The sequence below is a fragment of the Cyprinus carpio genome, chromosome B20 (assembly GCF_018340385.1).
Source record: "Cyprinus carpio isolate SPL01 chromosome B20, ASM1834038v1, whole genome shotgun sequence".
Classification (NCBI taxonomy): Eukaryota; Metazoa; Chordata; class Actinopteri; order Cypriniformes; family Cyprinidae; genus Cyprinus; species Cyprinus carpio.
In genome coordinates, this window is record NC_056616.1 from 8656159 (window position 1) to 8728247 (window position 72089).

At 36.6% G+C, this 72089-nt stretch overlaps 3 protein-coding genes across 3 annotated transcripts in view; all 3 read left to right on the plus strand.

The window, feature by feature from the left end:
- Positions 1-5614: 5614 nt before the first annotated feature.
- Positions 5615-34482, plus strand: LOC109053949 (leucine-rich repeat-containing protein 52-like). Its single transcript, XM_019071251.2, has 2 exons — positions 5615-6862; positions 33472-34482. The coding sequence occupies exons 1-2, from the start codon at positions 6211-6213 to the stop codon at positions 33801-33803; spliced, it is 984 nt and encodes a 327-aa protein (XP_018926796.2). The 5' UTR covers positions 5615-6210; the 3' UTR covers positions 33804-34482.
- A 17423-nt stretch (positions 34483-51905) lies between these two features.
- LOC122141101 lies at positions 51906-71498 on the plus strand. The gene is made up of 5 exons (XM_042747155.1): positions 51906-52042; positions 52146-52211; positions 63759-63938; positions 64013-64151; positions 69350-71498. Exons 3-5 carry the CDS (start codon positions 63761-63763, stop codon positions 69861-69863), a joined length of 831 nt encoding a protein of 276 aa, XP_042603089.1. The 5' UTR covers positions 51906-52042; positions 52146-52211; positions 63759-63760; the 3' UTR covers positions 69864-71498.
- Positions 71499-71818: 320 nt separating this feature from the next.
- The window catches only part of LOC109082780 (enoyl-CoA hydratase domain-containing protein 2, mitochondrial-like), a 9615-nt gene continuing 9344 nt past the window's right edge, over positions 71819-72089 (plus strand). Inside the window, exon 1 of the mRNA XM_042747490.1 lies at positions 71819-72089. This exon is cut by the window's right edge and continues 260 nt beyond it. The gene's annotated coding sequence lies outside the window, so the exon portion shown is untranslated.

Consider the following 72089-nt stretch of genomic DNA (forward strand, 5'->3'; position numbering starts at 1 on the left):
GTCTGAATGAGAGACCTGGATTTGTATATCACAAAAAAAAAAAAAAAAAAAAACACCTGCATATGACTGTCTATCTGACTGAAAGGCCATTTTATGCTCATGTACAGTATTCACAGCACAGATGCCTGGGTTCGAGTCCCTCTGTGTGTAATTGTTCTGAGGATCTGCTACACAAACTACACAGCATGCTTTGCTGACTTTGCTAAAAAAAAACAAATGCAGAAAATAGCACAAAGACAGAAATTGTTCGATTTTATCTTTCTCGGGTGGCACAGAAAATCAAACTATATCAGCATTTTTAAATCCCTTAAGATCTCTTTAATATCTCAACTGCTTCTAGACAGCAATTAGATTAAACAGAGCGAGTGGAAACTTTGCTTAGTCTCTTGCTTCTTATTCCCTTAAGAAAGTCTCACATGTCTCCTTTAGAGATCTCAACAATGTCACAAACGTAACCATGAATTGAGTTAAAAATGTAGCAAAGAGTGTTGTGAACGTGTGTGTGAAGATATCGCTCAAACACAATATATACGTTCATGTTTTCTGATGGCATGTTGTTCTCAATCTCCCAGTTTCTCCATGTGACTGTGTCACGCATCAGAGCCTCTGACAGATGACCCACCCATTAAATAGTAACAAAGTCTCCCTCCTCAACTTCACCTGACACTCTGTCGTCTGCAAACTGACACGCTGGAGACGATCCAGGGATGAAAGTTACACTAATGAGCTCAATCGTTCAGGTTTACTTTGGCACTTACCTTTCAGGGCAGCGTCAAGCCACAGACAACCACTCTATATACTGAAGTCACCCAGGTCTTTATCCCCTCACACCTGTCTGACTCACTTAAGGCTTCCTCATTCCTGGACAGGCTCCAGAAAGTCCGTTTGCAGATGATAGTGTCTCAGGTGTGGGGAAGAGAGAGACTTTCGATCACTGTCGGCTTTTAAGATCATAGATATGTGTGTCTACTGAAAATGTGGGCCGTTTTATTTAAAGAACAGAAGAACAGATGAACAAATCTAGTTTAATCAGTCAGAGTAAAAAAATATAACAGCTAATTGTGAGAGTTAAAATAAGAAATAAAGTCAATTATAAAACAGAAAATCACAATAATGAGAATTAAAGTAGAGAATTAAAAGAGAAATGCACACTGTGAGATATGAAATTGCAAATATGACAAATAAAAGTCAAATTGTGAGATATTAAGTCAACAAAAATTGAGAATAAAAAGAAAAATGTTAGATGTGAGATATGAAATTGCAAATAATATATAATATATATATATATATATATATATATATATATATATATATATATAGTCACATTTTAAAACATAAAATCACAGTTCACATATACATGAACTTAAATCAAATTAAAATTGTGAGATATTAAGTCTAAATTATTATGTATTGTAACCCTGAGGTATAGTTAAATTATTAAAAATTGTCAAAATTATGAAGAAATTAAGTCACAATAGTAAGATTTAAAATTGCCTTTGTGAGAAATAAATTCTAAGATTGTTGACTATATAGTCACACTGCGAGAAATAGCCACGATTATGATGAAGTAAAAAATGTAAGAAATGCAATTTGCAATTGTGAGAAAAATAGTTGCAATTTTAAGATATAAGAAAACAATTATGACAAATAAAGTCATATACGGGTGCTGGAAATGCACACTGTGAGATATGAAGTTGATTTTTTTAAATATTTAAGTTAAATTGTTGGATCTTGTATATTATATTCATTCATTTCACACAGACTGATATATTTCAAATGTTTGTTTCTTTTAATTTTGATGATTTTAACTGACAACTAAGGAAAATCCCAAATTCAGTATCTCAGAAAATTAGAATATTGTGAAAAGGTTCAATATTGAAGACACCTTGATGCCACACTCTAATCAGCTAATTAACTCAAAACACCTGCAAAGGCCTTTAAATGGTCTCTCAGTCTAGTTCTGTAGGCTACACAATCATGGGGAAGACTGCTGACTTGACAGTTGTCCAGAAGACGACCATTGACACCTTGCACAAGGAGGGCAAGACACAAAAGGTCATTGCAAAAGAGGCTGGCTGTTCACAGAGCTCTGTGTCCAAGCACATTAATAGAGAGGGGAAGGGTAGGAAAAGATGTGGTAGAAAAAAAAGTGTACAAGCAATAGGGATAACCGCACCCTGGATAGGATTGAGAAACAAAACCCATTCAAAAATGTGGGGGAGATTCACAAAAAGTGGACTGCAGCTGGAGTCAGTGCTTCAAGAACCACTACATAAAGACGTATGCAAGACATGGGTTTCAGATGTCGCATTCCTTGTGTCAAGCCACTCTTGAACAACAAGAAGCGTCTCGCTTCAAAAGGGACTGGACTGCTGCTGAGTGGTCCAAAGTTATGTTCTCTGATGAAAGTAAATTTTGCATTTCCTTTAGAAATCAGGGTCCCAGAGTCTGGAGGAAGAGAGGAGAGGCACACAATCCATGTTGCTTGAGGCCCAGTGTAAAGTTTCCACAGACAGTGATGGTTTGGGGTGCCATGCCATCTGCTGGTGTTGGTCCCCTGTGTTTTATGAGGTCCAAGGTCAACACAGCCGTATACCAGGAAGTTTTAGAGCACTTCATGCTTCCTGCTGCTGACCAACTTTATGGAGATGCAGATTTCATTTTCCAACAGGACTTGGCAGCTGCACACAGTGCCAAAGCTTTCAGTACCTGGTTTAAGGACCATGGTATCCCTGTTCTTAATTGGCCAGCAAACTCGCCTGACCTTAACCCCATAGAAAATCTATGGTTTATTGTGAAGAGTAAGATGCGATATGCCAGACCCAAGAATGCAGAAGAGCTGATGTCATTGAATTCTTCGCGGGTCTCTATAAGAGTGAGCTGTGCTATAGAATGATCTGATCAGTGCCACGGAGCGTTTCTGCAGTAATTCAGGCAAAAGGAGCCCCAACTAAGTATTGAGTGCTGTACATGCTTATACTTTTCATATTCATACTTTTCAGTTGGCCAAGATTTCTAAAAAGCCTTTCTTTGTATTGGTCTTAAATAATATTCCAATTTTCTGAGATACTGAATTTGTGATTTTCCTTAGTTGTCGGTTATAATCATCAAAATTAAAAGAAATAAAGGTTTGAAGTATATCAGTCTGTGTGTAATGAATGAATATAATATACAAGTTTCACTTTTTGAATGGAATTAGTGAAATAAATCAACTTTTTGATGATATTCTAATTATATGACCAGCACCTGTATACTTAAAATGACGTTAATTGTAAGATATGAAAGTGCAATTGTAAATAAATTCTAAATGGTGATATGGTGACACTGTAAAAACTTGGTATTGCAATTGCAAGAAATAAAGTTGCATTTAGGCTACTTAAAATCAAATTAATCGAAATTGCAACTGCGAGTAATACGGTCAAATTGTGGTATATAACACTGCGAGATATAAAACACAGTTATGACAAATAAAGTCCCAAGTGTCAGATATAAAATTATAATTGTGAAAAAGTTACAATTATAAGAGGTAGTATCACAATTACAACAAATAACATCACAATTACGCAAGAATGTCATTAATGAGAATAATATTAAATCTGATTTCTAGCTTGCTAGGTGTTGAAATCCCCTTAAAAACACATTACTTTTTCCCATTAATCTGAGTATTCCTCGAACTGAAATACAATCCACCCATATTAATGTATCAGTGCACGTTAGTTTATTGTTGTGGATTGTGGAACATTTATGCATTTAGCAGATGCTTTCATCCAAAGCAACTTACAGTGCATTCAGGCTAACATTTTTTTTTTTTACCTAACGTGTTCCCTGGGAATCGAACCCACAACCTTTTGCGCTGCTAACGCAATGCTCTACCACTGAGAAACAAACAAACTCTACACTGGAACAAACTTGATTCAGCTTAAACCCTTGAGCAGAGTTTTAGACACACATCACACTGTACACATTCTTTGTTATTACTTTTTCCAGTCCCACACAACCAGTATGGAGTAACGTGCCCCAGTCATACACAACAACAGCTCTACTTTGTGAGTCGATTTACCTGTGGGAGGCCTGAACAGCTAAAGGCAAGTGTTACTCCACCACAATAAAAGTTACACAATCAAATGAATCATGATTTTCACATGTAGGCTTGTTGTTGCAAAGCCCCGGGAGGAACAGACTGAGATCTTCAGATGAAGAATAGTTTCAGTCAGTAATGATTGGCCCTGTTTGTTGATACAGGAGGACACAAAGATTCTCCCACAACAATAATAGAACAGGCTCCGTGCTGTAGACGCGCATATCATGTTTCTCTTGCACCTGCGTCAGCTCGAACACAACAGTCTTTCTCTCCATCTGTCTCACCTCACAGACAGAGACAGACAAGACGGTCAAAGTCAGTGGCTGTACACTCTGTCCCTCCTCTGTTTCTGCTACGTCAGAGATGGAGTCTTGTGACATCACTGTACACACATGCCTGAGGTACTGAGGAGAACCTAGACACACACAAACTGATCTTTGAGTGCTTCTGTTCAAAACATGTTGGAATCTCTTATTCTGGTTTAGATTTGTTCTTATATATTGCTGACTGTTTCTGCAGGTTATGTAATTTTGCCAGTACGTTGCGACAAGATGCTGTCTTTTCTGATTGAATTATTATATCATTCATTTAACGATTCGTGTCTCATTTTAAAGGCTGCGTCCTCTGTGGGCCGCACATGTCATCAACAATGTCTCATTTAAGAAAAGTAGCAATTATAAAACTGACTGTTATTCCTTGTGAGGTAAAAATAACTGAAATATCTTTTTTTAGTTTGTAATGTATTGGTTACATTCTAATTTTTATTTTTTATTTTTTTAATGAGGCAGCTGCGGCTGACAAATGCGACTTCTGGAGGGATGCAGCTACAGTGCATCATTGAATCAATCATGCAGAAGACTGGCAGATTTCTTTTCAAATTTGCATGGAACTTCTTGCGAGGGCAGAACCAAATATAAAATAATAGATTTTTTTAAAGCTTAAAGGGATAGTTCACCCAAAAAATTAAAATTCTGTCATTAATAACTCACCCTCATGTTGTTCCAAACCTCTAAGACGTTTGTTCATCTTCAGAACACAAATTAAGATTTTTTTTGATGAAATCCAAGAGCTCTTTGACGCTCCATAGACAGCAAGGGTACTACCACGATCAATGCACAGAAATGTAGTAAGGACATTGTTAAAATGGTCCATGTGACATCAGTGGTTCAATCTTAATTTTATGAAGTGCTGTCAAACCATTAATCACGATTTATCCATTCCAAAATAAAAGTTTTTGTTTACATAATATGTGTGTGTGCTGTGTATATGTATTATGTATAATACAAACACATGCATGTATATATTTCAGAAAAATATGTTATGTTTATATGTTAAATATATTTATATATAATATAAAATATAAGAATTCAAATATATACTGTAAATGTATATGCATGTAAATATTTCCAAAATATATGCTGTATGTGAGTGTATGTATATATAGGCTACATAATAAATATACACAGTACACACACATATTATGTAAACAAAAACTATTTGGATGCGATTACTCGCGATTAATCATTTGACAGCACTAATATATATATAAACTATTTAACCTTAAAAAAAGTTCAACCAGCTGTATGCTCTCTGAGCGCAAAGGCATCTGTGTTGAAAGCATTCAAGAGTGTGTGTTTTTCTCCTGTGCAAATTAGCGGGACACAGACTTGTGTCAGACTCAGTGCAACAACCTCCCTCTCTTTCTCTTTCTCACACACACTCGCTCACAGCTGCAGAGAGAAGCAGCACAACACACCAGAGTGGAGCAGCAGCACACAGCGCGATGGTGCGCCTCAGGACCGCGTCGCACAACTTAACTGCGTTTCAACAACTTACGGACTTGTGAGACAAATCAGTTCAATTGTTCAGACCTGAAGTAAGCAAAATGGACAGCAAACTATTTCCAGGACCCTAAACCAACACCGCAACGAATGAGCTCATGGTGATCTCCACAGAACGGACCAAAGACGCGCCAAGCACGGTCACCTTCGCTGTTGAGGAGACTTGCGAGAGGATCCCAAGAACAGCACCGACACGTCCCTGGCCAGCAGTAACGAGCGAACCGGATCCCGCAGATCAATGAAGAATGCGCGAGCGCACGCACAGTCGATGAAGCCGGCGGCGGGATCATGCGTGTTCTGCCCGAGCCGAGCGCGCAGTCACTGCGGCTGGTGTTCCTCTTCGTCTTCGTCATGGATGTAGCGCCGTCCCCTGCTCTGACCGCCGGCTGCCCGGACCGCTGCGTGTGCGACGACCAGCTGGTGGTCCAGTGCGCCGGGCAACAGTTAAGCGACTTCCCCGTGGACCTCCCGCTGGCCACCCGGCAGCTGATCATCTCCAATAACCGGATCGGCGACCTGCCGGCGCTGCAGCTCAACTACCTGTCGGACCTGGTGTACCTGGACTGCAGCAACAACTCGTTGACGGAGATCTCCGAGTCTACTTTTGGCAACCTGCGCAAGCTCGCCTACCTGGATCTGTCTTTCAACAGCCTGACGCAGATCGAGGACCGGACTACGTTTGGCCCGCTGGCCAGCCTGGTGATGCTGAGGATGACGGATAACCCGGGGCTGTCGGAGATCCACGCGGACGCGTTCGCGGAGAACGCGGCCCTGCAAGTGCTGGACGTGAGCCGCAACAACCTGACGGCGCTCAACATCAGCTCCCTGATCGCGCTGCCGGCGCTGCGCTCGCTGGGGCTCAGCGGGAACCCCTGGAGGTGCGACTGCGACACGGAGGACCTGTGCCTCTGGATCCAGATAGAGGGGTTCAAGTTTCAAGGTCTGATCATGCGCTTCTCGTCTTTAGCTGCTCTGAAAACTCTGGTCCATTTTATGGCTTAAAAACCGGCAGCCATGGTTGCCACAACATAATTTTAATAAATATGTACCATAAAAATGCACAGGTTTGTACGTTATGTAGTAATTTAGGCCTAAATGTTTTTACAGTATTTCACAATACATTGTGTTATCTTTTAAAATATAATTAACTTTTTTTTATAATAGTAATATAATAGTATTTTATAATAGTATTTCCTTTATTTATGAAGCACTTTCCAATAGTTAAAAGTGCTGAACTACCATGAAAAATTCAAAGGACAAACATAACACATCACATTAAAACACAAATCAGCACCCCTCATTAAAAGCCGAAGTATGCAAATAGGTTTTTAGCCGAGCTTCAAAACTAGAAATAGTGGCAACTCCATAAACCATTCCATAATCTAAGCCCAACAACAAAATTATGAACAAAGTTTTTACTGTGTATCATATCAATGTATCGAAATTGCCAAAAAGTAATTTGTTGTTTAATAATTAAGTGACTTATAATATGAAGATACTGGAGCAAGTTATGATCATCTCTTTCAGCTATGAGCTGAAGTCTTTAACTGTTGCTGCATTAACAAATGTTACTGCCTTTCCTCCAGGCATCATAATTGAGCATAATGGAAGTGCTAATTGTTAATTAGTCATTTAGCTGATGATTTTATACAAAGTGTCCTCGTACACATATTATACAGTCTCCCAGGGGCAATTTGGAGTTATGTTTCACGATCAAGGGCACTGTGTGTCACCACTAACAAGTGACGAAGTAACCACATTTTCCAGGTTGGATAATATAAATGTAATAATTTAAGATTCAACCATTTCAAATTAGTTGAGCACTAATGAAGTCTGACCAACAACCAGCCTAAATTAACCACTGGAATACATTACCGTTGCCTTTTCTTTTTCCTTCGAGCTACACTGCTGAATATAAAAGCTCACTGTTAAATAGTGGTCAGTGAAATATCATTATTTAAAAAAACACAATATGCAGTTTAAGGTGATTTCAATTCATTCCAGTGTTGGTGCCCAACAAATGACCTTAGAGTGAAGGAGAGAGAGGAAGGGAATGAAAGGCCGGCTAATTATCTCCACCATTAGACCTCAAGAGTGAGTAGGTCTTTATCAGTCTTATCAGCCCAGTTTGCGTTATCGAGTTATTCAGGCTGTTAATTTGATCTGAAGACTGCGTCTCGGTGGAACAGAGGGCAGGGCACAGGCAGACCCTGCCAGTTTAGTCTAAGGGCAAATGTACTTAAATGTTAATCTCTGCACAAACGTGACATTTTGAGCTGAATGCTCATCGTTATTTTTAGTCGAGCAGCTGTAATTGAACTTCAGATGTGTGTGCTTCACATGATCCATGTCACTGTATATGAATCATGCATGCACGTGCATAGGCTTATCCGGTTTTTTTGGATGGTTATTTTCTTTTTTCCAGTTCAAAACCTTGCTTTAGTGCAATGATTGATTGACAAGGTAATAGGAAGAGCTTCAGTGTTGTCCAAAATGCATTAGGCCAGATTAGCGTTTACACTACAAATAGGTTTTGGATTGCCTCTCAGTGTGGTTTGAGTTATTTGATCTCAAAACTTTTGTTGCCTCTCAGTGTGGTTTGAGTTATTTGATCTCAAAAAATGTGTAAATATCTGGCTGATTGCCAATAAATGAGAGTTTCGGTGTCCAGGACTATAAACATGTTTACTCAATCACTATTCACTACAGTGAATGTCACACAGTTCACTAGAAAAGGAAACAGTGTTCAAATTCAAAGGGATGGATCACCCAAAAATGAAAATGACCCACCCAAATGTCATTCCAAACCTGTAAAAGACCATTTTCAGAACACAAATTAAGATATTTTTTATGAAATCTGAGAACTTTATAACCCTCCATATGTAACTGAAATGTTCTGAGACCCTAAGAACATAAGGACCTTTCGCACCGCTTTTGTTCCAGAACTAAAAGTACAGTACTAAAGTACTGGGATGATTTTGCGTGAACTATTTCCCAGTACCATTTAAAGGGTTGCATTCGCACCGACAGTGTGTACTAGAAAGTGAATTTTTTGTGTGATATTTTTCAGTGTAATTTTTAGGGTTTTGTTTTCGCACCGACAGTGTGTACTAGGAAGTGAGTGATCAGAGCTGTTTTTTGTTGTGTCTCGCGGGTTTCACAATAATGGACATGGAATCTCGACGTATACGTAAAGCGATTGAAAGAACAGAAAGGAGGACTAAGATTCTCTGGCAGTGCTACATTTGCTACAAGTGCCTGCACTTCAGTGTCCGTATATTTATCGCTGTTTGTCATACTTGCGAAATAAGTTGACACAACGTTAACAGTATGTTACATTGTGGCAGTATGTTTACAGTATGTTACATAAAAGGCAGTCCAGTACTAAAATCACACCTATTTCCTGCGGTGAGAAAATGGCCAAAAGTGGGTAGTTCCACAATTAGTTCTGGTACTATGAAATAGTAAAAGAAATAATAAAATAGTCCATGTGACATCAGTGGTTCCCTTTAAGTGAATTTAAAAACAAAGACAAAAACAAAAACAAAGTTAGCTAACTATGTTTGTAAATTCCGCTTCTACCAACATTGTTCAACGATATGTCGTTTCCCAAATCCATAGTTCCAACAAACATTCGAAAACAGCATTTCCAAGTTTTGTCTCTTAAAGTTTAGTATCTCTTGACCTGTGATCGGAAGCGACATAGAATGACATATGGATTTAAAAAAGATCATGCATATAAGCAAAAAAAAAGCAAGCTAACATGTAATCCAATCTATATCTTTAATTCAATACATATAAAAATTTTATTCTACATCTTTTAGTTTGTTAATTATAGCACCGTTTTTTAAGAGTGCGCATATGTGGAGGTGCTCTAATACCATGGTGAACCCTGGAGTGATGTAAGTAGACCCGCAAAAAAATGGAGAACAAAACAGTCCTCAGATGCTGTGTTTGATTTTTACAGCAATAATCTTACTTTAATTTGATCTCGAACTGAATAATTAGCAGTTTATGCTATGCTCCACCACCTGCTTGACGTCATTATAATGTGTTAAACAAGGTAGGTCAAACAATGAATGTGTGACGAAGTTTCTACATTTTCCAGGAAACACTCATGATTAACTAGTTAGTTTCTCCATGCATCATTCTAATTATGCACTGAGTAACATTGTTGTCTGTCAAATGCACCCCTGACTTTTCAGACTCATTCCAAACGAATCTGATTTAATAATCCACACTTTTGACTACAATGTCCCCTTTGTCTAAGACGATATTCGAATGCTCCTCACATCTGATATGTACAGCTGATAAAGTTTAACGTTATACTTATTTATTTTGTCTTAATATAATTAAATACACACATGTACATATGTATATATTTACATAAATGTAAATAAACTTATTGGGCCCTCTGGAAGATTGCTGAGGCCCCCTAGTGGGTCCCGGCCCCCTGTTTGAAAACCTTTTGGTTAAAATCACCAAAGTCTAAATAAGATTTGTAAGCACTGGATCTGCTGTGTGTTTTTGCGATTCAGACCTGAATGGATTTGATTTGGGTTTGCTAAAAATTCTGATTTTGTGGGCTGTCTGGACAATTTTTTTTGCAGAGCAATTTTGTTCTTGGTGCTTTATCAGCTGTTACACCATAATGAAGCTGTTAAAGATAGAGAATAGAAAGTATAGAAAGAATAACAATACACACAATCTGTCCAATCCATCTTTCCGGAAATAAGTCAATGTAGTCTGAGAACTTAATAGAGAAAATGGAGCTTTTCCAGACGTTGAGATTGAACATAAGCTCTGGCCTCACTGTTATCGGGGAGCAAAACCCCAAGAATGCAAAAACCTAATTTCTCTCGGTCTATTCAAAGACGCGCTGTCTGTCTGCTCATTGTCTCTCTCCTGATTAGACTCTCTGACGTTTTGGTGTTGCTGCGTCCACTGAGAGCAGATGGCTAATTATGTCTTTTTTTAAAGTGGATATGAGAATTCTTGTCCCATTATATAATCCTGTCCAAGCACTCTGGCTGCACCAGCTTACAAGAGCACTGGTGCGTCTCTCTTAATCACCAAATATCACCGGCTTCAGACGAGAATACTTGTGCGTGAGCGTATTAAAGTGATTGTTCACTAAAAAATGAAAATACTGTCATCATTTACTCACCCTCATGTTGCTGCAAACCTGTGTGACACGAACAGAGAAATTCTGAAGGATGAGAATATGAGCTTTATAGCTTTAATCAGATGCAAGATCTCTGCAAAAGTATGCAAAGTATCATAAAAGTGATTCATTTGAATTGTGTGCTATATTTCAAGTCTTCTAAGTTAATCATCTCGACTTGAGAGAAGTGATGTCTGATTTAATGAATCCTTCTTTTGAGTCAGATCTACAGTGAATCAGACTTTTCCAGTTCTTGAATTCAACTCACTCAGTGATCTGGTCTCAGCAGTTTAAGGAATAATAAAAAAAAAAAAAATGTCTGTGTCAATCCCAAAAATGTATAAATTTGATCTATAGTTTGAACAAAAGTCCTGGAGCTGTCAAAAGTCAAATGACACATTTCGCATCATCCAATGGATATTTGCTGACAAAAATATATGTGGATATGTCAGTGCAAGTAACATGGGCAAAAAGAGTTTCACATTGTCCATTTACAAAAAAGCTGGCTGAAAATGTACATTTAGTCATTTAGCAGACGCTTTTATCCAAAGTGACTTACAAATGAGGACAATGGAAGCAATCAAAATCAACAAAAGAGCAATCATATGCAATTAGCGAGTTTTTTTTATTTCATTATTATATAATAAATAAAAAGAAAACAGATAGAGCAAGCTAGTGTTAGAGGCCTTTTTTGCTTTTGTTAACTGTATAATAAAAAGAATACAGATAGAATACAAAAAGTATAGAAAAGCTAGTGTTTTTTAAAGAAAACAAGCAGTAAATGAATAGAGTGCAAGTCTAAAAGGGACAAGTTTTTTTTTTAAGAATAGAATTAGAATATTAGAATAAATAAAGTTTACTTCAGAATTAGAAGAGTGCTAGAGTAAGAGGTTCAATAAAGATGGAAGAGATGTGTTTTTAGTCAATTCTTGAAGATGGCTAAGGACTCAGATGCTTGGATTTAGTTGGGCAGGTCATTCCACCAGGAGGGAACATTTAATGAAAAATTCTGTGAAAGTGACTTTGTGCTTCTTTGGGATGAGAGGTAGAGATGAGTGTCATCAGCATAGCAGTGATATGAAAAGCCTTGTTTCTGAATGACAGAACCTAGTGATGCCATGTAGAAAGAGAAGAGTAGCGGTCCAAGAACTGAGTCAATGGTCTTTACACTCTTCAGTCTTCACACGAGGAGGGCTTTACATGACTGCTGCCGCAGTTTGCGGCAAATTGATAAACTTTTTCAATTTCTATTATATTATTATGATGAAAGCTCCAGTCCACATTCATTGTAGTTTGTTGCAACAACATAAAAGTAAGTAGTCATTCCAAACCTGTATGATTTTCTTTATTCTGTGGAAAACAAATGGAGGAATTCTGAAGGGCAATGCACAGTTTTAGTGAGCTGTACTCTTTTAATGCACTCTCCTCTGTCTACTTGTAACTAAAAATGTAGAAAGAAACACTGAAGTATGTTATAATACTCTTTTGTGTGTGTGTTGGTGTGTATAGAGTCTATTAAGTGTGTTTGGTGCAGATTGAGTGACCACTCTGTGTGATTCACACCACTTTAGCATCTGTGAGTCATTTCGCATTTTCTGCCTCCCTATTTCTCTCTTTCACCCTGAAATATTCGCAAACAGGCCTTCAAAATGCTTCTATTTAAATCAATGTCTTAGTCCAGTGCAGTATGCTAATTAAAATTCTCAGCGCAGGGTTCCTTAAGAAGAGAAAGGGCCGAAACCAATGTTGTAGAGTTGATGTCAGCCTGAGCTATAAATGAAGGATGAAATCCTGATCCATCACCATCCTCCTTCAGCGTTGGGTATTATTGATCTCCAAAGATCTCTCCTGCAGTTTATATGCACTGAAGACATTTGGAAGGGCTTGTTCTTATTATTTAACAGCCAGTAGTCTTTAGTTTACATCACAGCCTAGTAAAACTATGGTTTGCTACTTGCTAGTTGGTAGTGGTTTGTAATGGGTTGGTATTTGGTTAGTTACCACAACCCAGTTAGCCACTATAACTACATCCTCTTGAGCCAAAAAAGTATATTTCTCTGTTAAATCACAATTAGGCTGATTAAATGAAAAATAAGCGACATACGTATAATGATAATGTTTCATTACAATACTGATTTTGCTCTTGTGGATTTGTCTGCTGCTTTTCATGTCACTATGGAAACCCATTTCCAGGTCTGAGTGAAAAGAATAAAAAGGTCTTTGCAACTTTATGTCTCACAATGGCAGTTTCATTTTGCACAGGTGACTTTATAACAGTTGCAACTTTGTTTCTGGGGAGTTTCAAAATATCTCTCAGTGTCAAAATATGTCAGTTATAACTTAGTTTCTGATAATTGGCTTTATAACACAATTGTATGAGACTTTATTTTGTGTAATTGTGATTTTATGTCTTACAAATGCAGTTTACCACTTTGTTCCTCAAAACTGACTTAATATCTTGCAATGTAATTTCATATATAATAATTGCAGCTGTATATCTCACAATTGACTTTATATCTTGCAACTTTGTTTCTTGTCATTTTAAAGACTTTTCTGTCAATTGAAGCTATTTTCTATCAATTGCAGCTATTGATATATATCTTTCAATATGACTTTTTATATATTACAATGTGACATTATTTCTCTTTATAATTTATCAGTGTCACATTATGTCTTCCAATTGCAACTGTTTCTGATAATTGACTTTATAACTCACAACTGACCATTCACAAAGACCCGCCCACCCGTAGTTACTGTTGTTATCTCCGACAAACAATGCCGCTGTCACGCTACACGTCATGTTCTCACGCAGTGAAAAATACATTGCAGAACACAGAGGAACCTGACAACATGCCAACAGACAAGACAAGGTTTCAGGACTCTCAGCTTTCAAATTTTGTCATTAAAAAAAAAAAGATTCAACAGTAAATACAGTTTTGTGGCTCTTTATTGTGTCGTGACAGATCACTGTTGCACTAAAAGTGGGCACAACATTGGACGTAGCTGCAGGACAAGATGGCGGATAGCAACGATTTAACGTAATATCCATGTTCTGATTGGGCAGATCGCCTGTCCAAGCTCCCTGTGAATGGTCAATTGCATCTTTATTCTGTGCAATTGTGATTTTATATCTTATAGTTGTTATTTACAAATTAGTTTTTTCAAAATTGTAACTTTATATCTCACGTTGTCATTTTGTATCTCACAATTGCAGCTTTATATCTCACAATTGATCTTGTAACTGCAACTCTATTTCTTTTAATTCTGATCATCCAAAAGAAGTTTATTAAAGGAAAATTCAGTTACTAGTCAACAGTGAGTATCGGTCTTCAAACTAAAGTGTGACCTTGTCTCTTATCATTTGCGACTATTCTAGTAATTGTGACTGTTTCTCATAATTATAATAATCTTCATGCATCTATAATAATCATTCATGCATCTTTTTATGACTTTTTTTGTTTAACAATGTGACTATTTTTACCTGTCTTCGTTGTGACTTTTAACAAGGACATAATTTGTATCTGACTTAAGTCATTAAAAAAAAACAATCACATGCATACAGTTTGTGACTCTTCAGTTGTGGTGACAGATCACTGTGCACTAAAAGTGTTTGTAGCTGTAGGACAAGATGGCGGATAGCAACGATTTCATAATATCCATGTTCTGATTGGGCAGATCGCCTGTCCAAGCTCTTGTGAATGGTCCAATGGCACTTTATTCTGTGCAATTGGGATTTTAAACTTATAGTTGTTATTTACACTTTTTTTTCAAAATTTGTAACTTTATATCTCACGTTGTCATTTTGGATCTCACAATTGCAGCTTTATATCTCACAATTGATCTTGTAACTGCAACTCTATTTCTTTTAATTTTATCATCCAAAAGAAGTTTATTAAAGGAAAATTCAGTTACTAGTCAACAGTGAGTATCGGTCTTCAAACTAAAGTGTGACTTTGTCTCTTATCATTCGCGACTAGTAATTGTGACTGTTTCTCATAATTATAATAATCTTCATGCATCTATAATAATCATTCATGCATCTTTTTATGACTTTTTTTGTTTAACAATGTGACTATTTTTACCATGTCTCTCGTTGTGACTTTATAAATCTCAGAATTTGTCTCTTTATCTTGCAGTTTCTCTCAGTTGCAACTTTGTTTCTGATAATTGACCTCATAACTTTTGGTTGTGACTTTATTTTGCGTAATTGCGACTATATCTTATAAATGCGATTTACAAACTCAGTTTCTCAAAATTGTTAATTTTTTTTGTATGAGGTAGAAAAGGGCCTCCATATATCTGAATGCAGGATAGCCTGCTGACTCCCCAGTGAAGAGTTTCGACTGTGCGGGATGTAATTTTTCTAGGTCTATAAAGTCAGCAAATTCCATCTGGGCTTGGTCAGTAAATTTGTTCTAAAGCGACAACAAACACAGGCCAGAAGCAGCTCTGTTATGATGTTTTATGTTTTCTGGCTTGAGTACTTCATTTTGTGTTTGTAGGTGTGTGTGTGTGTGTGTGTGTGTGTGTGTGTGTGTGTGTGTTCTCATATCTGTTTTCTCTATTTGTCCTGGGCCTCGGAGAGCCATGAGTTTCTTTAACTCACACATTGAAGACTTCCTCCTTTGGGGATACCTCTTCTCCAGATGTTTAGTGTGTGTTTGTGTGTTTCAATGAGGCATCTTGTGCTGAGAAACTAAGTTTCACCTTCTTGCTGAGTTCAAATGAAGTTTGCTTCAAATAAACACAGGCTTCGTAACACGGACATTCACTTATAACTGAAAAAAGTTACATGCTGCTCTCTGCAGCCGTGTTTTTGTTGTGTAACGTGCTGAAGTGTTGACACATGGATATGGGTGATTGGATGATTAGATGTGAGAGGTAATTGTGAGCATAGTAAATGCAGCGTATGGGAGTGTGGGTGTTGCATACTGAGTGGATGCAGAGGCATGTGGCGACGCCAGATGCTTCTGCTAATAGGGTCTGATTTAAAGGCGAGCCTGGGGCTCACGGTAAGTTCGCTAAGTGCCGTCTCATTCTGTGGGCACTAAGCGCATGAAAAATGAATGTGACAATCGTGCATACTCGCGTAGTAAGTTTAGAGACACAATTTACGCTATCGAGTATGTGACAAATAGAGTTTACAAATACAGCTTATAAAATAGCAACTATTTGTCAGTGGATGTATATCAGTATCAGTTTGTTTTTATTTTATTTAGGGGTTTCACTGGAACGGAGAGCGATCAGGTGAAGATGTACTAAAATACAGCATACAACTGTGATATGGGGCATCAAGTGCAACCTTACTAATTAGAATTAAAAAGTCAAACATTTTGGAATAATTAAGAATACATTCATTTTTTTTTTTTATTCTTTTACATTCTCTTGCATTCACCAAGGCTGCATTTACTTAATTAAGATTAAGTTAATTTTTTTTTTATTTGTTTTATATTTTCTTGTATTTTCCAAGGCTGCATTTACTTGCAGTAAAATAGTAATTCTGTGAGGCCAAAACTGAATTTTCAGCATCATTACACAAAAAACATTTATTATTATTATCAATGTTGAACTGCTTAGTATTTTTGAGGAAACTGTGATACACTACCACTCAAAAGTGTTTTTTATTTTTTTTATAAACAATAAAATACTTTTAGGGACACATTCCACTGATCAAATATGACAGTAAAGACTTATAATGTTACAAATGATTTCTATTTCAAATGAATGTTGATCTTCTGAACTTTGTATTCATCAAAGGAACTTGAAAATATTTCGGAATTTTTTCTTTTTTTTAGTCAAAACAGTTTTAAACATTGCTATATTAAGGATCATTATTAATAACTGAGCACCATAATTGAGCAGCAAGTTAGCATGGTTCCTGAATGATCATCTGTTACTTAAGACTGGAGTAATGATGCTGAAAATTTTGCTTTGCATCACAGGAAAAAAATTACATTTTAAAATGTACTTTCCATCTGAAATGAAAAGTAGTGGCATGTAAAACACTAAAACATTTTTTCCCATTTTCACATAAAAATTATGAATACAGTGGCAGATTGTTGATGGGTAATGACTAATTTCAGTGCATTTCCTTGCACAATACTGTGATGTGAACTTTTACCACAGTTTATGACTTGTAAACTAATTCTTTTTGACATTTGCATCACATAATTAGCTCCATATGTATAGTTTTTCTTTCATAGTAAACTTGCTCAGATGCACACCTGGTAAAGCAGTAATGTTTGGTTACGAGTCCTGTGAAACACAAGTCACAATTAAAGAGCTTGAAGACTTGTAGTAGCTAAAATGTTATGGTTGCTTCAACAAATGTGTTTTATCTCACATTTGCTTTTGTTAACACTATCAGTTAGGTTTAGGAATAGGTTTAGAGTAGGCGACACGTTATTTTCAAACGCAACAGAGCATTTAGTATTTTGTGTCACTTAATGAACATTTCATTTCTGGACTGCCACAATTGGTTCAATAAATAATGTAATAAAAAATGTTAGATTCAAGTTCATCTGTTTGGGATAAAACCGAATACGCTTTTAGAAAATTGTCATAAATTGTGCATAAAACAAGGTAATATCCCGTCACCTCAGGCATGTTTTCCCAATGAGTACTTTATATCGGCACTCTCACATCGGATGAAACTTTTCATAGTTCCTAGAACTATTAGTATGTTCCCGGTTTTTTGCGTGTTTGCACCGCAGCAACTACTAATGTATTTGGTTAAAGGAATTCAGTTTGGGGGACCTAAATTAGCTCCTACTTCAAAATAGGGTCTAAAACAGTTCTATAGGAACTAACAGTGATGTAAGTGTACGCTGATTGGCCATACGCATACGAAACACTGGCTACTGCTACTCGGCATTTTTAAAAAGCTGTGTAAAAATATTTACTCCATGAACATGGAAAACAGTGATAATTGCATTTACCTGTTGTCTACAGCATTTTTTTTTCGCAGCCTCAACAATAGTGCTGCACAATTAATTGAATTTATAATCATGATTACAATTACAGATGCCACAATTACGTAATCGTTCAAAACGGCAATTAATCGTTCAAAGTCCACTTATGTTATTCTGAGTGTTTAAGATGTGTTTTTTTCTTTCTACATGCTATCTTAAGGATTTTTCCATTGTTTTAATTTTAGTGTTAGTATAACATTATAATACCATTCATATTTTTTACTTCTTTATTATTAAAAGAAGAAACCAATCCAATGTACAGTTGACATTTGAGCCTTAATGCTATAGAAAAGGAATAAAAGATTTTCTCTTTGAGGGTTTCAGCTTTAAAAAGGAATAAAAGCTTGCTTCAAACAATGGTATAAACATCATTCAATGCAAATTGTGATAATCGTAATTAACAATCACAATTACAATTTCAAGGGAATAATCGACAATTATGATTTTTGTCATAATTGTGCAGCCCTACTCGACAATAACACTGCAAGTTGTCATAGGAAATTTACTCAAATTTTATGATCTTTTAATCGTGTAAATTATGGATTTACATTCCATCTCCGTTATCAAAAGACTCCGCAATAAACAACAAAAACAGCTCTGATCGTGGCATTCTCCATTCACCGGTGTTTGTAATGATGTTTGTAAATGCCGTTCAGAGTTGCTGCTGCTGGTGTGAATGCAACCAGTAAAACGAGGGAAATTGTTTCTCTAGGAACCGCTATGCTGGCAAGTTCCTAGAACTAGTATAATCCTGTCTGAGTGTGTGAATCGTGGCTAGAATAAGCTGCAATGTGGAACAGACTTTTTGCTTACAGTTAAAAGTGTGGCTACACAGGACTACTGACAGCCACACAATCAAAAGGCTAATCATCCTCCGGACACTCATTGTGATTAACATTTTTGCAATTTTGCTGTGTATTCATACTTTGCGTGCCCTTATTTTCTGACTGTTGAGTTGTGGCAGCTCATTGTATACCTCTCACTGCTTCAGTCTATTAGGAGCTATTAGGAGCATAACCCAGGGTCTCATCAGGCTATGAAAGATTACTGCTGGCTCATCATCTACGGTACCTCATAATAAACTAGTCCAGGTGATTGTGTATTATTGTGATGCAGTGTGTCAGAACACAAGATGATGATATTTCTCAGCGGCTCTATTGTTTCTGGATCAGCTGCTGGTGAGGTGATGGTCTCCTCATTGTCAGCACTTTCACAGCGTTGACTGAGCGAGAGAGAGAGAGAGACAGGACCATCTGACAGAACAGCATTCTTCCTGATTGACACTCACCCAGAGAACTTTACTTCAATCTGACGTCTTTCGAATCACCTAATCTCTGAGACGTATTAGCTCTGGTCCAAACTCTAGTGAGCTGCCTGCCTACGCACCATGTTAGACTTGGAATAGATGGAAAGACTATCCAAACAGAAGGCTGTAAACCTGTGATTGCTTATAAACTACCTTGCTTCGTCCAAATTCCATGGCAGCCTCGCATGTAATCTTCATGGGTAAGGCAGTCCACTAGAGGGCAATGTTACAAGGATGCTTTTGGCAATAGTAGATGTGACTTATCAGAAATAATGTTAGGAAGGCATAAATTATGACATTTTAAGGATGTACGCACCATTTGAAACAATAAAACGTAAAAAGCTTAAAAGCTGTTTGTTGCTCTACATATTTAAAGTATCATTTCGTTTTAGTTCATTAAGTGTTTGGTTTGATAATTTTCTAAATAATTGTTGACTATACACAAAAGTTTGCGTCTGTTAGATTTAAGTCTCTTATATTTACCAAGGTCACATTTCAAAAACATCTCATTATTATCAGCGTTTGAATTTATATATATATATATATATATATATATATATATATATATATATATATATATATATATATATATATAAAATTGTTTTTATTAGGCCTATTATTTTTTTATTATTATTATTATTATTATTGAAGAAACTTTTTTGGTGGAATTTTTTTTTCTGAATTATTTGATGAAAAGAAGTTAAAAAAAGAACAATTATTTAATTAGTAGACTTTTTTTGTAATTAGTACAAGTTTTACTGTCAATTTTGATCAATTCAATCCATCCTTGCTGAATAAGAGTATTAATTTATTTTTTAAAATCTTAAAGGTAGTATATCTGGTGGAACTAGACTTACTTTTGGGCACTTTTTTGGACACAAAACGAACTTGAAATGACCCAAAACGTGAATCTACCTGTGAGTGAATCACAAGATTTGACGACTGGTTGTGTCTGATGAACACTGTTTAATAACAACATAAAAGATACACAAACCATGCTTGTAACTGTATTATTGTAGTATTTACTCAGATACTGTGTTGTGTAATAACGAAATTGTATTCTGAATTGCAGCATATAGTCAGAAGATCTGTATTATACTAATATCATAACTGTTATGCAATACACCGCATATCGATTGACTCAGAAGGACAATAGATTAGTCTCATGACCTCCATCCATACTGACTGAATGCCCTCAACCTCACGTGTCCTCTGATATCTGAAGTATATCTGTGTACGGTGTGAGTTTTTTGAGTGGGCGACCAGGAGAGAGTATTAGATTCATATCTGCAGCAGTGAAAGCAATGCCTTCCAGCAAGCGCTGTTTGAAGGGAAAGAGAGAAGCAGTTTATGTCACTGAATGCTTGTGTTGTTCTCTGCAGTACAATATTGCTTTCGCTCCATCCCAATCCCTTGATTTTTGCAGTTATTCGCTCCGTCTCGCCCTGATGAAGTGCACTGGTTGGCTGAAGGGTATCTGGTTCTGCCCGGCTCATAGGCACAGAGCCAAAGAAGTGGGCAGGCTCAGGAAGAGAGTTAAATATTCATGAGTCAGAGGGAATAGAGAGAAAAGCAGATAAGAAAACAGATATGCAGAAGTGGAATGGGTTTTCTAAAGTTTAGATGTCAAACAGATATTTGCAGATACCGTCTGTCATTTCCTCTGCTAGTCAATGGTGTTTTGACGAATGATAGCAAAAATAGATTTTTAGTTGTTTTGAACACATGGGAATTTGTAGGCACAGCAGGATTGGATTTTCGATTCAGTGAGTCAAGATCAGATTCCACATGGTTCATGCATCTCAGTGTTTCAGTGCTGTTATTGACTCATTGTCATGATGCAGGTGTGGTTTTTTAGACGTGACGCAGTGTGTGATGTGTTTGGTAATGACCTCAGCAGACGCCGTGGCAGCTCAGACTCCGCAGACTCAGAGGAAGGTCACCGGAGAGACGCTCAATGTAATGTACCTCAGCTGATGTCATAATATACATGTTCTCAAGGGCTTGATGTGTTCCTTTATTTAGTAGGACCTGTAGTTGACATTCGGGAGAGTTTTATGCCACGGTTATATTGCAGTCTGAATTCTGCTTACCAAACTGTAGTAATTTTACTCAAATAAAAAAAAGTACCATGGCATAAACATATGCCTATTCATTTTGCTTGTGCTATTATCATTGGTTATCAGTCTTGTATTGCAATTTGCAATATGTATTGTTGCAATTCTTTTTTCTTTTTCTTTTACTCAAATAGCAACAGTTGGCAAGTGTACATTTTGCATCCTGTGTATATAAAACACAATATTATGGAATTGTGACTTTATATATGAATTTATAAGCGATCAGAATGTGACTACATCACTTTGTTTCTTGTCATTTTGTCTGTTTTTCTCATAATTAGGACTTTATGGCTCATAATTTCTGTCTTTATTCTTCATTATTGTAAATCAGATCTTATACAAAACAGATCAAAATGAAGTATTTTTAAATGAAATTCATATTTTTAATCAGCAACGATGCATTAAAGTGACCAAAGTGACAGTAAAGGCATTCATAATGTTTCAAAAGTTTTCTATGTATCATGTTTTCCGTAAAAATATGAAGCAGTACAACTGCTTGGTAATAATAATACATTTTTATTGAGCAGCAAATGTAGCATATTAGAATATGTGGGATTCTTTGGGAAATAAAAAGCTAAAAAGAACAGTGCTTATTCAAAATAGGAATTTTGTGTTACAATATACACTACTATTAAAAACTTGGGCTCAGTATATTTTTAATAAATCAAAGTAAAAGGAATACATTTTCATTTTAATATATATTCAAATAGAAAACCTATTATGAATTGTAATAGTATTTTACAATATTACTGTTGTACTGTATTTTTAGTGAACGTGAGAAAAATAACAAACGATAAAATTAAAAAAAAAAAAAAAAAAAAAAATCTTTCTAACTTTAAGTGTTAGAATGGTAGTGTATCTCACAAAGTGACTGTGTGTCTCGTAATTGTTACTTTTCTTGTTACTCCAGTCTGCTTCAATACGAGATACACCGCTCAGCACAAAATCAGAGCTCAGTACAGATGCACATTCACACTGTACTACAAGGTCATTGCAGGATAAAGGAAATACAGCTCAGTACATGCACAGCATCACGCATCCATACACAACTGTGATTTACACCACACACAAACACAACAGAGACTTTATAAAGCTGCTGTCTGGGCTAATTCCTGAACAATAATCTTCTCCCTCCGCACGCTTATCAGAAAGTCCATCCTCATTGAGATTCAGAATGAAAGTGGGAAAAAGTCTCCCACCTCCCAGCACTTCATCCTCTTAAAGATTAACATATGCAATTACATAATTACTGGGCTTTAAAAATAGCAGACCCACTCTTCTGAATGCATTTGAACTCATCCCTGCTAGATTAATACATGCACTATTGCTAGAGAACTTTACTAGGCATGTTTAGAAAATGCTGCCATTTAGGGAACGTAAATGAGAAATGGGTCATTTTAGGATAATTTGTGTAAGTTTTCTTCTATTCAATTTGAATGTAGAGCATCATATGGTTATTTAGTTTTATTGTTTTATTTTTTAAAGGTCTTCTAAAAGCATGAAAAGAACTTAAGGTGAATGGTTTCAAAAAAGTTTGCCCATGACATTTCATCAATATATTGTTATGAAAGAAATCAACTCAAGGTATTAAAATATTCAAGCACAGTTCATGAGCTACAAACAGGTGCATGTGAGTGCAGTACTGTCAAGCATTATAATATCTCTCTCTGTGCCATGAAGTGTTTGGCAGGAAAGGACGCAGTGGACAGGCATCTGAAATTTGACAGCAATAAGGTTTTTTTTTTGTTTGTTTGTTTTTTTTTAGAGATGAGCACATGCTGTGTGTTGGATAATGGTCCTGAACATACTGGTGTCCCTACCAGGCTTTTTAACTAGAAAGACAACATGCAAAAAAACAACAACAACAACAAACTAGTGATAAACCAGACTGAAAATAGCACAGAAATTCATTCAGGTCGAAGCTGAACTGTACTGGTAATTGGTGGGCAGGCCTTTTTCAGAAAAAAGCTGTGGATTTTCTCAGTGCAAGGATTTAGTCATGAAAGCCTCGGAAGCACAGAGTTATTCATGAATCATGTTTTGGATGATGTCATTTTTCCTGAAGCACATTTTAATAAGCATCGAACTGTGTGTGTTTTTCAGTCTCTCTGAGATCTCGGAGGAACATCCCTGTTAGAAAACGCAGTGATGTAGAGCATCTGAAAACACAGCTGATTCATCCACCAATATTTTATTTTTTTCAATCTATTCATTTATTACAAAACTAAAAACCAATAAGAATTCATTAAATTTAAATTCATTACAAAACACTTTAAAAAGGCAGTTTATATACACAATAATGACTTTATAATGATATTTTGCTTCTATGATTAGCTTTTTTATTTTTCTCTATCAAATAAATATTATAATCAGGGCTCTGAAACTGTTCAAGGAATGAAAACGAATGAAATTTTGACAGGAACAGAAACAGAAACAGAAACTAAATCAAAATTTATAGTTCCGAACAGAATCGAAAATTTGAAATGGCCATTAACCGGTTAATAATGTTATGTTATCGTTCCGCTTCTGTGAATGGAGAAAACAGGAAAAACTGTAGGCTTAGCTACATAAAAAGGAATATAGGCATATACACTAAATATACTTCACTAAAATCATATTGACAGATTAACGAAACGAAAGAAAAAATCTGCTAAATTAAGTTTTTTTTTTTTTTTTTTTTTTTTAACAATGCAGCAAACATTTTTAAATATCTTTTTTTTTTTAAATAATGTTATTAACCGGTATTTCTCCCACCCGAACCGGTTTCGGAACGGTACTAATATCAGAGGAACGCAGGAACAGAAACGTTAAAATATAAATTCTGCTCGTGAACTGATTGAATTTTTCTTTTTTTTTTTTCTTTTTCAAGCCCTGATTATAATAGGCTATCACTTAAAATTCATTAAAGAAGAGAATTCTTGAAATCCTAGCTAGTTTGGCCTGATCGTTTTTATATATATAAAATATATACAAACCTGCTTCATAATATCTAAACATCTTTTGTCTGCCAAACCAAAGTCAAGTGGAACAAAAGGAAATGACATCATAGAGACGACCCCTCTACTACTATTACTACTAATAATAATCTATAAATACATTTCTAAAAATAATTTGACCTTTCTTTGATGCAGCAAGTTTAGATCAGGTTTTAAAATGTCATGTGGTGCTAACCCACTAATTATATTTCTAAATGAATTATGTTTATAAATGATAAAATACATTTTATGATTAAAACATATACACTTGCATCTATTAAAGGTGTGAGGAAAATCTTTTTATATACCATATGACATATTTAAGAATCATTAAATTAAAACGTTTCTTGAAAATGATATGAAGGTTTCTCCATGAATAGAAAAATAACATTTCTAATAATGTGTGTGTGTGTGTGTGTGTGTGTGTGTGTGTGTGTATATATATATATATAGATATATATATATATATATTTAAAGGATTTTGCCTTTTCTTTATAATGCACACTCTTATATAGCATTGACAATCATACAAAGGCAATGAAAATTTGTAATTAAGTGACAAAATAGTATTACCTGTCTTCATCCTGAAACTAAGTGGACACTTAACCAACACTCTCTGAACCTTTACCTAATTATTAGCTGCTTTTCAGTTTCTTTCAGACTGCAATCAGCAAATGCAGCTTAACTGAGACTGAAAATACCTGAATGCATTCTGTGCCCATCTCTGCCTTTCCAAAGCCCTGTTTAAATATTGTAGCGGCTGAAGCAAGACTAACGATAAAGCCACAGGGTGTTCTGTAATTGAGGCTGACGGGACGGTCTCTACACTGCACACTCAGCACTATCGACACTAACCTTGAGCAAAAGTGTCAGTTAAGACACGACAGTTAACTGAATAATTCACAGCAATTAACAGCACTGTGGCACCTCAGTTATTGCTGAATAGAGAAATGTTTGGTTTGGTCTTAGTTCACCCAAAAATAACTTCATTTGTGTTCCATAGAGGAAAGAAAGTCATATGGTTTGGGATGAGATGACTGAGTAAATGATGACAGATTTGTCATTTTTAGATGAACGATCCCTTTAAGTGAACTGGTCATTTGTCGATTGTATAATAAGACAAATGAGAGATCTTTCCAAGTTTTATTGTTTAAGTCCCCTGATGAAAAGTTGAGAAAGATTGTTGAAATGAACTTCTCTGCCAAGACAGATGGTTATTGATATAATTTCTCTCTGTCTGGTAGTCACCTGCTGTTCATATGTCTCCAAAATGAAATAATAACGCAGTCTCTTTCAAGACCTGCCGCCTGCACCTTTCCAGAACTTTATGTCCGATAACTATAAAAAAAAAAAATCACGGCTCTAGAGACCTAAAATAATTAGTCTTTGAAAGAACTGCTGATGATATAACAAGACATGATAACAGCGGCGTTTGTCTGACACACTTAATCAGGTTTTTGCAAATGGCAGCAGATGTTCCATTATATATCTTCTATCTGTGTATAATAAAAAAATAATGAAAATAACGATAAGATGAAAGCTTCCTGTAGACAGCATGCCATCTGTGGACCGCTTCCTGTAAGGAGCTGACAGATACAGCGGATCTTGCTCTGATACAGTGTGTGTGTGTGTGTGTGTGTGTGTGTGTGTGTGTGTGTGTGTGTGTGTGTGAAGGTATGTGACAGCTTTGACTGGAACATTAGCATCACTACATCCTTCTGCTACTAATAATGAAGTACTAATGATCTAATTAGGCTGAGGGTATGCTTTTTGGCCGTACAAATTAACGGTTCCAGCACCCTGAGAATACTTTTTTTTTTTTTTTGTATGCGCGCATGTTTTAAAAAAATGAGATAGTACTATATTTATTCAGATGCTACCGTCCCAATTAGTGAAGTAAAGAGTTAAGTTAAATGGTACTTTAAATCAAACCCTGCAGAAAAACCCCCCAGCTAAAACCAGCCTTAGCTGGTTTTTACTGGTTTAAGCTGGAAGTATAGCAGGTTTTAGCTGGACTCCCAGCCTGACCAGCAAAACAAGTGGTCAAAACCCCTCTAAAACCAGCCTGCAAATCTGCTATGACCAGGCCGGATGACCAGCTAAAACCAGCCAACCATCTTAGGCTAGTTTTAGTTGGGAATTTTTTAGCAGGGATGTGGGAACTTTGTAGGTTTTAGGTCATGTCTGTTTCATCTATATGGTCTTTACAGAGCTATAAAAGTTCGTTTTGTTTGTTTTAGCTCATGTCTGTTCCATCTTTTTTTAGATATGATTTCGCTTTCTCGTGAAAAAAAGTTTGCATTCTCAGATAAACTTGCGGATGTTTTGCATTCCTCTAAGAATTTTGTGTATGTTTCTCCAAACATTGCATTAACTCCCAAAAGTTGGCATTCCCACAAGAAACTTTGCTTTCATTCGCAAAAGTTTTGTTTCCCTGAACTTTGCATTTGCTCACAAGTCTTGTGTTCCCACCAAGAAACTTTGCATTCGCTTGCAAAAGTTTTGCATCCCTCCAAAAAACTTTGTGTTTTGCATTTGCATTACCCCAGAAAACATTTTGATTATTCACAAAAGATTTACATTACTCCAAGTGTAGGGTTGGGGGACTTGGACTTATTTATACTGCAATTCTAAATAACCTCAGATGCACTTGGTGGACTTGTATTTGAAGACACGGACTCTGACATTTTGGACTTTTTCTGAGTATGGTTGAATCCACATCCTGTAACAAAAAAAATAAAAATTTAAAATAAATAAAAATAAGTAACAATTAATTCAAAATTTTCCTCCCATCTCATATTTTTTTCCATCACCATGCCCCATTAGGCACTCTGTGGGTCATCAATGGGACAGTGAACTCCTAAAAGTTGACAAAACAGACATATTGATGACTCATCTTGCACTTTATATTTTGTCCAGTCAAACACTCTTTTTCTTTGTCCCTTGTAGCAAATACCACTAAAAATCTAATTAGCAATAACAAGCAGCAAATCACATTCAACGGCTTGAAGGAATGAAGGAACTCGTCATTCACTGGTTTCAGTAGGTGAACAGAAAATAAAGGAAAGAAAACTAATTAAAGGTGAATTGTCTAATTTCTGTCAAGCATCACTAAACGGATCTAAATAGCAATGAGACTAAATGGAGCCAAAGCAATAGGGAAAAAAAAAAGATTTTGTATTTTAAATGCATTTTAGGCTTATAAAAGTTGATGCGCTAACTTAAAATTGTAAGGAATATCTTTAATTATTTGCCATTTCATTCTGCTTTCTAAAGACTGGTCAGAAATAATGAGATTGTTTATGATTAGTGCTGTTGATAGATTAAAATATTTTTTGTGACAAATTTGTGACTTTTTTGTGGAAAAAACTCTAAATATTATGATAAATATATTATATTATTAATATTATGAGCATCAGAAAGCTATGTTTGAGCCTGTGTGTTCAAGTATGTAGCTATATGAAGACAGACAGTCCCATCACAAGATTTTCACACTCCAATTTGCAGCTCTATTTACTCTAGCGGTGCCCAGGTCATTTGAAGGAGGCATATCTGACAGGGCTGTCCCCCGTGGCATTGCCGGGAGTGACCCCTTTCTGAGACCATAATTACTACAGCTGACTGAAGCTGTATGAGTAGGCAGAATGTCACTCTCTGTTCAGATTTATGTGGCTGCTATTAGACCCATGCAGGGTGTTCCACTAAAATAGTTCCCCTTCTGCCCGGGTTTCACACAGAGCCAGAACGTTTTGCTACCCTGTTCATTTTTGCTCCAAGAACCTGGTGGGACATTAAAGAACAGGCTTCTAGGTTAACGCTGCATGCTGCTGATGCCCCTTGTTCATGTTTGATCATCTTTAAATTGCCCTTAGAAATCTTCATTGTGTCAAGAATATTTTATAGAGTGGAACGCAGCATAAACTAAAAATAAACAAAAAATTGCTGTACCTCTGGGGTGAGGGGAAATGGTGACTTGTGGGTAATTTGACGGCGGGCACAGAGAGATTATCTCTGTAATGACACGTTCTGAGCAATCTAATGAGCAATCGCCCTCTTTCAGCGTGAGTGTGTCACAGATGATGACGCAAGAGACCATGGTTTGAACTAATATGCCCTCAAGAAGAAAAGGATGGATGGAGAGAGGGAAAAAGAAGGAGAACGAGAGGCTAATCATAGAAGGAGGAGGACAGATTACACATAAATGACAGAGTTATGGTTATGGGACTTTAGATAATGAGAGCGAGTGATGTGTCCTCACACACAGAAACCCCTCTAGTCTGGGATGAGATGTAAGGTCGTACTTTGGGCAAGGCTTTGAGAGACAAGTGTGTGTGTGTGTATGTGAAAGAAACATTTGAGGGCGTCGAGGTCCATTCAGTGTCACATTCTGTTTGCATCTTGCAAATGCTTTCTGTGTTAATCTCTGATCCATGCAGAGCTTCAGTGACGACACTAAGAAACACATTCATTTCTGTCACCACAGTGCTTCCTGTCAGACCAAACCATATCAGCCCTAGTGCATGTGCCTGAAACATAGCCAAATACAGCTTGTGTGTGTACGCTCATGCAATCTAATGTCCTGTCAGTATGAACCCAAATAGTCTTACGAATGCTTAAATCGATGCATGGCTGTGCATGACAGAGTAGAGACTTAAGCTCCTCATTCAGCCTTGTGCTTATAGGAAGACAGTTATGTTATAGAGATAACTGGAAAATGTTATTGCCTGCAAGGCATTTATAATGTGCTGCCAAATATATCTCAGATTTGTGGTCTGAATACATGTTCTGGGTTCAATTACCATTTAAAATCATATATAAATAAAGTATTATTGTCACTAATAGAAACAACAGCAATAATATGCAATTAATTGTGCTTTAAATTGATCAAAAGTAACAGTAAATATATTAAAATGGGAGAATATATATATATATATATATATATATATATATATATATATATATATATATGTGTGTGTGTATTCGTATTTTTTTTTTTAAATAAATGCTGTTCTGGTTATAATAATTGGTTATAATGGTTATAATGGTTAAAATGGTTATAATATTTCATTATATTACAGTGTTTATTATATTTTTGATCAAATAAATGAAGCCCTGGTGAGTATAATTTTTTTTTTCACAAATATTTAAAAGTCTTAAAACACGTTCACAATAAGGATGATAACAATAAGGATAGTTTTAAAAAATCATTCTAGATTTAAAAGAATAAATTTAGTCCACACTAACGATAATGGCACAGAGGAACAATACTGTTGGAATCCCTTTCAAAATGGGGCACTGATCCAAAATTCTGTCTTTTTAACTCTAGATGGTGCATTCCGATGGGTCTAACTCTGATATAATGACATCATCACATGGTGCAGCTGATTGGTTCTTTTTGCTTCCACAGCCTCGCTGCTCAACATTCAAAAACGTGGGTAGTGCTTGCTGTAGAAGTTGGAGCACACTTCAGAAACCCTCCACCTTCCCCAGCTCCACCTGTATAGATCTGCTATGGGGAGCTCTGTGTATGCTACAGGGTTATTTCATATGTGTTATATGTTCAGCAGCAGTATTTCTTACATGCTCACAGCAGCATGTTGTGGATGTATTGGCAGTAGCAAGTCTCAGTACAGCAGATCTATTCCGCCAAGACCAAACACATTAACATTGATATGTACATTACCATGCCATACTCTCCTAGAGTTGTCATGATAGAAATATAGTTAGCTTTATCATTATTGTTCTGTGGTGTTTACTGACCCCAAACTTTATGAAATGATAAAATAAAAACTGAACATACCCTGAACAATTTAGGCCAGGGGATTGATAGCAGCTCATATTTTTGTTAATTCTTCTGTAGAAAGATGTGTTATTTGAGCTGTAAATTAATTCAGAATTATCCTTTTGCACTTTGATTGCATCTTGAAGGGCACTGAAAGTTCAGACTTTGTCTTTTAATAATCGGATAACTATTTGGAAAATTTGTCTGATATAAAAGCACAGAGTGCCTCAGATAGTTCCACATTTTCCTCGTTTGTCCTGATATAACCTCATGGCTCATATGATTGTAGTGGGAGACCAACTTGACAGCAGATAAAGCCCAGAGGTCACAGTGTCTCTGCTGGGGCAGGTGGTTGTTCCTGGCCCAGTTCACATTGTATGGGACACACTAATCATCATAATGACTTGCATAATGTCTGTCTGCTATTTTTGCCTGTATGGGAGAAGATTAGTTACCTGTAATCCCTGTCTTTAGCACCAGGTGGTCTTTTCCACGCTTCTCTGTTGAACATGGGTCAGATGTTGGGTTTTGTTTACGTACATGTTCCCAGGCAAAGAAGCCTAATGAAATGTTTGAGGGATTCTAATGTTTTTGTAATTTGGAACTAACTGCAAAACTGATCCTATTGGGAAATATTTTCATAATCTACACAGAAAATAGATACAGTACATAAAAAGTAATTCCATTAATTCCTTCGTGATTTCGTCAATGATATTAAACTTAATTTGATTCTCACGTTTCTTGTAACCAATCAACATATTTCAATAAACTAGAATGAGATCTGAGATTGCTGAGTGGAAGATTTTCAGCAAATAGCAAATAAAATGATACAGATGGATTGTGTAGTTCTCAACCTTTGATCTGGGAAAACTGGAAAGTTCATGAAAATTCATGAAATCCTAAAACGCCACGGGCATTTGTATAAAGAACATGCAGAACATAATATTTCTACTCAATAAATATTTTACTGGTAGAAATTCTGAGAAGAGAAAAAAAAAACTGATCCAGTAAATCAAGAGCGCATGGAAATGCCATTAAAGTTCATTGATTAAAAAGAGTTAATCAGCTCTTTAAATTTTTGGAATTCTGAAATTTGTTTTAATCTATGGACATTCCTAGTTTCTGTAAATCACTTGTTTTATTAATGTACACATTTTTTATAGGTGTTTTGACATTTGAAACACTTGGTTTAAAGGTCATCCAAGTTCAAAAATATGAATTAAGTAGGACATGATTTTAAAGAAACTTTATACATCTATCATGCTTGACTGTTGCCTGCTTTGCGTGTGTGCCAGTTAATTTTTGGCTTTATTTTTAATAAAAAAATAATGAAGTGTGCTGTCATCTCGTAATGACTGAACACTGAGATTTGAAGTACATTTGGCTGGTTAAGGTGCTCATTAAATCTCTGCTGAATGCAGGACTCTTTCCAGGACAATCAAACCCAGAGGTGAGTTATTGCCGCCCCTGCTCTCTCACAGTCTCTTCTCGTCTTTGTAATGAAGGAATTAGTGCTTTTTGATTAAAGGTGATGTGGCATCATTTCTCTTAACAACTCACATCACCAAACGGCCAGACGTTAGTTAATAAGACAAAAGATATTGAGTGAAATGTCAAAAAGACAAATGAGGAAAAGAGAAGTCTTTAACTACATTTTCTATGGAGTACCCACCGTATGTAATGAGAAACTGAGGATCTCAGAAGCTGAGCTGTGTCCGGCCTCAGTCTCAGTGTGAGTGCGTTTGTGGATCATTCTGTCAGGTTGATATGTTGAGATGACAGGCTGATGCTCTGCTGGGCTCAGACTTAAAGATGGGGATGATGGTTACTGACCTGTTTCCTCCTCAGGGCCACTGCTGGAGGACTCAAGACACTGTGTGTGTGTGTGTGTGTGTGTGTGTGTGTGTGTGTGTGTGTGTGTGTGTGTGTGTGTGTGTGTGTGTGTGTGTGTGTGTGTGTGTGTGTGTGTGTGTGTGTGTGTGTGTGAGAGAGAGAGAGAGAGAGAGAGAGAGTGACAGGGAGGATGGAATTGTGTCAGAATGAGAAAAAATGAATAAACTTAAGCACGTTCAGCATGTTTAATAGTAAACATGTTGTTTTTCAGGTTTTAGTATGTTTGCTAAAATGTACTTTCATACACAAACATTCATATTATTAATCATAAGAATGTCTGTATTAATTTGTAACTTAATTCATAACTAATTCTTATGGTTCCTTTCAGAATGATACTGTTTCAGTTAACTGCCAGTTTTATAAGAAAACAACTATAATATAATGTAATGTAATATAATATAATATAATATACAAATATGATATAATATAAAGAATTGCACATTTGTACTTACATCTTATTATGTTAAAAAAATGTTATGTTTATGTGTGTGTGTATTTATATATTTTTATATTGGTACATTTATATGAAACATAGTGCAGCAGTATATTAGATATTTATTTGTATATTAATACATCAAAATCATCATGTTTCGTCATTCCCATTAATATTCTTATAGTGCATGATGCACTCATATTAACAAAGCCAAAATACTTTTAATAAAAATATATATTGTTAAATGTTATAATAATTTTACAATTTAAATAACTATTTTTTATATATTGTTTTTCAAGAACATGTTTTATTATATTTTAACATTTTCAGCATCATTACTCTAGTCTTCAGTGTCACATGATCCTTCAGAAATCATATGCTGATTTGCTGCTCAAAAACATTTCATGTTATTAGTAATGTTGACAACTGCTTATTTTTTCTTTTGATAACACTTTACTTAAGGCCCTTATGTATAATGCATTATAAAAGTATTTTTAATCCATTAATTATGCCTTGTAATGCACCTTATAATGCATTGTACAATCTTATGAATAATTTTAATAATAGATTATATATACAGTTAATACATTATAACACTTATCTGTTCATTGTTGCACTATGTGTTTTAAATTTGGTTTTAATTATTTACAAGAAGATATGTTTTATTACAACATAGATTTAGAATAATTATAATGCATTATACCCTTTATTAACCCTTTATAATGCATTATACATAAAGGCTTATCCTTTTTTGGAAACTCTTTTCTCAGGATTGTTTGCTGAATATAAAGTGAATATTAAAAAGACAGCATTTATTTGAAATAGAAATGCTTGTCTCATTATAATATCTTTACTGTCCCTTTTGAAGAAAGTACTCCATCCTTGTCTCTCCTCTGACTTCTGTTTAGATGAGGGGCAGACGGTGTGCCAGGGGCCGCCGGACATGCTGGGTCAGCGCCTGGCAGAGGTGGGCATGCAGCTGCGATCGGAATGCCACCAGGGACTGGGTTACTGGGACTACCTGTTCTTCATCGCCATCGGCTTCATCATCTTCAGCGCCGGGACTGTGTCGGCATGGGTGATGGGCGTGCTCATGGTTCTGTATGAGCGCTACAGCAAGAGGAAGAGCGAGGAGCTCGACAGCGAAGACGAGGAGGAGACAGTCACCCGAGGGGCAGGAAGTGGAGGAGGGGGTAACCATGGCAATGGGGACCTGAGCAAACCAGGCATGCAGGTGTGACCAGAGGAACGCTGGGAATTTTTTTGATGAACAGACAGCAAGCTGCAGACAGAGGGAAGGAGTTTTCTTTTCTATAAAGAGGTTTAAAGTGCACTTTTTTAGAATGTGTCAACATTAGTTTTTGATTAAGAGAAGAGCAGGGCGGGACAGAAAGATTAGATGTATTTCAATTCTTATAGGTGGACTCAGACAGAGAGAGAGCTGAGAGGGTCACAGTGAACTTCCAACTGAACAAGATCGCTGTTTCTGACAGATCTGATGGTTTTGGTTAAAAGCATTGAAATAATGCTCTCACACACACAATGCTCTCCCCAGTGTTAGTAATGTAATTGGGGCAGGGTGACAGCACTGTGTTTCACTGTGTCTCACTTAAGAGAGAGACAGCAAGAAGGAAGGAAAAGGGGAAAAGACAGATAGGTAGAGAGGCTTTAAGACTTATCCAGTAACCTATCTCAGCTTTTATTTACTTACTTGGTCAAAGAAAGGCATATAAATGGAGCATACACAAGGCAGTCTCTCCAGACTCATGCAGTGTGAAATGAACGAATAGAAGATGGAAGACTCTTCTAAACTGTCTGCACAACTCCATGGAAGGCTGAACATGCTTTTTAAGGGGTCACAGACTGACTGCTCAAATGATGGATTGATAAAAAAAAAAAAAAAAATTTGCAGGGCTTTACAATAAGGATTTTTTCTGCTTGCCCTGTCAGGGTAGTAGGTTTCACCCTGATGAATATTATATAAATATTGATGAATAATAATTATATGGGCAAATTATAAGACATATTATAATGTGCATTTTAAATTATAATATCATTATATTTTAAATATATAAATTTTTATCGCCAAAATAAAAAATTGGGTATGTCAGTATTGGTTTTTTTAAATTAATACCAATATTCAACAAGGATGCATTAAAATGATCAAAATAAAAATAAATGTATTACAATTTTCACAAGAATATTAAGTAGCACAACTGTTTTCAACACTGAAAATATTCATAATAAAAACATTGTTCAATATTAATGTTTCTTGAGCACCAAATCAGCATATTAAAATGATTTCTGAAGAATCATGTGACAATGAAGACTGGATTAATGGCTGCTGAAAATTCAGCTTTGCCATCAAATGAATAAATAGCAATTGAAAATATAGAAAAAAAAAAAACAATGTTTGCAAGGCATAAAACCACACATAGATGATTAATGAATGCATTGGCCTAACAGGGCAAGTGAACTGGCCAGAAAAATTCTCACTGGCCCCGGGCCATCTGACCATCCTTATTGTTGAGCCCTGTATTGGAAGGGACATTAGTGATCTCAGTAAGCCTGTATGCACTGCACCGAAAAGCCTTACACACAAGATGTAACCAGTCCAGCAATAACACCTCCAGGTGATACTGAAAGCAATAGAGGGAAACGTGTGAGTGTGTTTGTGTGTGAGTGCTCGTGGCTCATCGCAGTAAAACCACTAAAGGTGGAGAAGAATAAAATATGTCAGCATTCTGTAATTTTGGCAAGTCTGTAATTTTGGCAAGTCTGTAATTTTTTTTAATCAAATGTGATTCTTCCTGTGGCTACCACATCATGCCACTCAAGGGCAGAGCTAAAGTGACCCCTCTGTCTTCACACTGCACCATCAGCACTCGAGGGAATTGCACCTGAGAGTGTTGTTTTAGTTTGCATTTTTTGGTTGTTTAACACAATTACATTAAGAAATTAAGATAATGGCACATTCAAAAATTTGTTTTAGCACAGTTCCTTGTCATCTAGGTTGAGGAGGATTCAACAGACTATTACAATCTGGCATAACTTGATCTGCAGCATTATTACTGCAAACCAGACACCTGAATTGTCTCTTTAAAATGCTGACAGTGCTCTCTGCTGCACAGCATGTCTGGATCTATAGCTATTCTCCATTATTTGACCATAACTGAATGAATTACTGTTGCCATAATCATTAGAAAATGTACACAAATGTGTAATTTCTCCAGCCAAATGGCAGCATCTTTTGTGACTTCTTTATGGTTGAGCACTATTCCAACACAGTTAGCACCTGGTGAGATGCTGGATTGTTGGTGATTAGTGAAAAGGAGCAGTTTCACTCCTGAATTACCACATACAAAAGGTGACACAACTCTTTTAGCAAATTCGCCCATCTGTTTTAGCATGTTTTATCCCTATATTCAACATCAGAAAGAGAAGTATAGAGCAGTCACGTCCTCTCATCTCTGGAGTTTTTAGCAGTTTTTGGGGTGTTGTGTGATTGAGGGTTGCTAAATCCATCTGTAACGGATTAAAGAGCTTAAGGGAATAATGCTTGTGGCCTGGGCTGCTTTCAAAAATATCTCAGCTGCTGCTTTTAAAAATCTATATATTCTATAGCTAATATTCTTTTGACTTCTTGTTCTCTATTTTCCTTAGAGCTGCAGTGGGTAATTTCTGCCCAACTAGTGGCAACCAACAGAATTATGACCTTTTCCAAACAAGCTTCCCAAACACTCCCGTCTACAAAGCCCCTAAAGCAAAATGGTGATTGAAAAAAGAAATTATATTACAATGCAAGAGAATGATAATATGAATCATATTTCAATGTGAAGAACACAAACGTTTTGTGAGCGGCAGCTCAATTGAGATAGCATCTTTCCTTTTAACTCATATTGTTTTTCATCATCATGTCCCCCTTAGGGGTCCCATTCCCATTTGCCATTGGTCAGTCAAACAGATAGTCCCGTCTTAAAATTTGCACATGCTCATTAAACCCTGTTGAAAATTGGATTTAAATTAAGAAGTCTAAAAAATCCAAAAACCAACAAGCCGGTATTTTCATCTGCGAACTTCAGATCAAAACCCTGGACTGAATGTGTGTGTGTGTGTGTGTGTGTGTGTGTGTGTGTGTGTGTGTGTGTGTGTGTGTGTGTGTGTGTGTGTGTGTGTGTGTGTGTCGGCAAGTCCATCTCACCTACTTTTCAGCCTCTCATTCATTGTCTCTCTCTCTCTCATTCTGTGCTCTCTCACTCGTTAGAAGGTGGGCTGTTTCAGATTACAGGTTACAGTGGGATGTCACCATGTCAGCATCATTTTGAAAGTGTTAACCCCATCCTGAGAAAGACTAATTATATAATGTCTTCAGGAGAACAGGATTATGTGTGTACAGTTGAGCCAGGAAATACCTGGAGAGACTTCCTCAAAAACAAAAGAAAGAAAAATTCTGCTAAAAATGTTGTGATACATAGAGTAAAGGTCGAATGAATCATGCTGATGTCAGCATCATGGCAATATAAGGATGGACAGCAGAGGTAGTAAACTTTATAGCAACACACTGCAGTGTGTGCCGTTTTCACCTCCTGTGAACTCTGAGAGTGATCATGCGTGACTATGTCATCGCCCTTTAGAAGAAGACAGAAATTGGGGAGTAGTTGTATTGGTATTTTATTCCTCTATGAATATTAATGTGTAATATATCAGGTGATAAATGGGATGAGCCCTAGTGCTATACAATAGTCAAGTTCAATGTAAGAGCAGGACTTTATCTGAGTCTCCAGGCACTAACAGTGCCACAACACTGCAGTCTGCTCAGCTCAAAAACCGCAAACACCATCAGCAATGCAGCAGGGGTGGCCTGTGTCAGGAAGATGTGTAGAGATACTCACACACACATACACTCAACAGAACGCTAATGAACTAGCAGCACAACTCATGCTATATCTTTATGAATGAACAAACAAAACCTCAGCTGTTAGCAGTGAAACAGAGTATTAATAATAGAGGCTGAAGTATATGTAGTATGCACCAAAATATTTTCAAACAGAAAGATGCAGCTAGATCCCACGGTAGTCATTAGCATTATCATTTTAAGCAATGTAAAAAAAAATCTATATATTTGGTTATATTCTATAATACCCTGTGATAAAAATGTGCAATGTACCTTATCTACCTCTAAAAGGTGCAAATTGGTACCTAAAGCCAGAGACACACTGCACGATTGTAGCAGTCCTATAAGATCATTGCATGTCACACTGTGCGACATAGATCTAATAAACTTGTCAACGTGTGTAGACTGTACGATGATGACACCTATTCACTCGTACAATACAACACACATTACTATAGAAGAATAAAATGTCATCAGCATGCATGGTAAACAAAAAGAGCATGAAAATATTTTAGCAGTTGTAGTTTTTATGTGTGCTGACAAAAAGTGGAAGCGGCGAAAGAGAAAGGCATAAGAGCTTGAGGTCAGCAGTTTTATGTTTTAGTGCCATGTCGCGTTGAGTTCATGTCGCATTTTTATAGTTTGGTCAGTAAACGTGGATTGTACTACCAAACACACTGTGCAAAGATCATGCTGTATCATAGGCGATCTTTGGACGCAAGACTGTGACAACTGCCGTCTTTGAACCTCTCTCACTGTACGACACAGAACCACCGATTAGGAGCCACGATCATAGAAATCGCCACGACTGTTTCACGATTCCAATCTTTTATTTGGGACAGCCAAAAACTGTGCAGTGTGTCTCGGGCTTTAGAGTAGTAATACGTATGAACCCTTAAGGTACTACTCACTTCCTTTGAGGTTACTGTCCTGGTGACAAGCTGTTGTACCACTAAAGGTTTTTTGTAGTTTTTGCACGTTTTCTGAGAGTGTACTGGATGTAACAATAGTTTCTACAAAATAAACCAAGCAATTTTTCTAATTTTATGATTTCTAATCTGGTTATGAATTGAGTACTTTTAAAAAGTTATTTTAGCCAATGAAATACCCTTTGGTTATAGGTGAACATTATTCAACTTGTCTAACAAATTGTTCATGATACCATCATTTCCAAATTTACTGCTTGGTGCATAAAGTTGGTGTTCTTGCAAACAAAGCGATTGTTGTGATTTTGTTTCATTATACATCACCTTGCTAGTAGAATACTATGATTGTAAAGCTGACATTTGAAGTAGGAAAATCCCATGACCAATCTTAACTATTAAACTCCCTAGACAGACAATTAGCAATTTAGGCCTCGTACACTCTCTACGTATGATTTTTAAGTTTATGTTTGAAGTGGGTTGTTCCCTTGACAACTTTGACAACATTGTATTTTATTTAGGTATGGTTTGGTTAATAGTTTTTTGATTTTTAGGTAGGTTTGGTTTTGGTACTTTTTTGTATTTTTCTTGTCAGTGTAGATGCATTCTTGTTAGGATTTGAGACACAGTTTTTCTCTTACATTCTTGTTGTGCCAATAAGCAAAATGAAAGAGTGGGTGAAGGCTCAGCAGTGTTTCAAATTAGATTTGCGTGCAGAGAGTAGCTGATTTTAGGAGTGTTTGGTTCAGCCTTTAGCAAAAAGTCTAGGAAATAATATTGATCCGAGTTCTTTTTTTACATTTTTGGTTTGGATTGGATCTTGGGGACCAGAGGCAGTGCTAAAAAATGCAGGTCTTGCTGTAGTTTCAGCAGCACAGGACTGAATTTGGGCTATGTGAGACTTTAGATTTGCTGGATCGATTTGCTGTCTGCGGAGGTGTGTCCGTCACGCTCTGTCCATCATGCATGAAGCTCTGCAGAATTTTCCTAACCGAGTCACTAACACCCTTCTTTTCTCCTCTCCTCTCTTCCTTGTCTTGTTAAATCTCTTTACTTCTCTTCATTGTTGTGGCTCATCTCATCTCATCTCCTGTTGTGTCTTCTCCTTTTCATCTCGTCTCCTCTCTTCCTTATCTTGTCTTTTTTCTTCTTGTCTCCTTTCATCTATTATGTTCCCATCGTTTGTCTTGTTGTCTTGTCTCATCTGGTCTCTTCATTGTCTTCTCTTCTTGTCTCTATCTTTGTCTTATCTTTATTTCTCTTCTCCTTACTTGTCTTTTGTCTCATCTTCTCTTCTCTTCTCTTCTCTTCTCTTCTCTTCTCTTCTCTTCTCTTCTCTTCTCTTCTCTTCTCTTCTCTTCTCTTCTCTTGATTGTTGTGCCTTGTCTCATCTCATCTTGTGTCCTGTACTGTCTACCCTGACTTGTCTCTTCTCTTCTTTGTCTTGTCTCTTGTATTCTCTCCCTAGTCTTGTTTCATCTCTTCTGTTCACATTTGTTTTGTCTCATCCTCGTTTTCACTTGTCTTGTTTCATCTCTTCTTCTGTCCTCTCCTCATCCTTCTCCTTGTCTCATCTTCTCTCCTCCTCATTTTGTCTTATCTTGTCTCTTTCTTGTTCTCCTGGTCTCATTTTGTCTGTTCTCATCATTTGTCTTGTCTCATCTCTTGTCTTCTCCTGTCCTCCCTGTCATGTCTCCTCTACTTGTCTCATTTTTTCATTTCTTCTCTCTTCATCTTCTCTTTTCCTCTATTCTCTTCTTGCCATTTGTCTTGTCTCATTTAGTCCTGTCTGTTTTCTCCATTTCTCAACTCCCAACTTGCCTGGCCTCATCTTGTATCTCGTCTTATTTTGTCTCTTCCCATATCATCTCTTATCTTGTAATTTGTCTCGTTTCATTCTTGAATCTCATCTCCTCCCCTTCTTCTTGTCTCTCATCTCATTTTGTCTCATCTCTAGTCGTACCATCTAGTCTCTTTTTGTCTCTTCTGCAGTAGGCTGCTCAATAATACCTCTGTTCTGACTCAGCCCTCTTCTTTCGTATCTCTGCAGTGCTGGTTTAGTGAGGGTGATGCCATAAAGGCTGCTGTAAGCCGTCTTCCTCTGTCTTAAAGAAGAGGAGGACTTAATCAGAGTGGATGACAGGTTTCCGCTGTTTCCAACCAAAGCTTAGAGACTTTCCTCTGCCTTGACTCAGAATACTTTCATCCACTTCATATATATATACCTCTAGAATGTATATATACTTTTTCATGATTGTTTAAATTTAAACACAACCTTGATCTTGCTATGTCTGCTGCATACTTCTAAAGAGAGAGTTTGTCTTCCTGAGGATGATCAAATCCATTTTTTAACCCATTATCGCTCAGAGTCCAGAGGAAAGAATGACAGCAGCTCTCAGCACTATACGTTCTCATAATGACCTTGTATATAGTGCATCATCAAATGGCATCAGGACATCATTTGGGGAACATTCTTCCAGCCTGAAGAGTTATCTCCCACATTAGTTCCACACATATGGTCACTGATCATTTTTATCGGGTGTGTGACAGTTTACTGGGAAATTTAGTGGAGTCAGATCACCTCCCTTACCAAACACTTGCTCAGTGTGTGTGAGAGGTCTTCCATTCTGATAACCCCTCTTGAGCTCTTGGCATCCTCTAACACAGTGGAGGCTCGACTGCAGTGTGACAACAGCTTAGAGAAGGAAGAGAACGCTGATGCTCACAAACACACTCTACAGAGCCGGATCAACCCTTTATCATCTCTGGCAGACTGAAAACTTTTATTTATTAGTTATTCTCTTCTTCTCCCCCTCTTTGTGTCTTTGTGCTATTGGTGCACATTCAGAATCAGTGTTTCAGAAGTTACTTTGATACTGCAGCTTATCAAGCTACAGACTAGTCATAATTTAGAATGGCTGAATTATAGGCACATTTGCCTAGAAGAATTATCTCTTTATAGAAATAATTAGTTATCATTAGATATCATAAGGTTTATTATATTTGCAATCCTAATAACCTTGCAGTCATAATCATAATAACTTACTTGGCACTCTATTTTTTATTTATTTATATAAATTAAACTCAAATAAATTGCAGATTTTTTTTAAAGTTTTTTTTGTAAGTTTTTTTTTTTTTTTCTTTTTTTTTTTACATACCATGCTAATGAACCATTGGTTAAAATGAATCAGACATCCCAATAATGCAAATATGTTTTCCAACAACTAGCACAGGCAAAACACCCATATCTCTGTTTTGAAAACAGCTGAAAAATCACACTACTGAAAAATGTTAATTAGTTAATTAGTAGTGTTACCACTTTAAGTTAGTTCCTCTGCAACACTGCTCATAATACTGCAGTCAGGACGGTTAAAGCTGAGGACGTCTCTCAAGCATAATCAAAGCATCTGATGTAATCAGTCAATAACATGGTCACACACACACATAGTCTGCCTTCCAGGAGCAATAAACAGGTGACTTTGAGGCCTCGGAAGATGTCAAAGTTGTTTTACGACAAGAGAGGAAGTGGAGAGTCTTTTCATTTGCAGTTGTTTTCCAAGAGCAGAACATGAAATATTCACAAGCATTTAATCTCTGCTTACTGACATTCAAATCTGAGCAGCTCGTTCTTTAAATGCAAATGCTTGCATGTACATTGACAATTGCACATTCAGTAGGGATTTAATGTGAATCTCTCAGACAGCTGCCGGTTCGTTGTGTAAGGGGTGACACACAGAATCACACAGGGGCCCAAGGGGGCCCCTGACCTATTTACAGCCCCTACCCCACTGGTCACACACAGCCAAACACACACACACACTGAGTCTGTCACATTTCTACACACATACACAAAAAAGACACAAATTCAACCTTCTTAGAGATGTGTAAATGAGGGAGAATGTGTGAGAATGGCTAGAAAACTGAGATCAACACATTAGTAGTGGCCCACAATTATGGAAAGCAGAAAATGGTTAGTAGTCTAGTAAAAGATGTTTAGTGAACATTTAAGTTAAAATGGCCAAGTTTAAATGTTTATCAGAAATTGCAATAATCTCAAGGTAGCCAAATATCATTCCGTTGGTTGTCCTGGTCAACATATTGGTGTATCATCTGTTTCCTATGTTTTTATGCTTTTGGCACTTTCAAATGGCACTTTGACTTTCATGTCCAAAAAGTGCAAAACTTAAATATTCAATAGCAACCAGGCTCACCAGGGTATAGTTCACCAAAATAAATAAATAAATAAAAATACAAATAATATTAATAATTTTCTCAAGTTTATCTAAACATGATTTTATTTCTTCTATGGAAAATAAATGTTGAAGAAAAGATTTTCTCAAAATCTCTTTGTGTGTTTTCCACTGATGAAAGAAAGTCATACAGGTTTGGTCCGAAATGAGGGTTAGTAAATTATGATAATTAATATTTTTGAGTGAACTGTCATTTTAATTACCCATCATATATATATATATATATATATATATATATATAGATATATATATATATACCTTAGTGACAATGAAATCCCCATGTCACTGCAGTCTTTAATGGTTCTTGAATGCACCTCAATGTCCATCCTTGCAGTAAAGCAGATGCTGAATGTAAAGTCGGTGTTTTATGAACATGGTCTTTCATGCTTTGGGCTTTATCTGATCTGTCGTAATGGGATTCGGTTTTGTACTGGACTGGTAAAGTGGGAAAGTACACATGCTTCACACACTTTGGTGTTTAGGAAACCAAGTCAAGAAACTCCTCACCTATGAACATTTAGGGCTCTTTCAGCTCTGCAAGAAGCTCTGTCTATTTAATAAAACTATAGTAACTTATATTAAGTAACATATATCTTTTACTAAAACAGAAAAAATAATAGAATATGTTTATGGACTTTTTTGTTGTTGATTTGTTTTGCTGTTTTATTTTCTTACTCTTGTGTAAAACATCACCTGTATTAGCACAAATGAAGAGGACGCAGGCAGACAAGATCAATAGTTTTCTTCTGGCTGCCACTTTTGCTTTGGTGCAGAGGCACTTAGACTGAACAAGTGAGCCGCATGAGAGTGTGTGTGTGTGTGTGTGTGTGTGTGTGTGGCCGGACAAATGTATGTGTGTGTGTGTGTGTGTGTGTGTGTGTGTGTGTGGCCGGACGTGTGTGTGTGTGGCTCACGTGTCCATGCCTGTCAACTTTGGATTTATAACATTAAAGGTCATTTGAGTGAAAAATAAGCTGTCCTCCTTGTCTTATTGCTGTTTGTTGTGTATTTTCATTCGCTTGCGCTCGCACATAAACACATACATCTGTTTTTGGCCAGCATAGCATTTTTTTTATTTTATTTTTCAAAGAAAGGCTGAAACAAGTTTCTTGCACCAGAAACAGTCATTTAGTTGTTTACAACCATTTTTTCACTCTTTCTCTGTATATTAAACAACCTTTTTTACTATATCCAACGAACAACAGGCCAGAAGTCATTCATTTCCAGTGGAAGTAGTACGGGAACTGTGTGGAAGTTTGATCATATGCACAAGTTTTGGATATGATTTTAAAATATCATCTCAATCTTTCTACTTCAAATTTCACTTTTAATTCAATGTGTTAATTGCCGTGAATTTATAATTATTCATGAAATTTACTTTGGTTTTAGCAAAAAAAAAATTCATTGTAGAAAACCTATGGCACTATGTTTTTCATTAAAATGTTTTAGTGGATATATTCATACAATCATTAATACTTTTTTACCATGGTGAATAAGCGGAGGGTAATGGGTGGTTCACAATCATACAAAGATCCATGCATCTGTCACTAGGGGTGAAATGAAAAAATCGTGCACAATTATCAGAGATAGTGGAATGTTGACTTTAGAATTGAACATGCTATTTTTTGCCACTGTACCTTTAAGACTTGTGTATGTAAATGATCTCTTTTATGATTGCTTTACTTACATAGTTTGCACTTGCATAGTTTGTCATTTATCAAGGTCGGTCAAGTTACTGAATAAATGTTCAAATGTAAATGTGGGCAGTTATATGTTAATGAACTTGTGGTTATGGTGTTATAACCATGATGATTTCTGAATTATGCTTTTATGCAGCTTAGTTTCTATAAATTGTATTTGGTGCTGAGGGAACTTTGTGAATGTGATTTTGCTTAAAGTCTGTTTGAACTAAAAGTTGTAACCGAATTCACTTTTTTGTGTTGATTAACTTGATTAATTGTGCTTTAACCAAACTTTTTTCTTGCAGACATGAATGAATCAAATTTTCATTGGCCATCAAGTGGTAACCTAGCACAGTACCATCATTTTTTATGCTACAAATTTTTGATGGTTTTATGCTTTCAACTGAAGAGAACCTTTGACAGTACATCAAACAAGACACAGAAAATCTCGTTTCCCAACCTTTGAGCTTGTAGTTGAACTAAGACACTGTACTGTAAATACTTTTTCTGTGGTTGTCATGTAAGTTTAGCACCCAGAGATGGAGGCCAGTGCTTGGGAGTTTAATATATACACACGCAGGTCTCAGCTCTAATATGAGTCATAGTGGCAGATAAATGGGTCAGAGCACAGACACAAACAAAAGACCACCCTGGAGGAAATAAAGGTTATAACTTACTCATGGCCAGTGCAAAGCTTAAAACACTTGGTTACTAACAGACAAGTATTTGTATTAAATGCCTGTTAAGGTGAAAGGAGAAACTTCATACAGTAAGTTTTAAATCTGTAAATAAAGACACGATGAGCTGACAAGTTCTATATTTCTATTATTCAGAAGTAATACAGTAGCTTTTGGTGAGGAAACTCAAAATTGAAGTTATTATTCACTGGAAATCTCATTTGCAATTCTGCATATTCAAACTTGCAGCATTGTGATTGGTTACGAAAAGCAAGAACCAATGATGGCATTATTAACGCCAAACCTGGCAATAAAGAATTCGAATTCGCAAGACTGAATGCACATCATCGAACAACATGAGGGTGAGCAATGAATTTTAATTTCTGGCTAAGCTATTACCTAACCAGTATTCATACATATAACGCCCCTGCACATTGGCCATTGCACTTTTTTGTAAATTATTTTATCTTCTCTTTTATCTTCCTCTTCTTCTCTTCTAGAAATGCGTAACACACAAACACAGGGGTATTCCAGGGCTTGTGTCGACTGCCAGTTCACTGGAAACACAATCGCAGCTGACAGCTATGTGTGTCATGAGGACAACGGCACAGCAGGGCAGAGATGGCAAACACACAAATCCAGTCACCACATCAATGCACACACAAACAGAGACGTCTTCAATCCCAGATTTATTTACACACATACAAAGACATTTAATTTGGAAAACTGAAATGTTTTGGATCCATTCACACCCACACAATGCTTACAGTCCAACAGAGGGCTAAACCAGTAAATCCTCTGAACTGAGAGAGGTTATTAATACAAGACAGAAGGTTGGCATAATGCCCCAAATGCTATTTAAAAAGGCCCAGTCCAGCTCTGAGTCTTTTGGATGGAGGGAAGTACAAAATAATGTGGGGGAAAACAGAGAAAACTACATTTACATTCATGCATTTGGTAGATGCTTTGACCCAAAGGAAAGTGCTTTCAAGATGTACTTTTTATCAAGTATTTGTATATTTTATTATGTGGGAATCGAACCCACAACGTTGGTGTTGCTAGTGCAACCCTTTACAAATTGAGCTACAGGAACAAAATACAAAAGCACAAAACTTAACAACCTTGGCATCTACCTCTTTTTCCCAGGAATGATGGCAACACTCCCCCAAAGTAGGCAACAGACAGCCTGGTCTGACCTCCCCTCCTCTCTCCTCTCCATGTGCCTGGCTCTTTTTATAGCAGACCATATTCATTAATAGAGAAGGTTCTTCCCTGGAGAACAAAGCTCATTACAGAACTGCACATCCTTTGGGTGCTCTCTGGATCCTCGTCTGGGATCTTTCTCTGGCAGGTCGGCACCTTTTCTCGATTTGGACGACTTTGGCAAGAATTCCCCACCTCAATCTCCGCTCTTTCCTAACTTAACTACTCCACAGAGATTGTAGGACAGAGAAACATCCGTCTCTTAATGAGTTTTGCTAATGCAAGCCATGTCTCCTCTACAAATACAATGCAACGTTTCCTTCATTATGACATCGAGATACCACCTTTTACCACCTTTGGTGGTAAATAAGGTACAATGATGTACAGTACCTTTTCAAATTGTTCTGTCCCAATGACAGTTTTTGTATACCTTTTATTCTGGGAAAGTGGAATTTCAAGATTCTTTAGCTCAGCTGGTACAGTGTTGCACTAACAAAGCCAAGGCAGAGGGTTTGAATACCAGCAAACACATAAAATGTATACTTTGAATGTACTGTAAGAGGCCATTCACACACAACACATTTTTGCATTAAAAAAATGCAAACGTGAGCAATGGAAGGAAAATCAATTATTGAGACATTTTTTAAAAGCTGAACTAATGCTGCATTCCATTTACCTTGAAAGTCGGATGTGAGAGTTGGGAATGAATGATCTCACTTGTACAAATTTGTATATTTTATGAAAAATCAGACATATTTTATGAGGTGACAAATTTGTAGGAATTCATGCCAAAACCTACTCCTCACAGAAATTTTACAAAATCGTACGAGTGAGTTTGTACGAATTAGCCAACTTGTAAAATATGTACTAATTGGTTGTGAGATAGCATTGTCACACCCAAGTGGACTGTGTTCCAGTACAGAAGTAGGAAAACCAAGATGGACGTGTCCACTGTAAGCAACACCAATCAATTAAAAATGCATAAAAAGTATTTTGCACAGATAACACCGTAGTATCATGACCACAAATAGAGGTTGGATAGTATTCTGTCCACAGACAGAGGCAAACAGATATGCAAATAAACAATATATTACTACTGTTTTGCTCCTTTTGATGCACTGAACAGCCATATTGGATTCTGAAGTCATTTGTGGTTCCTCTGACATTCCGAGTTGGAACTCTGACTTGAGAGGGCGTTCCAGTTAAAAGTTCCTACTGGGAATATTTACATTCCGCCTGGCGCATATTTACATGCATTCTATGAGTTCTCACTATGGAAAACAGTATATGCTAACTGAATAAATGTGACCCTCTCTGTGCAAACCAGCTAAAGTCATTTTTTTTGTGTGTGTGATTTACTGTTTTCTACATAAAATCATCCTTCATAAGGTAAAGAAATTTCTGTGAAAATGTAACCTTTATTTCTTTAATATTGACTTGAGTAATGCCATGTCAACGATTGAAATTATAGTGAAATTAATGGTTGAAATCAAACTTTGATGCTTGTTATCTCATAATTAGATTTTGAGACTTTAGCCTGGATTTCACAGAGAGGGCCACAAATGTAAACGTAATCTCAAAGTACAGCCGCACTGACATATTGATACATTTAAACTCATATCTATCACTCAGCACACAGAATTCATTTGTGGAGGCCTGTAACATGTTCCTCTTTGAGCTAGTGTCAAATAATTAACTGTATAATTGGAGCACGGTCACCGCTGGCAGATACATATCTTGAACAAACAGCTACAACATTTATCTGACTCCTGCTATGTACGTTATGCAGTTGCTATTACCAGCATGTCATTCTGTTCCTTGTGTGTATAATACACTGTGCGGTGAGGGATTTCTATGATTATCACTGAACAATTATATTCTAAATATAACCGTGACGCACACACATGCACAGTGACCCTCAGGGCTATAAAGTGTTTTGCAGTGTATAGCAGAGCTGAAGTATGTAGATAACCCAAATTCATCAGCGTCAGTGCAAAAAAAAAAAAAAAAAAAAAAAAAAAAAAAAAACACAGGATGTTTTAGAATGCTGTTATTTTTATTTTATTTGTACGTTATTTTTCCACTATGGAGCACCACAAAAATATTTAAAGAATCACATAGATCTTTTCCATGTTTGGCAATTATGTCTTTCAAGCTCTAATGAGGACAACACACACACACACACACACACACACACACACACACACACACACACACACACACACACACTACAGAGTGAGTTCTTGGATCATTTATCCCTTTAAGAATCATATTTGGTGCATATAATTTTGTCATAATGGTATATGGCTTATACAATGCATCTGATTTGACCGCCAGAAGAGATGCATTTGCTGGCATCAGAATCAAAAACTGTGTGAGTAAGAATGGGTCATCCAACATGACATCAGTTATCCAGTGCATGTCACTCTATTATACTACATCAGCAGTGTAAGAAATCAGCAATAAGAATGACCAGATGACAGACGTCCATTTGCACAGACAGGACGCATGTGATCACTGCATCGAAGACAAGGTAAGACAATGTGATAAGATGCAATAAAACATTCCTGGTATGACTAATGCATTAAGACAAAAGTGAGAAGAAGGACTGGTAAAGGCACAATCAGTATGTTCTGCACCTTGGCATGTCTCCACATCGCATCGTGAACTGAGACAGATCTTGCAGCACTGGATGTGCTGCAGTGCATGTGTGTGTTGAAGTGCAGCATTGTGGGTGTGCAGGAGTGTTTGGAGAACTTTTGTTCTCTTCTTTTATGCTCTCTTCTCTATAGCTTGAAGAGCTGAATCAGCAGAAGCTTCCAGCATAATGCAAACCACTGACCCAATCTCTCTGTCTTTCTTTGGCTAAAAGGGAGACCAAGGAGTGTCGATATACAGGGTGAGTTGTAGCACTATGTTTTGTGAATCTATCTATCTATCTATCTATCTATCTATCTATCTATCTATCTATCTATCTATCTATCTATCTATCTATCTGTCTGTCTATCTGTCTATCTATCTATCTATCTATCTATAATCTGTCTATCTATCTATCTATCAGTCATGAAAGGACCCACAACTAAACCATACTACTCTTCAAGTAATTTCACACAAACTTTAAAAATATGTCAAATCACTCCAGCTTTTGTAGTCTATTTGGTTATTTAGCACACAAGCCCGTTTCAGCCTAATGCTTGGAATAATCTGTTCATCGAAGGCCTCTGGCGGAGCTACTGTAATAGTGCATAAAAGTAGCTTGAATCTGTGCTCACATGAAAGCTTCTGGGGGTAGCCGAGAGAAAGAGAGAGGGGTGGGGTTAGAAAGCTCGCCCTGTGCTGCAGGCGTGTGCTAAAAACAGGCCTGTTGTTCCATGCTTTTAGGATCAATATGAGAACAGAGTGAGCTATGAAGAACCGAAGATTAAAAGGCGTATATCCCACTGATGGGCCCATCACTCATTCTTGAGGGAATTAAGTATTGATTTGGAGGAAAATATAATTGTTTTTGTGGGCGAGGCTGCGTGTTTGTGTGTGAGCTCTGCAACTTTTGGAAAAAGTAATAGCCTACAAGTATGAAATATTGCTATTCGTGATTTTTACAAATAAAATAAAAATAAATAAATAAATACAGGTTTTACCTGACACATCTTTACAAAACTACTATTTATTTTCCCTAACACAGATGATGATTATGAGCACCTGTTACCAATTTTTTTTATCACATTATAATTGATATAAAGTATGGAAGTTATTCAACAGTGGCTTTTTAGTGAGTATTTCTGTAGTTTATCATTACATCAGTAGGTGGCGACAACTGACTGTCGTTGTTAGCGAGTCATTGAATCAACAGCACTGATTGATTCAGGAACAGTGTGTTGACTCGCAAAAGTGATGCTGGAAACCGCTGCAGACAATTCCGTGTGTGAACTATATGAACAAATCAAACTAAATAACAATTTGATTCATTCATTCGCCGCTTTAAATGATCAAACTACTGGATTCTGATTGGCTATCAATGTTTTTAACATTCATTATAGCTGTTAAAATATTCCTCTGTGTCAGTAATGTATCTTATTCTCACATAATTAAAATGATTAAAACTTTATTATAGATCTTTCTTGGAGTAAATAGGCCCTAAAATGACCAACAACACCAAACATACAATCAAAGTATTTTGATTGGCTTATGCACTTTGGTAGCTATGTATATGCTACATTCCAAGTTTTCTGAAGCTATATAGTATAAGTCATTGTTCATAATTTTTCCTGCTTACATGTCTAGAATTAAAATAAAGAATGACAGATTGTTGCTCATATCTTTTATTTGGAAGTATTGTATGGTAGTTTATTCATTGTTTGAGGTCCTTAATCGAGTATTTATGTATAACTTTTTGAAACAAATCTTCACTTTAGTTTGTTTGCTCCTGACTGAGTTTGTTATGGGGTGAATGTTGCCATCCTTGTGAGTCTATAATGTTATCTTTCCTAAACATGTGCCAGTTGACTCTAACCCTAACCATTAATCCAGAGCTTGGGCTGACAGTGCTCCAGGCTGGCTTTCTGATAAACACTTGCGCTTTTGGCTTTTCTTTAGTGTGATTCTCAATGGGACTAGAGATTTGCCATTACAAGACTGACCCAAATTGGTCAGATCCTATTATAAGTTAGCCTGAGGATGCTCATGTTTGAATGAGAGAGGCGTCATGGGCCGAACTTAAACCCAGCTCACTGGGAAAAACATGGTGTGTTCAAAGGTAATATGGTCATTTATGCAGAAAAAATAGGGATGTAAGAAACTGCTCATTTCGAGAACCTCCAGCAACATATGTGCTGGTTAAAAACTCTCATATAGCTGAGAATCAAAGAATTTTATCAACATTTTGAGAGAGAAAGTGTGTGTATAGTGTGTAATAATGTGTATTTATATTGTATATGCAAGTATCAAAGACAAATTAAAATCTATAGCAAACTTATTGGTCAAAATAGTGTAAAGCATTGCACATGTTCAGGATCAAAATCATTTTGCCACTCTGATCATATTAATACACATTCAAATCAATTAAATAAATTGCATATAATATATATATAGGAAACAGCTATTTTAAATTAATAATATTTCAATATATTTTAGTTAATCAATTAAATCAAAGGTGAGCATAAGAGGCCTTTAAAGTCATTAAAAGACTTTCATAGTTTTACTTTGTAGGCCTTTTTTTTTTTTTTTTTTGATTTGCCAATGACGCATTAGAGAATATTGTATTTATTTTGTAACTAAACTATAACTTTCACTCAACAGTAAACACTCTGGGTTTGATCTCATTACATCCAAGTAATAAATATCTAGAATAAAGTGTCAGTGAGAGGAAACTCAACCAGACGAGATCAACCAGATCACAGGTAGCCCATGTTTTTCATTAAACCTTATGATAAATGCAAATAATGGTATATGTTTAAACCATTACATTATTACATGCTTTTACTATCAAGGTTGTGATCAAATTTGTCGGATTACATAATGACAAGCACTTAAAGTGTTAAATGCAATTACAGAACATTATTACACACTTGTAGTACGATTTATAAGATACTAACCATAAATGTTTGCCAACATTAAAGCTTTGAATTGCATCTGCCCTTAAGATAAAAGAACAGGCTATAAAACTGCTTTGATCTTCCCTTCTTTATCTATGCCGGCCAATATAAATGTGTGCTGGTATCCATGGAGAGCTCGTCATTGTCATTGGTCACTGGTCATTATTTTGTCAAGAGCCCTAGTTACCCTTAGTAACCATCTGGGTGACAGAGGAGTCTGACTAACAAACTAAAGAGAAGACATTGTGTGCATCTCATTGTGAGTAACTACAACCCTGAAGGCATTTAGCTAAAACTATTTATTTAAAACTATGTATTTCATTACATTTACGGGCAAAGTGTTACCTTTTTTCACTTTCTAGCACTGGAAGATGAATCCTGTTTCTAAGTTTGAAATCTGTCACTTTTCAAGCTGAACTGACTTTAAAGTAAGTTCCTTTCATGATTTTGTTTGCCATTATGAACTGCTAATGCTACAAACCTTACCATGATTTTATGTAAAAAAGGATTTTTGTTTAATGAGAGTGCTTCAACCGCTGCTGCTGTTTCTCAGCTGTGCGCACAAAAGCCTTTTTAACCGGAGACTGTCATTGAAGCTCTTGATGTGTGTGTGGGGGGAAAGCAATTTTTGCCATTGTTATGCTTTTGTAATAATGGACTCGACCCTTAAATGATTTTAATTGAAGATGAGGAATTTATTTCAGATGGTGGTAATGACTGCTAATTAAAGCAGGTATATTAAAATGATTTTCCTGTCCTTGCTGGAATCCATTTATGATTGAGACTAATTGCTCTTCGTGGCCTCTTCAAACAAAATACAATCTGCTGCTGCTATTTTAGCTGATGAGCAATATGCACTGCTGAAAATTAAAAAAAAAAAAAAAAAAAACAACAACACAGAATCATGTTTCATAATTGGTCATAATAATAATAATTAATATTATTATTATTATTATTATTATTTTCTATTTCTATTTTATTATTTTACCTAAATCAGGATTGACCCTTTTTGCTTGCACTTGGTCTTATTGTGAATGATTCATCAATGCACATTATTCCAAAAAATAAAATAAAATAAAATAAAATGTTACCACAAAGGCCTGGTATGAGCAAGTGAGATAATAATAAGAAGGAGAAATATTTTACTGACACAAATTATATTAAGATCAAGATTTTTTCAAGATATCAAGATTTTTATTTGACACATACATCGTTATATGGAGAGCATATGACCAGCAGTGAAATGTAAGTCAGGTCCGCTCCATGGACAGTGCAATTATTAAAGAATAAAAACACAAGAAATGTATATATAAATATTGTATGGAAAAAGTAAGGAAAAAAAGGAATAAAATAAAATGTGCAGGACAGTATACTGTAGACTTAATAAATATTAAGATGAGCAGGAATGTACAAGAGAAGAATGTGCAAACAGGTTGTACAGGGTATTTACATAGCAGCAATAGAGGTAGTAAAAAAAAAGTAAATAAATAAAAATAACAATTATAGAAATTGCTGTGTGCTAGTGACAATGTCAGTATATTAAGAATCTTACTGATAATTAAGTGAAGTCATGTAGATGTTAATAGACTGAGTTAGAGTTTAGGAGCCTGATGGCCTGGGGGAAGAAGCTCCTCCTAAGTCTCTCAGTTTTTGCCATCAGGCTACGGAAGCGCTTACCAGATAGCAGCAAAATGAAAAGAGAGTTACCAGGGTGGTTAGAGTCCTTAATGATTTTAACAGCTCTGCTTTTGCAACATTTGAGGTAGGTGTCCTGCAGAGATCAGTACTTTGATTGAAGAGAGTTCAAGGGAAGTTTTAAAAAAATCAAAAAGTTGCAGGAGCAAGCAAACAAAAATAGCTTATTACTTATTATGACATTTCACTTTACATGCACAATAAAACCCGTGGAAGCTCGTTTCCACCACAGGATTAAAAGAAAAATGAAAAAGTTTATCTCATATTTTTTCTTGCAATTCTTGAGTTTATACCACACAATTTTGTCCCTTTTTGCTCGCAGTTCTAAATTGTGAGAGAAAAAGTCACAATTACCTTTTATTTTTGAGACAGAAAAAATAACTGTGAGATCAGAAATCAGAATTCAGAGAAAAATATAAGAACCGTGGAATATTACATTTACATTTAGTCATTTAGCAGATGCTTTTATCCAAAGCGACTTACAAATGAGGATAATGGAAGCAATCAAAATTTACAAAAGAGCAATGATATACAAGTGTTATAACAAGTATCAGTTAGCTTAACGCAGTACATGTAGCAAGGTTTTTTTTTTAATAATATAATAAATAAAAAGAAAACAGATAGAATAGAGAAAGAATAGAGCAAGCTAGTGTTAGAGGTATTTTTGCTTTTGTTAATTGTATAATAAATGAAAAGAAAACAGATAGAATACAAAAAGATTAGAAAGCTTGAGTTAGTTTTTTTCTTTTTTTCTTTTTTTTAAGAAAACAAGCAGCAAGTCTAAAAGGGTTGTCCAAAAACTTTTAAGTTTTTTTTTTTTTTAAGAATAGAATTAGAATATAGAGTGCTAGAGTTAGAGGGTCAAATAAATATGGATGAAATGCGTTTTTGGCCGATTCTTGAAGATGGCTAAGGACTCAGCTGCTTGGCAGTGGTGGATGAAGTACACAAATCAAGTACTTGAGTAAAAGTACAGATACGTATAAAAAATATTACTCCAGTAAAAGTAAAAGTGCTCCTTTTTCAATTTTACTCGAGTGAAAGTACAAAAGTAATCAATTTTTTGTGTAATTGTGTAGATAAGTATAGTAAAATATACCAGTCATAAGGGTCACTTTTTCGAAATTGAGATTTATGCATCATCCGAAAGCTGAATAAATAAGCTGTTAGGAAACGATGATATTTGGCTGAGATACAACTATTTGAAATTCTGGAATCTAGGGGTGCAAAAAAATCAAAACATTGAGAAAATCACCTTTAAATTTGTCTAAATTAAGTTCTTAGCAATGCATATTACTAATAAAAATTTAAGTTTTGATATATTTACGGTAGGAAATTTACAAAATATCTTCATGGAACATGATCTTTACTAAATATCCTAATCATTTTTGCCATAAAAGAAACATTTATAATTTTGACCCATACAATGTACTTTTGGCTTTTGCTACAAATATACCCCAGTGATTTAAGATTTTTGTGCTCCAGAATAACATTTTACCATCAGATTTTCACCAGTAAGAAAAAGGTGTTTTAAAGTTTGTTGTTTTGCAGAACATCACAGTTATATATGACAAGAGAATAATGCCTGAAGACAGGAAGAACATTTTAAGGAAAATATAATTATATTTTCATAATGATTTTTTTCTTCTCAAACCTTGTCTATGGTGTAAAAACACCCCTGGCCTAATGTCCCCAGAGGACATCACTTCCCACTTTGATAATTACTGTAGTCACCATGTTCTGAACATACCATCCTTCCTTTTTCCCCAGATGTAATCTATCTAGGTGGTTGAATAAAAATATTTGGACTTCATATCTAAAAATTACCTCAACTTAGCACCAGCAAGCTTGTTAACTAGACAGTTAGCATCAACTACCAATATTTACTTATTTTCAGTATGATTATGAATAAACATTCATATCTGTCTACTTGGCTAGTGAATCCAAACAATATAAACATTTATACTGTTGATAAACAATATAAAACAGACGTCACATAGGGCTAAATGCTTTAAAAACAGATGTAATTGTTAAAGATGATGTAGTGGTGGATTTTTAATTGAATTGGTTATTTTATTTAATCTGTGTTATTTTAATGTTGTTGTTTTTTTTTTTTTTTTACCTAAGAGGCACTGATGCTGATGTGTCTGCATTCAAGCATTTCAGTGGGCTTAAACGGATCACCTTTTACAGCAGATTTAGTTCACAAACAAATGACAGTTTTGTTCTAAATATGATTTTCAGTTACAATAATTAATTCTAAAATTCAACATTAGTAACTTACTTTTAACAGCATCAGATGCTTGATTGTTAAATTGATCTTTAGTTTTTTACTTTTGAATTCATTTGATTGGAGTTTGCTTCTAAATGCTTCATTTGAATCAGTGAGTTGTCGATTCGAGAACAGCTGCAATCGGATCATTCTAATTTGTGAATGAATCATTGGTGTGATTTGTGAACCGATTTAAAGGGTTCATTAAAAAGAATCAGTTCATTCTTAAAGCAGACACCACTTCTGTGTGTCGGAGCACTTGATGTATATTATAAGGGGTAACGATTTGTTTTATGAAATGTAGTGAAGTAAAAAGTATGATCTTATGCTTTTGAATGTAGTGTTGTAAAAGAAAAAGTTACTAAAAATAAAACTACTCCAGTAAAGTACAGATACTTGAAAAATGTAAAGCTACTCCGTTACTGACCACCACTGCTGCTTGGATTAAGGTTGGGCAGGTCATTCCAGCAGGAGGGAACATTTAATGAAAAAGTCTGTGAAAGTGATTTTGTGCTTCTTTGGGATGGCACAAAAAAGCAACATTCACTTGCAGAACACAAGCTTCTAGAGGCACATAAGTCTGAAGTAATGAATTCAGGTAAAGTGGTGCAGAGCCAATGGTGGTTTTGTAGGCAAACAGTAATGCCTTGAATTTTATGCGAGCAGCTATTGGTAGCCAGTGCAAACTGATAAACAGATGTGTGACGTGTACTCTTTTTGGCTCATTAAAATTTAATCTTGCTCCCACATTCTGGATTAAATGTAAAGGTTTGATAGAACTGGCTGGAAGACCGGCCAAGAGAGCATTGCAATAGTCCAGCCTGGACAGAACAAGAGCTTGAACAAGGAGTTGTGAAGCATGTTCCGTAAGAAAGGGCCTGATCTTCTTGATGTTGAATAAAGCAAATCTGGACGACCAGACAGTTTTAGCAATGTTGTTTGAGAAAGTCAGCTGATCATCAATCATAACTCCAAGGTTTCTGGCTGTTATTGAAGGACTTATGGTTGATGTGCCTAACTGGATGGTGAAATGGTGATGAAATCTTGGGTTTGCTGGAATGAGAGGTAGAGTTGAGTGTCATCAGCATAGCAGTGATAAGAAAAACCATGTTTCTGAATGAAAGTATCTAATGATGCCAAATAGACAGAGAAGAGAAGTGGTCCAAGACAACAACAACAACAACAACAAAAAAAAGTAAAAAATAAAAAAATAAAAAAAATAATTAAATTGTATGAACAGTCGTGCTATAGATGATAATCGAATAGAATAGAGTGAAATGCAGGGATGTACTAGGATGGAGGGGTAACAAATAAATATAAGGATATTGCACATTTTTATTGCAAGTGGGGAACATTTAACTGTTCATGAGGTAGATTGCCTGGGGGAAGAAACTGTTCTTGTGCCTAGCTTTCCTGGAATTTGTGGCTCTGAAGCGCTGGCCAGATGGCAAAAGTTCAAAAAGGGGGCAACTTGGATGTGAGGGATCTAGAGTGATTTTCTGAGCCCTTTTCCTCACTCTGGATGTATACAGTTCTTGAAGGGTTGGCAGGGGATCATCAATAATACTTTCAGCAGTCCGAACCGTTCTCTATAGTCTTCTGATATCTGATTTTGTAGCTGAACCAATGTAGACAGTTATTGAAGTACACAGGACAGAATCAATGACGGCTGAGTAGAACTGTTTCAGCAGCTCCTGTGGCAGATTAAACTTCCTCAGCTGGCGAAGGAAGTACAATCTCTGTTGGGCCTTTTTAACAATGGAGTCAATGTGATTGTTCCACATCAGGCCCCGGAGATGGTGGTTCCCTGGAATCTGAATGACTCCACTGCAGCCACAGTGCTGTCTATGATGGTGAGTCGGGGGAGTGCAGGGGGGATTTCTTCTGAAGTCCACTATCATCTCCACTGTTTTTCTCCACTGAGTGTTCAGCTCCAGGTTGTTAAGACTGCACCAGACAGCCAGCTGCTCAACCTCTTGTCTGTAAGCAGACTCATCACCGTCCTGGATGAGACCATTGACTGTAATATCGTCTGCAAACTTCAGGAGCTTGACAGAGGGGTCTTTAGAGGTGCAGTAGTTGGTGTAGAGGGAGAAGAGCAGTGGGGAGAGAACACATCCCTGAGGGGCACCAGTGTTGGTGGAGCTGCTGTTTGACATGAATTTCCCCAGTCTCACTAGCTGTTGCCTATCTGTTAGAAAGCTGGTGATACACTGACAGATAGAGCTAGGAACAGAGAGCTGGGTCAGTTTGGTCTGGAGGGCTGTTGGGATGATGGTGTTGAAAGCAGAACTAAAGTCCACAAACAGGATCCTCACATAAGTCCCTCTTTTGTCCAGATGTTGCAGGATGAAGTGCAATCCCATGTTGATTGCATCATCCACGGACCTGTTTGCTCGGTAAGCAAACTGCAGGGGGTCCAGTAAGGGTCCAGTGATGTCCTTCAGATAAGCCAGAACCAGTTTTTTAAACTACTTCATGATGACAGACGTTAGAGCCATAGGTCTTTAGTCGTTAAGTCCTGTTATCATGGGTTTCTTTGGAATGGGGATGATGGTGGAGCGTTTGAAGCAGGAAGGGACTTCACACAACTCCAGAGATCTGTTGAAGATCTGTGAAAAGATGGGGGCCAATTGGTCAGCACAGGTTCTCAGACAGGCTGGTGTAACACCATCTGGGCCTGGTGCTTTTCTTCTTTTGTTCTTCCTGAAGACCTGGTGCACATCGTCCTCACTGATTTGAAGTGCAGGAGGGGGGGAGAGGGGGATTGTAGGAGGTGTTAACGGTTGTGTAGAGAGATGGTCAGAATGGGTGTGAGGGGGTTTCAAATCTACAATGAAACTCATTCAGGTCGTTAGCAAGTTGTTGAATCACCTCAGTGTGTGGGGATGGAGTCTTGTAGTTTGTGATGGCTCTCAGGCCTTTCCACACTGAAGTTGAGTCATTGGAAGTGAACCGATCTTGCAACTTTTTAGCGTAGGTCCTTTTAGCCACTCTAATCTCTTTGTTCAGTATGTTCCTGGGATGATTATACAAGACTCTGTCCCCATTTCTGTAGGCATCCTCTTTGGCCTGACGAAGATGTCTGAGTTTTGCTGTAAACCATGGCTTATCATTGTTGAATGTTAAATAAGTCCTGGTAGGAATGCATATATCCTCACAAAAACTAATATAGGATGTTACAGTCTCTGTGAGTTCGTCCAGATCGGTGGTAGCAGCTTCAAAAACACTCCAATCAGTGAGGTCGAAACAGGTTTTTAAAGCACATTCTGTTTCATTGGTCCATCTCTTTACAGTCTTTACTACAGGTTTAGCAGATTTAAGTTTCTGCCTGTATGTCGGTATAAGATGAACCAGGCAGTCATCAGACAGCCCTAATGCTACTCGTGGAACAGAGTGATATGCATCCTTTATTGTGGTGTAACAGTGATCTAGTATGTTACTGTCTCTGGTGGGACATGTAACATGCTGTCTGTATTTTGGCAGTTCACGGAAGAGATTGGCTTTATTAAAATCCCCAAGAATGATTAAAACAGAGTCTGGGTGTTGTTGTTCTTTCTCTGTGATCTGATCAGCGAGATTCTGTAAAGCCATGCTCACGTGCGCTTGCGGAGGGATGTAAACACTCACAAGAATGAACGAGTGAAACTCCCGAGGTGAATAGAACGGCTTGCAGTTAACAAAAAGCATTTCTAGACCTGAACAGCATCTGTACACCACTGTTCACTGATGTAAAAGCATGTCCCGCCGCCACTTGATTTCCCCGTTGATTCTGCGTCGCGATCTGCTCTAAACAGCTGAAAGCCAGGCAGATGGAGCGCGCTGTCTGGAATGGCATCATTCAGTCAGGTTTCCGTGAAACACAGAGCAGCAGAGTGTGAGAAATCTTTATTTGTCCGGGAGAGCAGAAGGAGTTCGTCCGTTTTGTTGGGTAGAGAGCAGCGATTTGCCAGATGGACGCTAGGAAACAGCGTTTGAAATCCATGCTTTCTGAGTTTCTGCGCGTCCAGAAGCGCTTGATCAGCGCAGTTGCCCTGCCGACTACAACCTTCAGTAAAATGTCCAAATAATTGAAATCCGGTAAAAGATTTTGTGGTGTGTTCTGCCGAATGCTCAGCAGTTCATCCCTGGTGAAATTGATCGTGTCTGATAAACAAAAAACAGGAATAACAAACAAAAACAGTACAAACACTAGAGAGCCAAGCACTTAAGCAGCCGTGTGTGGCACATTCGAGAGCTAATTAATGTGACATGTAGTTAGATGTTGAGACTTGGACATCTCACCTCTCCAAGATACCTTGAAGGACCTATCTGATAGGTACGACTCAAACCACTGGAATGCGGTTCCTGAGGTGCCCTTTGCCAATAGGCTTGACAGGAGGATCTGGTGGTTAAAAGTGTCAAAAGCAGTGGACAGATCAAGCAAGATAAGTATTGCAGATTTGGAATCTGCCCTTGCCAGTCTTAGGGCTTCAATGACTGAGAGTAAGGCAGTCTCGGTTGAATGTCCACTTCTGAAACCAGACTGGTTGCTGTCAAGGAGGTTGTTCTGTGTGAGAAAGGCAGAGACGTGGTTGAACACAGCTCGTTCAAGTGTTTTTGCAATGAAAGGAAGAAGGGAAACCGGTCTGTAGTTTTCTTAAAGAGATGGGTTAAGGGTAGGTTTCCTAAGTAGTAGTGGGGTAATACAAGCCTGTCTAAATGTTGAGGGAAAAACACCAGTAAAAACTACAATTTTTATTATAATTTATTTTTGGATATAAACTCAGAACTGCAAAATGTAAACTCAAAATTGTGAGGATAAAAAATAAGAATCTTGCAATTATTCTAGAAGTATTCTACAATTCAATAAATTATTGTATAATTCTATAATAAAGTTTTTTATAGAAAGACAAAAAGTTGCAATGACCTTTTTTTTTTCTTTTTACATGGTGAAAACATGTTTTGTCTTTTCACACGATAGAAACAGGCTTCCATAATAACCAGTTTTGCAAGTCACCTTACACTTTTTTAAGCAAATTACAGTGGAATTCAGGCTTGCAAATACTTCAGTAATTTTGTCAGATAGCAATATCCCCGTCCTTAGAGTTAAACTGATCTGAACTAATCTTTTCTGTGACTATATAAACTTTAATAGGACAGTAAAAAATGCTTTACTTATTCTAGATGGGTATGTATCACCAACCCTGATCTGTTACACCAAGGCCAAAAACATGTGATTTAAGACCAGACACCGATAGTTTATTTGTAATCAATTACAAGCTAATAGTGCCGATGGAACAGAGAGATTTAAGGGTTTATCTGCAGTGCTTCTATTTTGCTTTATTCAAGCCAATTACTCATTCACAATGACCCAAACAGGCTGAAAGCCGCTTCCTCACGTTTGACTGATGAACGCTGTGGAGGAAGTGCTTCATCAAAGCTTGTATCTCTTATCCTGCTGTGGGCCCTGTCTCTCTCTCTCTTGAATCCTTGATGTTGGAAAGGATTAGTGCCTAAAAACGTTCTGAACATGTTACATGTGTCTTTAAAAACTTTAAATTATTGGGTAAGTCATGTACGTCCGACGTTCTACTGAAGACCAAATTGTATTCATTTTCTAATCTTCACAGAAGCCTGTCACTGGTTGTCATTGGAAGTGTTTTATGTATGTATGTATTTATTTATTTATTTCACACTATAGTATTACAGTATTTATTCATATTTTAAATTAGCTTTTATATTAATTATTTTATAATTAATTTTAGTTTGAGTAATTTTGTTGCTTTTTATGTAATAGTTTTGTTTTTATATATATTTTTTATTTAGGATTATTATTTTTATTTAGCTTTATAGTATTTTTTTAAGTCTGAGTTTTTCACCAAATATCTATATTTTATCTTATTTCAGCCTTATTTAAATTAATAATAATAATAATAATAATAATAATAATAAAAATTAATAGCTTTAGTTAATAATTACATAAGAAAAACTGACCAATAATTACGTATCTTGTAAATAGGGCAATTTAATTTAATTTAATTTAATTTAATTTAATTTAATTTAATTTAATCTAATTTAATTTAATTTAATTTAATTTAATTTAATTTAATTTAATTTAATTTAATTTAATTTAATTTAATTTAATTTAATTTAATTTAATTTAAAGATAGGTCACTAGTTTTTGGAACCAAGCATTTGTGTCCTTGCCAGTGACCTTGAAGAAACATGAGTCACTTTAAACACGGCAGCTGCACTTGAAATGGTGAATTAATGCATATCATTGGTTTTGGCAGAGAATGAAAGTACAGTGCTCCTAACTATTCAGCATTAAGAATCTCTTTAGCTGACCCAGTTGTCAAAAAGCAAATGGGGATTTGAGTGAATGAGATGCTTTGAATAATTATATTCTCTTGGCAAGTGGGATGGATGTGCTGAATATGGTTGTGCATAACAATAGAATGAGTAACAAAGTCAAGCTTGACATCCCAGAGAGCCCATCGAGAGAACATACTATACTGAATATGAGTGCTTGTGTATGTAGGTGTATGTGTTTTCCCCAGTGCTGTTATGTTAGACGTACGTGCCAATCACCTTTTGCATGCATTTTAGCTGGATGACCCTGATTTGCACAATTCATGATTATTGGTACATTTGGACTTTATATACACCATTATGGCTGATTGATGCTGTCACATATTCCAATAATGTCTTTTGTTTGAACTTTTACGGTACTTTTTCATTCAATTCTTGCATGGCCTTCTGATCTACCAGTTCTATCGAGGTTTGACCATGGTGGTCACCTGATTCTAAGTGATCTTCAGTTCTGGTAGTTATCCCCATCAGCTCCACCTTGGTCTTCTGCTCCACCATGGTCTCTATCACTATCAGCTCCCCTGTGTGGGTCCCCTGCATGGTTGTGATGGTTTTCTTGCTCCACTTTGGTTCCCTGCTTCGCCTTGGTCTCCAGGCCCGTGAGGTAGAAGTGGAGGACATGCACACTGGCGAGTAAGTGGAGCTAAAGAGACCACCATGATGATGCTGACAGAACTGAAAACATAGTAAACTTCAAGTCCAAACACAAGACAAAACTGGGAACATGTGACAAACGTTCTAAGAGCCCTGATATTTAGTCCAAAACGACATTTCACTGTTTTTTAAAGCACTTTCTGCAGGTTACATGTTACAAGTGAGTCACTGAAAAAGAGCGAGTCATTGAAACCATCACTTGACCCATTCTTTCAAAACACTGAATCATTAAATACTGATATTTTCTTTTAATAATGTTGGTAGGTTTATGTATAGCACAGCCACTGCACTAGACGTTATTTTTTATTTCAAGGAGATGTCGGTGTGTCTTTAGCGAAGCAGTGTGGAGAGCTGCTTCTAAAACATGCCTCAGCGCAGCTGGTATAAACACAAGCATTGACTAAAGTGGCTGTGATCATCTCCGGTGGCTGTTGGAGCCATAATGCACTGAATTACGCGTGCACAGTGTAAATAAGGGATTATTCAAGCTTTAATGGCGAGGTAAGCCTCTTTTACTTAAGAACGGCCATGTATAAGGTGTTTCTTAGAGGTTGTAATGCATTAAAGACCTTTACGTATGCCAAGTGACCTGTAAATGCAAAAAAAAAAATTGCCTGAAAAACCACCTCATGCAAGCGTAAAAACGTTTTTGTGATATATTTGGGAGTTTTTGTAAAATTTACGTGTTTCCATTGGGCGCATTTTCAATTTGCAGTTTCAGTTTGCGCAATTTTACTGGTAATGGAAACGCTGCTATTGATTCATTCACTAAACCAAGTCATTCAAAAACATTCATTCAGAAACTTGGACACACAGAATAATACGTTTTGTTTGAAATGTCACAAAAATAGAGAAAAGTAACTGACAATATAACATGCAAGTTATTTAATAAGTTCTTCTTTACTGAACTGTTGGTCTGATTTTGAGTGTGTTTTGTTATGGTACAGCTTTATCATTTTTATGAAATTACTTAAATATATTAACAAAACATCATCATCAGGCATGCGTCGTGGAGACTGGTTGCCATGGCCCGGCGAGGCTCAGAGACGAGATGAGAGGAGGGCTGAAGCCAGATTGGCTGAGGGTCTGCAGAGACTCGACCAGGCTAAACATTACCACCTCAACACGCTGAACAGAGAACAGCGCAGACTTCACAGAGACCTCATCTCTATCAAAACAGGTGTGTGAGGGATTACATCTCTCTAAAAGAAGTTAGAGCATTAAATAAATTAAACCCTATCTCTTTCTTGTCAGGTAATCCCTGGAAAAGAGGACTCCACAGTTTGGGGCTACGACCCTCTAACCATGATGTTGGTGGTCGCCCTGCTGCATCTCACAAGAGGACCCTGTTACCCATCATCCCAATGGCAGGAAAGGAAACAGACAGTCACAGGTGAGACCAGTGAGGTTTTTTTTTGTTTTTTTTTTTGCAGATAAAGTTTGGTTGTGTCTTCTCACTATCTTCAAATTCTAAGATTCACAAGCAACAATGGAAATGAGCATGATAAAATTAAATATACAATACTGACTGATACCAATAAAAGAAAGAATCACAAGCATATGGCAAAAAACAATATAGTACAGATTTTTGTGCATCTGGTATTTAAATATTTAATACTTTCAAGTATTTTTATCCAATAAACATTCATAGCTGGATGCAACAACTCTATATGCTTCAGTCAGTGAAGCCCCTGATAATTCTGATGGATTTCAAAGAAAGTATGATGTGCCAAGATGAAGCTAATCTCTTTAGTGCCTCGTTATGTATCATGACTATCCAGCTCGCCTTCCCCTGTATCCCAGATACAGCCGTGGCATGTACCCCACTCTGCAGTTAGGCTGGGGTTGGCATGGATTACAACAAGGAATGAGAGAATTTATTCCACTTGATACTTGACACAGCACAACTTCAAACAGATTGTAGAAAATGAATCCGTTGCAATTAGGATCTCTGCTTCAGGGTATGATTCTAAAAATGAAGCTAGACACCTCCCACCCATTCTATAAATGTTTAATATTGTATCGTAGACCCACTTCAAAAAGTCGAGTGTAGGATAGAGCAATGGAAACAGGGAATATGTTTACAGTTAAAGGAGCCCAAAACAAAATGTCCCTACTGTCCCTGAAATGCAGTATGTGTTCTTGGAAAATCACACATCTCTGTTTTAAATGGCGAAATATATTTGCTGTGAGTTTGCTACAGTATTTATTAATGTTTGTTAAAGTTAAATATGAAAATAAAACTCTTCATTGTTAGTTCATGTTAGCTCAGGTCCATTAAATAATATGAACAGATGCAACTTTTGATTTGAATTATGTATTAGTAGATGTTTAAATTAACATTAACTACGATTAATAAATGGTTTAAAACTATTTTAAATAGTTAATGTTAGTTAATCTAGTTATTTAATGTTAATAAATGGAACCTGAAAAATTACTTCTGGTATCAAAATTTGGGCTGAGCAGGAATATTTTGCCAGTGAGTATTTTGTAAGACTATGTGTTTGGCTGTACGCATGTGCTGAGATTTCACGTCAAAGATGAAGTATACTTCGGGCTTAAAGGAATATTTAACCCCCCAAAAAGAAATTTTGCTGAAAATTCACCTCCTCGGTTTCACAGATTTGGTGAAATTTAGCTTTACATCGCTTGCCCACCTGTAGATCCTCAGCAGTGAATGGGTGCCGTCAGAATGAGAGTCCAATCAGCTGATAAAAATATTCAATATTTTGGATAGATAAATGACTGTGTATTTTAGCTGTAAGCAATGGTTTGAAGTTAAAAACATTTCATTACATTTGGATTATAGATTTGTTTCTTATAAACCTGCAGCTTTTCACTTTACAATACATCAATCAGTGGACTGGAGTGGTGTGGATTACTTGTGGATTGTAATATTTTTATCAGCTGTTAGACTCTCATTTTGACGGCACCCATTCACTGCAGAGGATCTACTGGTGAAAAAATTATGTAATGCTAAATTTCACCAAGTCTTCTGATGAAGAAACAAACTTATCTACACCTTAGATAGCCTCAGGGTAAGTAAAATTTCAGCAAATTTTAATTTTGGAGGGAACTATTCCTTTAAGGGAAACAGTCTGTGAGGAAATAGACTAAAATGGCCATTTTCCACATTTGATCCAATTTGTTTATATTTCTGTAATCTTATTAAATTACCTTTTAAGTTGTGATTAAATAACTGGCAACCTCATGTGAGCCACAGCATTTAGTCTGCAGGCCACCAGCTGAAAAGTCCTATTCTATGTTAAGGAATGAATGCATTATAAAACACATACATTAAGTATTCAGTGATTTGATTCTGCACAGGCAAATTTGTTAGGATTGTGTGGGAAGATCAAATCATGTTTTAGCATAACAGGATGATGGCGAGCATATATGTGCTATATGAGTGTAAATGTGGGTTCGAGGGTCCCTGGGAATGAAAGCTGAATCAGATTGTGCTTTGAATGTGTGTGTGTGGTCAGTTATGTATGTGCATGAATGCTTTCTGATTAGAGTCTGTGTGCAGTGACGGGCATCTGTGGTTGAGGGGATTTCCTCAGTTAACCGCACCAGTGAATCTGATGATGGGATAATCACATACACACACAGAGCCATCCATCCTTTAACACATACAAATGACTTAGTTAAAGATTTATTAGGTTTTAGCCCTCTACATTGATATGCTCATCTATTAATATATTTACACTGACAATGAATGAGAATGAGACAATGAATGAGAGTGAAGGAGGAGGGCACTATAAGAATTAAGAAGCAATGTAGTCAGTGAACCAAAGAAATTGGGAAAGGCCGTGGTCGTCTAACAGTCTAACATCTGGGCTGCTAATGAGACAGTGAGAGAAATCGCTCTCCGGTTTATGCCCTTGAGCAAGACACATCTCAGGTTCCTCCTCTGGAACTGTCCATTCAATTAGTGAACTCAAGGTTGCTTTGGATGACAAGCATCTGCTAAATAGCAAGGAAGACACAAGAGAGACGGAAATAGACAGTGTTTTGACCGTCTCCCTCTCCCACAGTGCACCGTCTGCACTTCCTGTAACATCCTCTGCAGCCTCCTTCTGTCTGTCTGCTCTGTCTCTCTGTGGACCTGAAAGGAGGTTGGTGGTTCTTCGTCTTTATGCTTGTTAGGCAGACAGCCTGTAGGCAACCAACTAGTGCCTGCTTCACTTTCTTCCCCTTATTTCCTGTTTTCCTTCTCTATTTCTTTCCTTTCTCCTTCACTCTCTGACAGAGACACTCTGTCTTGTTTCCTCTTCTCATTCTTCTTTACTCTTCTCTCACATTTCCTCCTTCATTCTGTGACATTGGAAGTTTTTAGCTGCCCAGTCCATGTAACATCAGACCTGATATATTTTTCCACACATTTTTTTCCACAATATTTCATTACACATATTTTATTGTTTGGATATAATTACATAATAAGGGTCAAGATTACAGACTGAAATGTGCCCACAATAAAAAAAGATAAAAATGTAAAAATGTCCTTTAAAAAGTACTAACATATTCATTACATATGAAATACATTTGAGTTTGCAGATGTTAATCGTTATTTTCAAAGTGTTTCTTTACAAACATAGTGAATTAATTAATAATTATCATTATGTTTTCGGGGAGTTGCACCACTTGACACTGTTCAACCTGAACTAACATTGCCTCATCACAAAAAGGTCAAATTATCGACTTATTGACCTGTTGGTTGCATTTGTATTGTGTTAACAAATTTTTTTTATGCCCTCTTATAACATTTCAGAATTTATTTTTAATTAAAAAATGACATTACTTTTGTTGTATTTTCAGGTGTATTCAAGCCATTGTGGGTATTAATTGCTTTTTTAAAATTTAGTTTTGGTAACAAGTTTTCGTATGTTATTTTTCAATAAATAATTTTTTTGATTTGTTTATATTTTGAAATTTTTTTATTATATGTTAATGTTAATTTCATTATTTATTATAAAATCTTTTTTTTTATTTGTTAATATTATGTAATGGACCTGTTGACATGAACTAACAGTAAACAGTTGTATTTTCATTATTTAATGTTAATAAGGATTAATAAATATTTTAACAAATGTTTAATGTTAGTTAATGCATCAACTATCATTTAGACAGATACATTGAACAAATTATTAAATACAGACAAAAAAGATCATCATCATGTCACCTAAGCAATAGCGATGCCTCATTTAACCTTTGGGATTACACACTTCTCAACTCATTTTCTTTTCCATCATACCACCCTTTGCCAACCTGCAGCAGATTTACAGTCTCTCTCTGAGCGTTTGAAACTGCTGTCTAGTGTGGCAGGTTGAAGAGATGAGGAGGGGTGTAAGATTTACTGTTTACCTCAGCACTGTCCTGACATGACCTAGTCCAGCAAATCAGTGCTCTCTGGATAGACAGCAAACTGCCATGAAGCCAACGTGCCTGTCTGAACTTTCTCAGCTGATCAAAACATCTTAACTCATGCGGTGTCAATCATACTGTCACAGGAAACTAAAGTGAACTTAAAGTAATGCGTTCAATGGTCTTTTAGCTATGTAAAGGGAGAAAACGTTTAGGACTCATCTAAATGTTCTCCTAATTATATGTTGGAAAAACATAAGCTGCTAAAAGGATGACAGCAGAAGTGAAAGACGATCCTGATTTTGAAAATGTCCTGAGTATAACTGTGGTGACATTATCAGCACTCTGTTGAGTAAGACAATATTTCTGTGCCAAAAACTAGAGAACTGGAAGGTTGTAGGTTGTCTAATAAGTAAGATGTCTTCTGTGTTTTGGTGGCATCATCCTGATTGAAAGTTAATAAGCAGACCCAGACTTAATGTGCTAGCTGGTTTTTGCACTGATTCTGATAAATTTGCTGAGAGCTGAGAGTATTAAACTCTTATTGGTAGTTATGAAAGTCCATTTCAAGGAAAGTCAGTTCACTCGGTAGCCATATTTGCAATGTCTACTGGAAGCAATTTGGGGCATCCAAGAACAATTTCTGTCTACTTAGTAGTAAAACACAGAAATTTTTAAAACTTGTAAAACTCACATAAAGGCTGTGTTTACATTTGTCATTGACATGTGACCTGTATCCAGATGTTGTCCACATAAACATTGAAAAGACAAGTCTAAACGTGCTTCTGATGAGAATGTTATCCGAACAGCGTGTCAGGAAAAAGACAGATCTGGGGTGCGTTTCCCAAAAGCAGCGATGGTTACAAGTTCCATCGTTACCAATAGAGTTCAATGGAACTTACCATCATAGTTAGCTAATGATGCTTTTGGGAAACGCACCCCTGATCGGTTATCCAGATAGTGAAGTCAGTTGATGTTGCTAAGTGTAAATCCTGCCAAACACATCCTTAATATTTGTGAAGGATTAGCTCATTAGCATGGCCCGGTTAGTCTCTTATGAGGGAAAAAAGCCACTTTCTGATTTTCAAGACAAAAGTTGAGCAATGAAGATGTACACCGCAAAATAAACCGAGTAAGTCATTGTAAAGCCAATTAGCATTGTCAGGATGTCATTTTATGCATGCACTTAACACTTTAAGTAAACATTTCTCTTCTCAATCTCTCCAGGTCCTCTTCACTGCAGGCTCGTGTTCAGGAGTTTATGAACAGTGGGGAGAAAAGGGCAGACCACTCCTCTGAGACGCTCTGTCTGCCAGACCTAAAACGACAGCCTGTCACCTCTCTCACCGCTACGAGCACAAACAGAGAAAGAGAGGAGAGCAAGGAGAGAGATATGGATGGAGAACAGGACAGAGGGCCCCACATGGACATAGTGAGGGACAGAGAAAAAGACAGCCAGAAAGACAGGGAATGGATGCTGTTAAAGGAACGAGAGAAAGCTAATGAAAGAGGAGCTGAGATACATGGGAATAGGTGTCCATCCTCTCCTGTCTCATTCCCCTCTGAAATGCTGGCTCCGGATGGACATTTAAGAACAGTTCACACGTTACCAAACTTTGCCCAGGCACTGGCCGAGGCCCGAAAAGCAAGATACATCAGACACCGAGGACAACCGCTGTGTGAGCGAGAACTCACCATACGAGAGAAATTTGCCCGGGATTCAAGAGCTCCTGCTCATTGAGACACTAAAACAGTGGTTCTTGACTGGTTGTAATTACCATGTTGTAATTACCGTAATTACTTGATGACAGCCTGTCCTGGATGTTCTACTAGAAGCTGTTCACATCCTCTGAGTTCACCAAAAAATGCAAAATCTGTCATTAATTACTCACCCTCATGTCGTTCCAAATCTGTAAGACCTTCTTTCATCTTCCGACCAGAAATTAAGATATTTTGGATGAAATCCGAGAGCTTTCTGACCCTGCATATACACCAACACAACTACCATGTTCAAAGCCCAGAAAAGTAGTAAAAACATCGTTAAAATAGTCCATGTGACATCAGTGGTTCAATCGCTATTTTATGAAGCTACGAGAATACTTTTTGTGTGCAAAGAAAACAAGAATAAAGACTATATTTAACAATTTCTTCTTCTGTGTCAGTCTTCGACACGCATTCACGAGAGTACAGTGACACATGCGTGTTCATTCCTCTGATGTCACAGGAACTTTTTTAACAATGTCCTTACTAACTTTTCTGGGCCTGTCAGGAAAAATATCTTAATTTGTGTTCCAAAGATGAACGAAGATCTTGATGAACGGGTTTGGAACAGTAAATTATCACACAGTAAATACAGTAAATTATCACACATAAACATACAATAACATTAATTGTTACGATACAATACAACACATACAATAACAATTAATGACACAATTTTCATTTTTGGGTGAACTATCCCTTTAAAGCCCAAAGTAGACCTCAGTTGTCATGCAAATATTTACCGTATGCATATGGCTGAATGTGTAGTAATATATTTTTTGATAACATGTAAAAAAAGAGGAGCTCGACATATGACTAGCAAATTTCATCTTTGTGCAGTGTCTAAATTGACTTTATTTGTAATTTAGTGTAATTTTTACTTTTAATAAATGAGACAGCCTTATGTGGCCAACAAAAATGTGACCCTGGAGGCTGCAACCTTCGAAATGAGACACAGTTACAATTAGAAAATCTGTCAGTAAGCGTTTACTATGGTATGCACATTGTACACAGTATGCATAAACCTGAAGTATACTTTGGGCTTGATATTATGTGCTTTTTATGCAAGCTATGCTCTTCTGTGCCAACAAAATAATGGAAACAAGTACTAATCATTATGCAAATACCTTATTAACAAACTTTTAAAGTTTATTTATCTTATTTAGCAGGATATTAGACATTACTTATCCAAGTCTGTGCTAACTATATTATGTCCTTACAGTAAATAATTACAGTAATTTCAACATAGTGTGAATGCACCTATTTGTTATTTGCATTTACTGTCATTTTTCCTGCAGTCTGTGATCTTATCAGAAAAAAAACAGTGACCCATTTTGTAGTCACGACCCACCAGTTGAGAACCGCTGAGCTAAAACACACAAACCGAAAAATGTGCTCACGAACAGTAAACAATCTTCCTTGACCTTTCCTCTACTGAAAACTGAAACACACACACACACTTATAATATCCATTTAGATGCTGATAATATGTTAATAATTGTAACATGATTAATTACAAAGACACTATACATCTATATAAGCACCTTGTAATATGTTTGTTTATGACTGATATCTAAAAGAAACAAACCAGTTAAGGATGGTTTAACACTTTTTTTTATCAGCAGCAATTATACCATTAATAATAATTATAAAAAATAAAAATCAACAAAGCTGCTTTGTTTTGCATTTTATAAGTGTGCAATCTTCTGTCAGATACTTCTCTGTGTAATGTCATAATCATTGTAGGCCTACTTCATTTCATGAGCAGAGCTCTGCTGTAGTTATGAAACTGCCCATCATATCACATTATCGCCCTCTGCTGATGGTCACCTTTACACAGTGTTGTGGACTTACAAATTACATCTCACATAAAGGGACGCGTCGCGTCGGACGCGTTACAGAGGTATTTGATTGGTCGACTGGGTGTCTACGTCAATAACACAAATTCGTAGTCCGCGTCGAGTTACTAGGAGCCTTTTATGTAATATGATACACATGCAAATGTTAAATATGAACGTGCACATAAACACATAACCGTTTCTCTGCAAGCGTCCAGGTGTAATGTGTAGGCAAAGTTTGAGGAAGTGAGGTGCAGAATATCAGAATATCAACAGCAAACTTGTGTGTGTGTGTGTGTGTGTTGATGGCGTTTCGCAAAACGTTCATCTCCCACGAGGCTTATTATTAACGGCAACAACTCCGGTTT

Excerpts from the sequence above, each read along its gene's own strand:
- LOC109053949 (XM_019071251.2), top strand. The coding sequence starts at position 6,211 with ATGCGTGTTCTGCCCGAGCCGAGCGCGCAGTCACTGCGGCTGGTGTTC. Across the intron at positions 6,863-33,471 it reads AGAGGGGTTCAAGTTTCAAG|ATGAGGGGCAGACGGTGTGC; the intron begins GTCTGATCATGC and ends ACTTCTGTTTAG.
- LOC122141101 (XM_042747155.1), top strand. The coding sequence starts at position 63,761 with ATGCGTCGTGGAGACTGGTTGCCATGGCCCGGCGAGGCTCAGAGACGA. Across the intron at positions 63,939-64,012 it reads CCTCATCTCTATCAAAACAG|GTAATCCCTGGAAAAGAGGA; the intron begins GTGTGTGAGGGA and ends CTTTCTTGTCAG. Across the intron at positions 64,152-69,349 it reads AAGGAAACAGACAGTCACAG|GTCCTCTTCACTGCAGGCTC; the intron begins GTGAGACCAGTG and ends CAATCTCTCCAG.